Raw genomic sequence first — 72,089 nt, forward strand, 5'->3', positions numbered from 1 at the left:
TAAATGTGAAATTCCAGGTGGTGTGTGTGTGTACATGTTGTATGTGTAGGAATTTTTTTTAAAAAAACACAATAGAGCAGTTATTACAAAGGGAAGCCCCAGGGAAGTTTCTGCTTCAGTCAATTATTAATAAGAATTAATTACAATTTTACAACAAGAATTGAAAGAATTTTCATATCAGATGGAAAGAGAATTAAAACGTTAAGATGAGTCAGTTTAGGTTTTCCTCCATGTGCCCTGTTAATTATTTTATTTTGATTCTCTTTTGTGTGTGTTTTCTTTCTTGGAAAGTATATAAAATGCACAATCCCCCCAGATCCTTTTGCATGGATGGTGAATGTGCCTTCGGATATCAAAAGTTTGGGAAAGGATATTGTAATTTACAGAGCAGATTACCACAATCAAATTTCCATACTCTAAAAACCAAAGTTGTGCAAGTGGACTTTTGACTTCTACCACTCAGTGGATCATGGTGCCTCCAATTTCAGTGGGGCTGTGAATACATTCTGGGTTTTAGTCAAAACTAGCTGGAACCCTAAATGGGCTATCCAAGGTGCTGATCCCATTTAAGGGGCAGGGTTCAGCACTTTGGGTAGATTCTTTAGAGTTCTGGCTGGTTCTGACTGAACCCCAGAATGGATTTACAGTCCCACCGAAATTGGAGGCACCAGCATCCACTGGTTTTCCTTCCTCTGCTCCCCCCTACAGCCCTCTGCATGACCCTTCAGATCTCCTTTAGGGGATCCCCCCAACCTCTGTGGCAGAAGGGAGGGTAATTCAATCCACTGATTCTATCCATTCCACTGGATAGAACCACATCTGCCCTGATGTGTATGTTGCTGGCCAATCTCTTGAACTATGTATGCCTAGGTTACATCAACCACCTATTTATTGACAGCAATTTTTAAAAAGTGCTTACTGGTAGTTGAGAAATACATATCAAAACAGAAATGTATTGGATTTCATCTGAAGATAGCATGAGAAAAAGGGTGTGTTGCAAAAGGGAATTCCTCCACCTCTCTTCCCTACTTTCTGTAGGTTGAGGGACATGCAGTGAGTGAAGTAGGAAGGCATTGGATCCAAAAGCACATTACTAGACGACATGGAATCTCATGGGCTGAGGCTGAGACTGAGGGCCTTGCTAGACCTACCTGAAAATCCGGCGGGGAGTCGGGGCAACGGCGCGCTACAGCTAGCGCGTGCCATCGCCCTTTTTCCACACGTAAGACACGACGGGGCAAGGGGAAGCCCCGTCGTGTCCGCCATTTTTTTTAACAGTTAAAGGGCCATGTGCACAGGAGCGCACTGCCAGAGCAGGTAAGATTTTTGTAAAAAAATTAAGCCCCCCCCCCGCTCCCCCTGCCCCTGATTCCCCCAATGCCTGATGCCCCCCCGCCCGCTCGCTCGCCCGTCCTCCCCCCATGCCCGATGCCTTGTCCTCCATCCTTCTTTCCCCCCATGCCCGATGCCTTGTCCCCCATCCTCCCCCCATGCCCGTGCCAGTGCCCATCCTTCTTCCCCCGCCCCCATCCCCCATCTGCCATGCCCGTGCCCATGCCCATTCTTCTTCCCCCGCTCTCTCCTGCCGGGTCAGCCTTTTCCCCGGCCCCTATCTCTCCCCCCCCCCCCGTGATTCCCCTCCCCGGCCCAGTCCATGGCTTCTCCTGGCTACTCGTGAGTAAGTGAGCAGCCGGAAAAAGCCATGGACCCTGCTAGATGCCGGGTTAAGGGAGGCTTTAGCCCAGCCTGACCCCGGAATCCCCCGTGCGTCATCTGGATGCACAGGAGGGAGACCGGACCTCACACCGAGCTAACGCCTGGTCTAGCAACGGCCTGAGTGTTGTTCCACCTAGGACCATTATTCCCAAGAGCCCTACTCCAGCACAGACGCATGGAAGATCAGCACCTCTAACTGGCAGGCAAGATGGGGTCTATGGATTGGCCAGGCCTTGCTATAGATTCCACCAGCCTTTGTTGGAGTTTTGTTTGTTTGTTTGATTGATTGATTTTCCTGTTATGTGGGTCACCAGAACTGTATCCTAAGCCTGGTTGGGCCTGGATAATGAACAGCATGCAGAGCCGATGTTAATAAAATAGTTAAGCTAAAATAAAGGAACCAGAAAATAGGTACAAGCCACTAATGTGGAATGAAATCCACACTACCTTCACTTATCTGTATTTTTTAAAAAATAGCTATATGTGTATTTATTGTTATAAATAATAATGGTAAAGTCTGTCTGGATGCACTGAGAAGGTAGAAATCCTGTCCTGATTTAAAACAAAACAAAACAACAAAAAATACCTTTCTAGCCATTAAAGTGTTAGTCATTTTGGAATATATTTTCTGTAACTAGTTAATAACACTTCTTCTTTCGCCTGTATCAATTGTATTAAACTTTCCTACATTTTAAGAGACATAATAAAGCATGTATCTTCTTCCCCTTCATAGAAGACTAAACATTATTTGCCTTTCTGGGCTGCAGAACCACTATAAAAATTCTTGTTTGGGAGATGGAATGCATATCAGATTTCTCTGAAAATTATTTTGGGGATTATGAACTATAAATCAATCAGAAATATTTGTTTTGTCCCCAAAATGATAGACTCTCCTTTTCTTGTATGAAATGTGGAAACTTGGGCCCTGCCTTCAACTCGCCATGTTGCCGCTGCTTTTCTGCTAAACTGCATAGTTTCGCTACTGTGGGGTAGCGGTGGGTAATCCCGATGTCAGGAGCAGCATGGGCTTTCTAGTGGCTATTCATCTTGCCAGGCCTTCCCTCTTCCCTCTGCCTGGCTTCTGGCAACCACTCCAGCCATCCACCCTGATGCTGGAGTGAGGTCACATGGCCGAAGGGGCATGGTGACCTTGCTTTGAAGAAAAATAGTCAGTGTAAGTCTCCTAGGTTTATTTAAAAGTCCTGTGGTGGCTGCAGGTGAGCAGCTGTGTTGTATATCCAACACAGCCCCACTGTGCAGCCACTGCAGGGCTTAGAAGACAAATAGACAGCCCCAGTTTGTCTTTCTAGACCATTGATGAAATTCCAGCCAAGCTTAAGAACTTCGTAGACTGACGGGGTTGCATTCGGAGTTTGTCATTCTTAGAGTACCTTAAAATCCCATTGATTTCAGTGGGTCTTCCCTAAGTCTAAGTCTGACTCAGGCCTTAGCTTATACCAGGCAAATGAAGGGGTCATCTCTGCCTCCTCCTGGGATTCCCTGTGTGTCATTTGAATGCAGGGGGATGATCTCAGGACAATCCTGGGATATAGGCCTGGTCTAGCCATGGCCTCAGTCTGCCTCCAACCAACAGAGTTAAGCATTCAGTCTCTTCCCTTGCATTGAATGAGGCTTGGAAGAGGTTAATGTTGGCTTGATCATGGCCGCTGCTCCTGGCTTTTTAAACTGCTTCCCCCCTGCACTGTATATACATACATACATGCACACAGAGAAGATCAGGGTAAATGCCAGGATTCTTTCTTATTTCTAATAGGGGTGTGCACGGACCCCCCGCTCCGCTTCTCTTCCAGATCCGTGATTTGCGGATCGGGCCACTTCACTCTGCCCCCGCTCCACCTATGTCCGCTCCGCTCCGCTGCGGAGCTCCGAATCCAGATCGGAGCTCCGTTTCCCCCCCCCCCCCATAGGCTTGCATTAAGATAAAAAAGTATACAACTTTTTTCTGTGAAAGATAGAAACCTCAAGTTTGGCACCATGACACCTCATGGAGGTATATACACGCACGCCAAGACTCAAGGCAGTCCCATCATCCCCTGATTTTGGGGGAATTTATGAAAATCGGGCACCCCATTCACACCCCTTTCGATAGCTCTGTCAATTTGCACGTTAGAAACCTCAAACTCGCCACCATGACAGCTTATCCAGGGATACACACGCACGCCCAGACTCAAGGCAGTCCCATCATCCCCTGATTTTTGAGGAATTTATGAAAATCGGGCACCCCATTTGCAGACGTAGACTGTTCTCTTACATTTGTACAGATAGAAAAAAGGGAAGTGAGCACACTCACAGATGCCATCTAGACCCATAATCATGCCAAGGTACAAGGCAATCCCATCATCCCCTGTTTTTTGGCGGGGCTTAAACCTGCAGACAGCTCAATGGGGCGATTTCAAAGGAAATCCCAAGATGCCATGAACTGGGGAGTAGAGATCATCAACCTAATATGAATCTTCTTCCACACTTGAAAAATGGATTTGGAACTTCCAAAACTCCAAGTGAGCGCAGGAAGGACTTCTCCCCTGAGTCAAAGGCAGACACAAACCATCCCTGCGAGGCGGGCAGGTGAGGAGGGAGGGAAGGCAGGCAGGCAGCAGACATTTCTGGGGGCATAAGGAAGTGAGCCAAGGATAAGCCAGTAATGCATATAAAATAGAATAAATAAATAAATAAACAAAGGAGGGGTGGAATTAAAAGCAGCAGTGTTGCTGAAGAAGAACTTTTTAAAAAAGGCTATATCTGTCTTTTACCAGTAAGAGGGGGACGTGCCCAGGGGAGGGGGAAGCATCTGCCAATTTGACTGGTCCTAGTGACACCAGTCTTTTAAGAAGCAATGCTCTCAGTTCAACTCATGAAAGGCATTGCTCCACCACGAGGGCTCTGAGACCCAGTCTTAAGAAGCAAAGCTCTCACTTCAACTCATGATAGGCATTGCTCCACCGGGTTACTCTCTATGGAGGGCTCTGATGGCCCTCCAAGTACAGGGGAGAGTGAGGGCATGTCCACATGGCATGCCCTAGGGGAGCTCATCCCCTTGCACCACATCTTTTCAGTTGTTCCCCAAAGTTAGGGTGGGTAGCAGTGCTCTCTTATTATTGGCTGAGTATATGATTTCAGGTTGTGTTTGTGCATTTGGTGGGGCTACTGTTTTAAAAAACACTGGGAAAAGTCCGTTCAGAATAAGAAAGAGAAGTTCCCAGAATCCCAAGTTACCCGTTTTGCCTATCCCCTCCTCCAACTTTGGGATCATGTGATTATGACTGGGAGTTGACTCTGCCCCTCAGCCCTTCGGAAAAGGTATTTTTCCTGGCGGTTTTTTAAAAAATTCTAGCAAGCGAACTGCACCACGCAGAGAGCTGAGAGTAGGCTCAAAATGACCCTCAGCCATGACTCTCTAAGCACAAGAAGTTTCAGAAAGATAGCTTCAAAAATAACACAGTTATCTGCGATTCTTTTCTGCAATGCAATCCTATGGGTGAAATGTTTCAAAATGGCGATCGGACCGGTCCGCGGAAAGAGAAGCGCTCCGAAAATGGGTGCTTCTCTTCGCCTTGCTTCTAGGGGTCTGTGGCCCGCTTCTACTCTGCCTCTGGGCAAGGCGGAGCAGGCCAATTTGCTCCTGCTTCTACGCTTCTAACCGGAGCGGAGCACATCCCTAATTTCTAACATGTCCACTTATAATTAAGTTTTAAAAAGAAGCCATCCCATATTTTGAAATGATATATACAAGTAATTTATGCAAAACAGTTAACTATTTAACTTTGTGTTTGAAGGAGGATATTACTTTAGTTGTCATCAGTGTAATGTGTTGAGATCTATGGAAAACTGTGCAGAATATGGGAGTTGGAAAAAAGGGGGGTTCCAGGACAGCGAAACCAGAATTCAGTAGACCGTACCCCTTTCCATCCTTTCATTTCTCTTTTGTTCATGTTGGTTTTGTTGTGTTTTGTTAAAAAGGCATATATTTAAAAAATACTCCTTGTGTTCCTGCTTGTTAACATTTTTGTTGTTCTTGGCTGTGACCCTGCTGTGGCCACCATTTTAGCTTAGTGAAAATCAATCTCTTATTAAAGAACTAAGCACAAATGAGGTATCTGGCAAAGATTTTGTCCCAGGGGAACTTTTCAAAGGGAATATTGACCACCTTTGTAATTTATTCACTTTCATGAACAATAATTGAAAACCAAACAAACCACTCTCAGTACAAGAACCCCTGGCTTTCATCTGTTGTCATCTGAATCCCTCATTATGGGTTTTAGAAATACACCTGATGCAGGTAAGCTTTATGTCAGCAAAATCTTTGGGACTGTTTGGACATTAAAAGGCCAGTCTGGCCCACTGAGTTAAGCAAGCACACCATCCCACCTCTGCCATTGATGTTGGGGCAGCCCTGCCAAATATGGCCATGTGCACACAAAATGTGTACGCCAAAAGCCTGTGATCAACCTGGTGTTTTTTTTAAAAAATCTGGGAACTGAACATGTGACTTTTGCTTACACAGGTAGGATTTTAGACATGTATATACTCACATTCAGACAGGCATTTCAGCATGGATGGATGGATGGATGGAGACAGTGTATGTGAGGAAGGTGACAGGCTACATATGACAGCTTTTTGCTGGGAAAATCCTGATCAAAAACAAACAGAATTTCCCAGTTCAAACTCAATGGCCAAAATTGCTTCAGCCCTTCTTCTCTTCCTGAGTTTTTCAGATTTGGATTCCACCAGCTGAGGAAAATATGAATGTTATCTGTCAAACGGTAGTAGAATTATGAGCATTCAAGCTTGTCTTCACTTCTGATATCATCTGGGGATAGGTTTCTGATAATAAGTAGGTTGTTCGCTACTGCACAGTGCTGCTGGGTCACCCTTTTATTCTTTAAGTACACTTTATTAAAAGAATGTACATATTTAATATGACAGCATGCAACATCAGCACAAAGTGCTCCTGTCTTAGTTCCGCCATCAATTGGAAGCCACAGCTGGGGGGGGGGGGGGAAGTAGTGCTGTGCACTTTTCATTTCTGTAAGCTTCTGGCTTAACAAGCGGCGATATATATATTCTTTGGAGAATGACTTTATACAGTCACATCCCACACCTGATAAAGCATGAAAAACTAAACAATGATTGTGGCGTGTTAGAAACATGTTCCTGTCCCATTCCTGGGCAAGGTGACTGAGCGGGTGCAGCTGCAGACACTCCTAGATCCATTTTAACACTTAATTTTAACTTAAATTTAAATTTTACTGTTTTAACTCTGTATTTTAATCTTATATCAACTTTGCTGTGTGGTTTTATCCTGGTTGCGCTTTTTATATTGTATTTTGTAATTGTGTTTTAACCTGTTGGGTGTTTTACTGTGGTTTTAATTTTTGTGAACCGCCCAGAGAGCTTCGGCTATTGGGCGGTATAAAAATGTAATAAATAAATAAATAAATAAAATTTCCATCTTACTTCAGGCCTGGGCACAGCACTGACACAGCCTTGGGCAACCTGGTTGGTGTCTTTCTTCAGAAGAGAAATTGGGGAAGCAATGATTTGCTGATGATTCTCCTTGACCTCCCAGTGGCTTTCCATACTGTTGATCACAGTATTCTCGTGGAACTGCTCAGTGGCTTAGGAGTAGGAAGCACTGTATTACAGTAGTTCTGCTCCTATCTACAGGGTCAGTAGCACAGAGCAGCTTTGGGAGGCTGGCGGTGGGGGCATCATCCAGGGATCCGGAGAATGATAACACTGATATGTGGTTACTGACCAAGAAAGAGATCTTGGGTTTGTGGTGGTCAGCTTAATGTAAATGTCAACCAAGTGTGTGGCCGCTGTAAAGAAGGCAAACTCCATGTTAGGCATCATAAGAAACGGAATTGAGAATAAAACAGGCGGTATCATACTGCCTTTATTCAAATCTATGGAGTCATCACACTTAGAATACTGTGTGCAGTTTGTTTGTTTTGATTGATTGATTCTGTTGATAGTTTTATTTTATTATATTATATAATGGTGATTTTTGAGTCATGGCTTTGGTGTTGTCTGTGTGGTGCACTATGTTTTATATAGGTTGCTAGCCACTCTGGAGTCGGCGTGAGGAATGGTAACAGGATATAATCAAATAGATGATGGATAGATGAAATTGGATATGTGGGATTGCTATGAAAGTACATCCTACATCATGTCTTACCTTGTTTATCATATAAATTTAGAAAATGTCATACGCATCTCTGTAAGCTGACCTGTCTCCTTTGTGTTCTTCAACTGCTTTGCTAGGGTGGCCATGGAAAGAAAGCAGGTAATAGATTGTATTTGGGACACCTGCAGTCTTAGATCTGGAAGAAGGCCCACCAAATACCCTAAGAATAGCTCAAGAAAATATGTATGGGAGTCTTCAGTAATTGTCTTCAGAACTCATGCAGGTATGAGATTGCACCTAGCATTCCCAGAGAAACAAAGACAAAATATGTGACTTTTATAAAACATGGAAGGATTTTATTCTATTATGGGTTATGGGCATACGTAGAACTATGTGTCAAAACCTTTCCTCAGATTATGGGAAAGAGACTAAACATAAGCTTGACATAGAGAAGAATTATACAGAAAACTTCTAAGCAGCCCATGGATTCCTCATATGTCTGGATTGCAAAGTGATAGTGAAAAAATATGAATAGAGCTTAATAATAGTGCTACTCTTATCAATAATTTGATTTAAATTCAAGTTATTTCTTATTTATTTATTTATTTCCTTTCCCCCATACTTTTAATTTACTTTTCTGGGCATGTCTACACCGCAAGGGTGTAGGGGGAGGATTTCCGAGTTACCAGCTTCAGCGATCCTCCATGGGTGTCTTGAAATCATGCAGCATCCCAGAAAGACGTCGCACGACATCCTGGAGAGACGTCGTAGCCACAATTTTTTTACTTTTTGGTGGTGCCCTCTGCTTACCCAGGAACCTTTGTGTTCCAGTGGTTTCACAAATGTCAAGAGCACAATTGAACAAGTGATGGGGCTGCATGGAAAAAGTCATATCTGCACACCCTCTTCCCCAGCACAAATTGACCCAGTGCAACTGTGAAAGCTTTCCCCCCACCCTCTGCTGCTAATACTGGTGGGGAGGGATGAACCAGGACCACTGTAAGGTGGGGAGGGATGAAGCTTATTTCACCCCCAGTGATCTCACCCCATGGGCATGCATGCTTGCATCTCTGCATATGCATGTGTGTGTACATGTGTGGCCCCCAGCCCACCAGCCAGCACTGCATTCTGTCCTCTGAGCCAAAACAAAATTGCCCACTCCTGCTATACACAATTACCTTGGACTACGTCCTGTTGAATTCACCTGGGTTTTTCTCTGAGTAGCCTCTGTAGGATTTCATTGTTAGAATATGAAATATTCACTTTTAACACATTGAATCAATAAGATATAGACTCTGCTACCTACTTAAATATGTTTCTTCCCTTCCGAAATGTCTGCTTTCCATTTATCACTCTTATTTGTACATTGGGCTTTCAAGTCTGTATTCTGCTGTTTCTCCTAATAAGTTGCCTTTGGTAAACACCATTAATAATTAAAAAAAAAAAGCATGAAAGATGTGTTGTGTTGTGTGTTTCTTGTGTTTTGTTTGTGTGGGTTTTTTTTTTTTAAAAAAGAATTATTTACTTATTTGTATAATTCTGACAGGGCGATTATCCCTTGAATTGGAAACATTAAAACTCCTGGGAGTGGAGCTAGCTGAGTTGTTTAGATTAAGAAGAGGTGAGGATGACGGGAATGCTGTCTGCACAAGCGTGCCAAAAATGCAAGCGTTGTCCACTTTGAAGAGGCCATTTGCAAGGTGTCTTGGAGAGCTTAAAGTCCAATTCATACACTTACTGGGCTGCCTGTTCTTTTCATTTCTTGGTTGTTGAGTGTGAACATGACTCTCACATGCTCATAATATGTGAAACAGGTACACTAAAATGTGCCCAATTTGCACAATCCTTCTTCCCTTTATTTGTTGGGTTCAGCCCATATTGGTCACTACAAATCAAGTTTACAGGGATAGCAGCTGCCTGACATCGGGAGAAACCAGTATGGGTACAGTAGGCACACAAAGATGATCACTTCTCCAGAAGTAGATGCACCACACCATAGTGTGAGAAAGCAGACTGTGGAACGCTATAGAAACATTTTTAGGGAATGACTAACAAAACTAGAGAACCTTTGTCAGACTCAATGCAGTGGAGAGTTTCACCATGTGAAGAGAAAGACATAGATATCAGTAACAGCTGACCACCTGACCATGTGTGTAGTGATTCACTGAGCTCCATGTGACATCTTCTCAGCAAAGAACCATCCAGATGTGGACCTACTCCACCCTCTCAAGCTGGTCATTCTGGGAAGGAATAGCTATTAAGGGATTCCTACTAGGGATGGATGGATCTGTCCCTTTTGGTTTCTCATGTTTCCAGTCTTATGTTTGGTTCAACTAGAGATAGGATTATTGCAATGTGGCAAAGGTTTTGAACAGATATGGAATACACCACTATCACCAAAGCAAACACCACTTCTCTCATCTGATGCTGACTGATTTTTTTTAAAAAAAATCCTTCCATGTGGTGGTGCTCCACATGATATTATATTTACCTGCAAGCCAGACACCCTGATAGTAACAAAAGACAGTGTGTCTATATTTCATGAAATAAGTCTGACTCTTGCTATAAGCTGAAAAACATGCATTACCATCTGCAGCATCTAGCACCACCATAGAGAAGCATTTTAGTAGCATCCACAACTCTAATTTCATAAAGATTGGTACAATCCATACCCATCAAGGCAGTGGAGGCTATACCATTGACTTAAATGGGATATAGCATCCTGGCACCCTCCCATCACTCCAAACCAGCATGGTCAATGGTCAGGGATGATGAGAATTGTAGTCCAAAACATCTAGATGACACTGGACTGCCTAACCTCGGGATATTAACTGAATCCAATTAGTTTCTCCCTAAACCTGAAACGAAAAGTTGCAAAAATTGTATACATGCTAACAACATACATATGCATGAATGTCTATAATTGTTGAATTGAGCAACTACCCAGGAATGGTAGGATATCTTCTATAAAATAAATGTTCATTGATGTTGCTGTCCATCAAGTATAAATGACCATCATTGACCAAGCAGAACAAGTAAAACCTGAACATCACTTTGCATAGCTTGTACTGCTTTTCAGTAGAACAATTCCACACATCTCATTGCTGGCCATCAGCTACCCTGAAACTAAGAATGTGAGAATCAACAAATCTGGAGTTTGCTGAAGTGCTCTAAATTCCATTTCAAGGCTTGCCCTGACCTGTGTCCATATCAGATTGAGAGCATTTTTCCTGCATAAAAATCCATGCATATTTCTGCACATATTTTTTTCCCAAATGTATGCATCAATTTTGAAATGTATGCATTCTTTCCTCATGATTAAAGCATATTTGTGCACATTTCTGTAATGGGCTCATTTTGAAATGTACTCAATTTTTAAATGCATGCATGCTGTGGGATGCATTTTTCTTTTCAGTCCATGAATCACATTGCAAACTCAGCAATGTATGGGCTTCGACCACAGATTGAATCCATGTTCAGTCCAGAAGGTGCAAACTGGGTAAATTTATCATACATGCGCACCTGGAATGGAGCATTGAGAAAACTCTTCCATGTATGAATGAGTCCCTAGACAGGCACCTTTCATCCCGTTTGTATCAGTACGACTGTAGGAGAGAAGGAGAAACAGGGATAGAACAGGGTATTTCTTGTCCCCTCCTCTATCAACTTCTCTCTGAAATAAAGCAAAGGGCACAGGGAAAATAATTCTCTTCTCTGATGAGACCTTTCCTGCTGCACTTACTCTCACTTTTATGATGTCCCACTGGGTTACAGAGACAGGAAGAGATCTATGCTCTCCTGGTAATCTGACACATTCAATCAGTTTGCTATAATGCTCTAGATTTACTGAAGTCAATAAAACACTGTCCAAAGTGAAAATATAAATCACGTTACAAGCAGCCCTTTTAATGTCTCGCCATCTTGCCTATCTGGTTTGTTTGCTTTTCCTTGGAGTAAAAAGATGTAGCTCCATCCTCACAAAACATGCTTTTGGCAAAGTTGGGTTCAAATGCAACATTTGCTGGATTCACATGCCCATTATTAAATATTTCAGCTGCTGGGAAGGAAGAAATAGAGGATCCAGTCAGTGGGAGAAGGGATGAAATATTCTTCATCTGTGATCACAATTTAAGATGTATATAAACTCTAGTGGTTGGAGTTGCCAATGCTCATAAATATTCTGCGTCAAGGAATTACAAACTTTGGTGACATTACTAGCAAAAACATATTGATTTAAATACATCATATTGATTTTTCTCTCTCTTCAAATTTTCCTCCCTAAAATACAGGCTGGATGAATGCAGTACTTTGGTCAAACTTCTGTCCTTCTCTACAAATATTGAGAGAATGAGAGACAGAGGGCACGGCTAGATGGAGTGATATCCTGGTCGATCACCCCAAGATCATCCCTGTGTGTCACATGATGCACAGGGGATCCTGGGGGCAGAGAGTGATGATCTCTCCCTTGCCCCAGGATATGACCCTACACTTTAATCCTGATGTTTCCTGCGGTTTTGGGATTGTCCCGAGACCGCAGGAGGTGTGGGCCACCGTCCTGGTTTCATCCCGGCTCCTTGTGAGTAACTGTGAGGAGCAAGGACAGGAGCTCCATGCCCATTGGGGGTGAGCATAAAAAAACAAAATGGTGGGCACAAATCCTCTTCCCCCCAGGACGTCGCACACCTCATGTAAACTGAGGGGGAGGATCTCGTGCTCACCCTATTGTAAGATCTTCCCCCTCCATCCCCAGAGATGAGGTTAAGCATAGGAACGGGGTTTGAATCATTTCAGTCCATTTTTGATCAGAATTGATCTGATTTAAACCTCCCAGAACCAAATGCAGACTCAAATGCAGTTTGTGATGAGATACCTGCACATGCCCAAGCTTCCAATGTGATTTGGGAAACAAAACAAAAAAAGTGAGAGAAGTAGGGATATATGAGAATTTCATTTTTTATTTTAATTTTAATTTTGCTCACAAAACATGTGAGTATGCCCTGTTTGAACCTCTAAATGCATTTGCAAGCATGTAAATGTTGACCATATGCTCATGTTTCTTCTGCACAACTTTGCTGGTTTGATTTACACGAACGTGCTAATTTGCACAAATCAAACTGGGAAAGTTACACAAATTGCTAATTTGAGCAAATTTTCCCTTTAACCCCACTTTGGACTATTATTTATTTTTATTTGTTTAGAGTATTTTTATTCTGCACGTCAGCCAAAAAGGTTCCAGAAGTGGCTGACATTTGATCAGGTTTACATTCTAAAAAAGACATGAAACACAAGTCAAAGGGGATGGGGCGGGAAGAGGGAGAAGTTACTCAAAGTTGTGCACATTTGCACAAATTTGATGAGGTAGTGTGGTATAGTGGTTAGAGTGTTGGACTGGGACTTAGGAACTCTGTGTTCTAGTCCCCATTCAGCCATGAAGCTCACAGAGTGATGTTGGGTCAGTCACTCACTCTCAAACTTATGACCTCGCAGAGTTGCCATGAGGATAAAATGGAGAGGAGGAGGAGGAGGAGGAGGATCATGAAAGCCACTTTAAGTTCCTTACAAGAGGAAAAACACTGGGATAGAAATGAAATAATAAACAAATACAATAACGTAAATTTCACATTTGATCGCTGCTCAATTTGTGCAACTCTCCCATTTGCACAGAGTGAGTAGTGATCACAAATGGGAATGGGAATTGGTCAGGAGATGAGCAGTGAGATGACGTTCAGAGAATCATGGCCACCTCGACCAGCGCTCGTGCACCCATCCTTAGTTAGAAAAATACATATATTTGGAAAATATGCTTGAAAAATGTTTAGTTTTTAATGTCTGCAAACACGCTTTATTCAAGGGTGGCAAAAGCAAACAAAAGCTTGTGTTTAAGCTTGGTGTTAAAACTTAGTAAATGCTGCTCCTGTTTGAAAAGGTTGCATAGCCTGCTTTCTTTTCTTCTTTTCCCACTTGTTCCTGTCAAAGTTTCCATTGTGTGAACTCCTCTACCAACAACCAAGCTGTTTGCACAATATGGAACCCACAGGGGGCATTCGTCACAGCAGGAACTTCAGTTTTATCAAAGTTTTTAGTATCATGTCGGTTTGTTAAGGCTACAGCAACAATGAAGCCCTGTTCCGTGCAAGAACAGTTAACAATAATAGCTATTCACCACTCACACTGAGACCTCTGAAATTGCGGCATCCTGAGATGCTCAGAAGCTTACAAGTTTCCTTCATACATCACAGGCAGCTCTGCGGTACAGGGATTGCTGACCTTGGTTTTCTACTGGAGTTTCCCTGCCAATGAGATGGTGTACCAGTGCTTGGATGTAAAGGAGGGGAGGCACAGATTGGGCTAGCATAACCTTTCCCAACATGGTGCCCTCCAGATTCCAACTAACATGGTGCATGATGGGATATGTAGTCCAAAAGATTTGGAGAGCACCAGGTTAGGGAAGGCTGAACTACAACATTTTATTCAAGAATAGTCCAATTTCATAATCACATCTGAAGGATACTATATGCCCTGCACATCAGTGCTTTTCAGATTTCTTTTTTCTCTTTTTCCATGAAATGTTTACATTAGGTTAAAATAAAGTTTTGTTTCTTTTTAAACAGGTGACCAAAGAAGAAAAGGAATATACATAACAATAATAAAATCACTAAAGAAATCTGTTCTTCTAAGGATTCTGCATGGATAGCTGCAATGTTTGGTTTCAAATGAAGACAGCACACAAACACTTGTCTTCATGAGAGGCAGGTTTGGAATATCAGTATTCTTGGGAGTGGAACATGGTGGATAGATGCTCAGATTCTTAGGAATCATTTTGCTTGAAATTAAATTTCACAACGTCTTGGTAATGCATGAACCACCAGCATAGAAATGTTCTTGTTTTGGCAAAACATAGTGGGCTTCCCTCAAAATTTCTCTAGTATGTTGCTTATAGAGAACCTCAAAGATACAAAGCCCTATGAAGAGAGACTGAAAGAACTGGGCATGTTTAGCCTGGAGAAGAGAAGTTTGAGGGGAGACATGATAGCACTCTTCAAATACTTAAAAGGTTGTCACACAGAGGAGGGCCAGGATCTCTTCTCGATCCTCCCAGAGTGCAGGACATGGAATAATGGGCTCAAGTTAAAGGAAACCAGATTCCAGCTGGACATCAGGAAAAACTTCCTGACTGGTGGAGCAGTACGACAATGGAATCAGTTACCTAGGGAGGTTGTGGGCTCTCCCACACTAGAGGCCTTCAAGAGGCAGCTGGACAAGCATCTGTCAGGGATGCTTTAGGGTGGATTCCTGCATTGAGCAGGGGGTTGGACTCGATGGCCTTGTAGGCCCCTTCCAACACTGCTATTCTATGATCCTATGATTCTATGATATCTTTGGAATTTAACTTTAGGTGATGAGAGCTTTATGGAGGATAAAAGGAAAGGAACTAAAAGAAACACTAATTTGCAATATATCTGTGATAGGCAGTTAGGTTGCTGATGAAACACAGCCACTTAAGCACTACCAGTTTTCATATTGGAGTGCAGGATCATCTGAGTGTCCTTTAGCAGCATACAAAAAAATAAAAAATAAAATAATAAAATCATCACATGGTGAAACTGTGCCTAGCCTGTATTGTTTTGCATTGTAATGAGGGAAATGATATAACCGAATGAGCTTTGCACATGAAGACAAAAAGGCAAATAGAAGGGTTCTAGTTAAAAATGGGGGAGAATTTACTTTGCTCTGCATTTTCAAGTGAATCAACCTAATTCTCACTCCCTGAATTACCATGCTGTTTGTAAAACAGTTATCCTTTAGATTGCACACTTCTTTGAGGCAGCTGTAAGCTCAAAATGTGAATACAAAAATGTGTGTGTTAAGGTAAGTTGCATACAATAATATGTAAGTTAGGGAGATCTGTGTACAAAAAAAAAAGTATGTTAGGGGAAAGTGTGTACAAACACAACTGCAAATTTTCATGCCATAATGGTCACACAAAAGTGTGTCCTTTTTCAAGACCCTTACTTTTAAAACAAGGAAAGGATTGCACATTTTTAAATGATGATTGATAGGGTGGGTTGTTCTAACTTTCATAAAATCAAGGCAGGTTTCAGTCATTTGGAAATTTACCTGTTCAAGGCAGAACTGACAGTTTTACAGTATACAGTATATACCCTGAAAATTTCAAGTCTATTGGTGATCCCTTGAGGGAGGAAGAGGAAAAGGAAAAAAATCAAAAAATTCTCCCTCAGTCAAAATTGACTTAGAGAAGTTATAGTGGCAAACAGTTTGCCCAGGGTTTGTGACAGAATCAAAAGTTTTTAATGTAAAACATTGATGATTCCCTGCTGGGAGAATTGCTAGCTGTTCCCAAACTCACACATTTATTATTCAACATTTTGTACTCAGCATTTGGTTCATATAACACCCCAAGTGGCAAATCTAAAAGCAAGAATGTTGGTGACTTTTCAAAAATGAGGGAAATTCCATGATAATAAATAAATAAATAAAAACTGTGAATTGAAAAAGACCAGTTAAGGCTGGATCATATTGGTTCAAACTCTAAAAAAGCCAGGAAATGGGAAGCTAAGGCTAACGCCTTACCAGACATTCTCCATGATCACTGATGATTTGCAATGTCCCATATTGTGCCTGCATACAACTAAGGATGCTGAAGAGATTGAAGACAGGCTAAAGTGAGATGGATTTCTAAGAATCTGACCTGTAGAATCTGCTGTGAACTGGCCTCCCCAGGTTGCATGGAATCCGCAGACTTCTGCATTTTTTTAAAAAAAAAACTTTCTCAAAGTTTACGCAAATTCATTTGCAAAAAAAATACACAAGTTTCTGCTGAGACCTATGCCATGCTGGAAAATATATGTGGGGAAAAGTCAAATGGAATGGAGTGTAGTGTGCTGAATGTTACATAACATAATTTATGTAAATGTGTTGCAACCCTTCTTATGGAATTATTTCTGTATTTTTCCACATAACAAAAACAACAACAACCAAATTTGTCTGTGAATGGATATTTCACAATCCATGAAACACAGTCGAAACGGATTTTATACAGTCTGTATATTGCTACTTATGGCTTACCTTCTATGCAGACTTAAACTGGCAGGTTTTCTTTAATCGTTTAATACATATAGCAAAAAATATGCTTCCCGCCCAACTGAAAGTTTGGGCGGGAAAGCAACAGTTGTGGGTTGGGAGGGGCTGGAAAAGGAGCATAGTGCTCACGTGGCTCAGTGTGCGAGCCTCGTGTGCTTGGGGCGGCGCCGCGGCTATAAAAGCCGCACCGCCCGAGGCTCGGCCTCTTTCGCTTTTTCGACTGGCTATCGGGCAGCTCGGGCGAAGAGGTGCTCTCTGCGGCGGCGGCAGCGACTCTGTGGCTAGGCAGCTTCGTTCCCACAGCAAGCACCGGAGAAGCGCGGCGGCTCTTACGAGCAGTGTTTAATTCTCTTTTAAAAGCGGTTTGGAGCAAAGGGAGGTGGTTAAAGGGAGCAGAGTGAGACAGGGCGCCTTTCGGGCAGGCTTTTCGCCCAGCCTGGACCGCGGTACACGACCTGGAAACCTGCAGCTTTTGGGGCTAAGTCTCCCAGGGAGGTGCGTTGGGGCGGCCCGGTGCATCTATACCACCAACGATCACCCGTTCCCGCGCGCTGGTATCCCGTACCTGATCTCTGTTTCCTTTGTTTGTATTCTGTTCCCGCTGTTCTCCCTTTATTTTCAGTGAAGTGCCCTGCTCTTGGTTTTGGCTTGATGCAGACCTCTTATTCCTTTGGCTCGTTCGCCACGTGGCTGTGGACATTGGGTCTAAATGTTTTACCTCAGCTATTTTGTTGTAGATAGGAGGAGCAGGGTTGAGCTTCATTTGCTTTGAACGATTTCAGTCTTGTTTCACTTTTGCTTTATATCCCTTCCTTAGGCAGTTTGCCAGTGTTTGTTTCTCTTTGAATTTCTTTAGGTTTAAGGGTTAAATTAATATATTTGAGTTCATTTTGCGGTCTTGATTTATTTCCCATTTAGCAATTAAGTCTGTTTTAATTTTATTTGGTTATCTATTCAACTTCAAATCACCAGTTTGAATTAGATTAGCAGTTAGTTGTGTTTAATTGAATCTAATTAATTTAATTTAATTTTTCAAGTTAGGTTTAATTAAAATCGATTCTTTAAATTTGATTAAATTGATTTGATTAATTATTATTATTATTATTATTATTATTATTATTATTATTTATTTATTTATATAGCACCATCAATGTACATGGTGCTGTACAGAGTAAAACAGTAAATAGCAAGACCCTGCCGCATAGGCTTACAATCTAATAAAATCATAGTAAAACAATAAGGAGGGGAAGAGAATGCAAACAGGTACAGGGTAGGGTAAGCAATTGAATATCTGAATCAATTGAATTTATGGGTAAAATTGAATTAATAATATATATATATATATATATATATATATATTTCTCTTTCCCTTTCTCTCTCCCTTTCTTCTCCCTCTCTTTCTCTCTTCTCTTTCTGCGTGTGTGGCTTCACCTCTTATTGTTATCATGCCTCCCAAGAAAGGTCGTGGATGGAGCAAGGGTATAGGCAAAACACCCAGTTTGCCTACAAAGCGCCCTATCCTAACACCTTTATCTTCGTCTTCTGACGATGAGGAACCTTCTATGTCTCTAGTTTTACAGCGCATTGCTGCTCTAGAGAAAGACAATGCTGCACTCAAACAACTAAAGGCGAAGGATCCACGGTCCGAAGGTAATAAGCGTAAGAGTAACAGAACCAGTGACTTATCTGAGGTTACTTTTGCAGACCAATCTAAACAATCTTCTGTGGTGCAAGCAGCAGACGTCACACAAGACGAGTCAACTTCAGTTCAAGCTTCCGAGGCTTCCCAAGTTACAGAACCTGCAGCGGTGGCCATGTCCACCTTGGCATCATCTGCAAGTTCCTCACGAAGTGAGTATCAGTGCACCACAGCAGGTCATACACCTTTACCAGTTACACTTGGGGGAACGCCCCCGTGGGCCATGAGCCCATTCTGGCCTTTTCTAGACCTAGTGAGCTAGGAGATACACAGGAAATGGAAACCCCTCTGCAGGCAACCCCAGAAGCATGTATGTCTGTTTGGCAACTCACACTCACTTCTACCAGGCAAGCAGGTTCTGAGACCCAGACATCTGCAACCCCTATTATTGAATGCACTGCTCCTGTGCCAATTAGAGCTTCGCAAACTATACGAACTGAATTAGAAACCAATAAAGAGGAGCCAAGGTGTTATCCTTATTCCTCTGCTAAAGGGTTTAATACCCTTATAGAGCAATTTCTACACCTATCGGATATCATTTATTACATGCCACCAAAGAAAGATTTGAAGGGCGAGTTTGTTGATCTGTCTCTCTCTTATTTAGAGAGGAAGAACAGAAAGACAAAGATAATAACAATGAAAGAAATCAGGAGCGCAGTAAGAAGAGAAAGGTTGAGAGAACCTGGGCCAATTAGTTGGCCGGATTTATAATATTCATAAGAGTGGCTTTATTGAAGCACCCCGAAAAGGCAACAGCATTAATTAAACGTTTGGATATAATTTAGATGTTATACTGAATATGTATGCCCAGCATGGCTGGGGTATGATGACGCTTTTCAGATTGTAGGCCCAGTTTAACCCAGAAGTTAAATGGGATGTGTAAGAGCCAGATTTTTGGCTACAATTTATGACCCCAGCTAAACCAATCTCTGGCGAAAGAGCGGATAGCGGGCATATTCTATCACGCCCGGATGGGCCCTTTCAGCATAAGGGCTTGACGAGCAATCGGTTCAACCCCGATTATTGTGCTGGGAGTTTAACTCCAAGGGCACGTGTGCGCGGACACAGTGCAAGTTCAAGCACGAATGCTCTATTTGTGGTGGGGATCACCCATACTCTGGATGTCCCAAGATCAAAGACTCCGAGGGTGGAAGAGAATTCCGCCCTAGTAGCAAGCCCAATGTATCCAGCCTTGTTACAAAGGGCCCCAGCCCAATTAAGATCCAGGAACTATCCTTAGCTTTACGCGATTATATACGTCAGGATGTCACGTCTTTTCAAGAGGTTTAGGTTTGGCTTTTGAATTCCTTTTCAGGGTCCTCCGATCCCTTAGAGGCCTTAGAGTTTTCCTGGGCAATGAGGCCTTGGAGAAGTTCTAAAGGAAGTGATGGCTGGTAGGGTTTTAGACCCATTTGCACAACTTCCCCTGCCTCGTTCGAGGCTTTCTCACCTTGGCATTGTGCCCAAGAAATCCCCGAGAGAATATCGATGGATTTGCTGGATTTCAGTAAGCAGTCTTGCAGTCTGCCCAGAGATAAGCTAAAATATCTCAAAGACCTTGTAGAAACCATATCCAAGGCCCATAAGATCACTATGAGGCAACTTCAGGAGCTGGTAGGCTACCTGAATTTTGCCTACAGAGTGATAGCACCTTGAAAGGCATCGTCCAGGCGATTATACGATACGATGAAAGGGGTCAAGCGACCCCTTCATCGCATACGGGTATTGGTTGAAATGAGAGCTGACCTAGAGGTATATGCGTCTTTTTTGAACCAATTCAATGGCATTCCTTTTTGAGTGCTGACTTTCTTTTAGAAGTTCAGTTACAGGTGCACTCAGATACGTCTGGGTCATATGGCTTCGGGGGGATCCTTAAGGAACGCTGGTGTGCTCTACAATGGCCAATGGGTTGGTGAGAGGAAGGCATCTGCCGTGACTTAACCTCGCTGGAATATTTTCCTATTGTCATAGCAGTCTGGCAGTGGGCTGACCTCCTTTCCAATTCATCCATACACTTCGGTGTGATAACCAAGTCACAGTGCAGGTTGTCAATTCTATATTCCAAAACAAGCGGGTAAGGAGACTAGTCAGAGCTTTGATGCTCCTTTGCCTCCAGTTTAATATCATATTTTATGCAAGGCATGTTCCCGGGCTGGATAATGGAATCGCTGATGCCTTGTCGCGCAACCAGATTTCCAGGTTCCGGGAATTGGCCCCAGCAGATAGATAGTTTCCGGATCCCATGCCCAGACACTTGTGGGATCTTGGAGGGACGAAGCGTTAGAAGCCATGAACAGGTCTGTGGCCCCAGGTACCTGAGCGCTATATGAGCGCGCAGGTAGAGAATTCCACGCTTTTCTGATCTCCTCAGATTTAGCAGCTCAATGGCCTATTCCCATGGACCACATAATGCAGTTCCGCTTGGCTTCGCACGGTAGAGGCGTAGCCATCAGGACTTTTGAAAGGGAAATTAGTAGGTTTGTCATATGAGGCTAAGACTATGGGGTTCGAGGGCACACACCTCGAACACTAGACTCAAGCGTATGCTTGAGGGCTGGGGCTAGTATTGCCCCAGCCCCTTCCGACAAACGCAAGCCAATTACCCCGGATATACTGTTGGGACTACGTCAACAGTAGATAGCAATATGTTCATCACCTTATGAGCAGGATTTATTTCATGTCAGTGCCTTGATAATGTTTTTTGGTGTGTTCCGAGTTAGCGAGGTACTGGCATTCTCTATGAAAGACGTGTCGAACAAAGCTTTTCAAATTAAGGACATTCAATTCTTGGGGACGAGATTAGGATTGCATTTAGGCAACCTAAGACGGATTGGAGAGCTAGAGGCGCTAGTATAATAGCATCTGCTAGATGTTCTGAAATTTGCCCAGTAGCAGCAATGAGAGCCTCGTTTACTAGAAGACCCGGTAGGGCTACCATTCCGATATGTGGACAAGTCCCCAGTGACCAAGTTCCAGTTTTGGTCTGTAGCCAAAAAGGCGTTACAGGCTATGAGACTCTATAAATTGCCAATTTGGAACACACTCCTTCCAAATTGGAGCAGCAACTACAGCGGCAGTGGCCGGGATGCCTGAAATAAAGATTTCGGCCATAGGTAGATGGCGTTCCAGAGCCATCAAGATCTATGTGCGTTACTAATTGGATGTGGAATTAATGGTTTTTCATTTCCACTAGAATTTGAGTCAAGATTGGAACCTCCCCTAATTCTAATGTGAACACAGCGTGGTGTTCTGGGCCAGTCGCAAAGCGTCTCAGGCAGACATGGGTCTTTGCTGAGGCTTGGGCTGGCAGCCGTCGTTCACTGGGTTTGGACGGCGAGGTTTGATATGGGGAGGTCTATTTCATACAAGATTGGAACCTCCCCTGATTCTAATGTGAACACAGTGTGGTGTTCTGGGCCAGTCGCAGAGCGTCTCAGGCAGACATGGGTCTTTGCTGAAGCTTGGACTGGCAGCCGTCGTTCACTGAGTTTGGACGGTGAGGTTTGAGATGGGGAGGTCTATGTCATACTCTATCACTGTTGAGGTTAAGTTTAGCCCTCCACAGGTGTTGGTGATTCACCTGGGAGGCAATGATTTAGGCCTTCTAAAAGGAAAGGCCCTGATTATACAGGCTGAAGAGGATTTTGATTATATTTGGAGACGATGGCCACTGTTGTGGATCGTCTGGTCTTGCATGTTGCCTCGGCGCCATGGGCGTGAGGGACTTAATATCAAAGGTTTAAATAGGGCAGTTCACAAGGTGAACAGAGAAAATAGAGCATTTTTATGGGGAAAGCGGGGATGGGTCATCCCGCTCCCCGATATTGCACCGGACAGAACAGAGCTTTATAGGGCAGATGGGGTCCACCTTTCCGATGTAGGAAATGATATTTTCCTGCAGGATCTGAGTGTGGGACTGCGGGATTTTTCCCTGGTCGGTGGGGGAAAGAGGACCTAAGCCGAGGCTTGGTCCCCTTTTGTGGCAGGAAGGTGCGGGAATCTAAACCTAGGACAGGGACGGTGAGCCTACTGGCACCCTTGGCGGTGACCTGCATAGCCAGAGGTCCTGCTCCTCGGGGTTGTGCGGCTTGCGAGTCAGGCTATGGTGTGCAGTTGGAGACCATACTGACTGCATCTACCCACTGTCCCTTATGGCAGTGGGCGGGGGGTGCAGTGGGATGGTCTCTCCACACTCTCAGAGTGTCGTACAGGCAGGGAGCCGGTGAAACGGCTTCTTGCCTGGAGAGTGGCTCGCCCTTTGGCAGGCAGTAGGCCTGAGGAGATGTGAGATTCCCGCACTGTCACACTCAGATCCGGGGAGGGTTGGATTAACAGAATTATTCAATAAAGAGGCCCTATTTATACCCAATGCTCTGGTGTCTGTGTCTTCTTTTATGCGTCCTCCCTCACCCACAAATATGCTTCCCGCCCAACTGAAAGTTTGGGCGGGAAAGCAACAGTTGTGGGTTGGGAGGGGCTGGAAAAGGAGCATAGTGCTCACGTGGCTCAGTGTGCGAGCCTCGTGTGCTTGGGGCGGCGCCGCGGCTATAAAAGCCGCACCGCCCGAGGCTCGGCCTCTTTCGCTTTTTCGACTCCCACCCTCCCGCCCGTTCCTAGTCTGGGACTAGCCAGCTGCTCCTTTTGGAAGGAGGGTTAAGTAGGAATTTTCCCACAATGTGGTTTTCGCCTACTTCATACTAGGAGCGTTAGGGCGATCTGGGTTATAAGTAGGTTAATTTGTGAGCAGGAAGGTGCGGGAATCTAAACCTAGGACAGGGACGGTGAGCCTACTGGCACCCTTGGCGGTGACCTGCATAGCCAGAGGTCCTGCTCCTCGGGGTTGTGCGGCTTGCGAGTCAGGCTATGGTGTGCAGTTGGAGACCATACTGACTGCATCTACCCACTGTCCCTTATGGCAGTGGGCGGGGGGTGCAGTGGGATGGTCTCTCCACACTCTCAGAGTGTCGTACAGGCAGGGAGCCGGTGAAACGGCTTCTTGCCTGGAGAGTGGCTCGCCCTTTGGCAGGCAGTAGGCCTGAGGAGATGTGAGATTCCCGCACTGTCACACTCAGATCCGGGGAGGGTTGGATTAACAGAATTATTCAATAAAGAGGCCCTAGTTATACCCAATGCTCTGGTGTCTGTGTCTTCTTTTATGCGTCCTCCCTCACCCACAATTGGACAAGATGTGAAAATCGGACAGAACAGACTTTTGATTGACTACATGTAGAACTGACACAGACTGGAAATAGGCTGATTTGCCTATCCCTAGTTCTAGCTGGGTTTTCTATGTCTAGCTTTTCCCCTTGAAAGGAGCATTCCAACAATCTCCATTCCCCACACACTGCATGATGTTTTACCGCCCAGGAACAACTGTATGACATAATAAGTCATGCATGTACATTCTGCTTAATGGGCAGTTCTCTAGGGGCATGTCTAGATGGGGCGATATCCCAGGGATCGTTCCTGTGTATCCACATGATGCGCAGGGGATCCCGGGAGGAGGGAGGGATCATCCCTCCCTTTCCCATGGATATCGCCCTACCCTTTAATCCCAACTTTTCCTATGGTCTCGGGATGACCCCAAGACTGCGGGACATGTGGCCAGGTATCTGATTTTCATCCCGGTTCCTCTTGACTAACCGCATAGAGCTGGGAGCCAGGCATTTGGCATGGAGCTCTTTAGGAGCTCTATGCCCATCAGGGTGGGGTGGGGGGAGCAGGAGTAATTATTATTATTTTTTTAAAAAGAGTTACCTTTGCGCTCAAGCACTCATGCTCTCATCTTCAAAAAAAAAATGGTGGGCGCAACATCCTCCATCCTCCTGTTATGTCGTGCGCCGTGTGTAGACTGAAGGGGAGGATCTCACAATCATCATATCATGAGATCTTCCCCCTCCATCCCCCTCATCTAGCCATGCCCTGGGAAAAGTTCCAATAAAAATAAAAATAAAAAAATAAACAGTGCCCTATTCAGAACAAACCCTGTATCTTCTTAACCAGGAATACTTCTTCTAGAGAGTCTCAAGGCAGTCTTAATTTATGCAGCACATAACCAGCTTGGGTTGGCAGCTCAAAAGATACTCTTTCCTATCTTTTATCTGAATCATTCAATCCTGAGGCTAGCCAGTGATGAATCATACCACAATACTGATGAGGTACATTCTGAGGCTTCTTCAACATCTATTTGCTCTTATAGAATGGTGTATTTGAGTATATTCTTTTCCCCATTTCTGTCTGAAAATATTCTGATTTATTATTAATATTTGCCGGTGGTATTCTTTAACCGTGCTGTTATGTTCCCTCCATCTGCATTTCACTTCCTTACAGTCTTTCCAGCAGTTCCTGTTTCTCTCAGAGGAAGCCAACATTTCAACAAAACATCACTACAATGGCAGCAAAATCAATCCCAGCACCATGATCAGAACACCTTTCAAAGTGACAATTTGATTTCTAAGGAGATAATTCAATTTATTTATTTATTTTTAAAAATACTATTATAATTTTAAGGAACCTCCAGTTGAACAGAGCTTGTATTATTTTGGGCCCCCTACATTTTTCAGGTGGCAGCTCATTCATCATATGCTCTGGTCAGAGATATAAATTTGCAATTTTTAAACAGCCCAAGTAATGCTAGGTTTACAAGGAAACACAGGAACATTATAAACACTGACTCGAAGGCAATTTCCACCTTCAATCATTTCCTGCCAAGGCTTTGGCTGAGTTTTTGTATGCTTTATGGAGGTTTTTTGTGGAACCAGGCAAAGATCCTGTAAAATATCCCAAGGCTCAAGTAACTTTATATAACAGAGAATACCATTTATCTCAAGAGAGAAATTTGGAGATGGTGAATTCATTTTTTTCTGAATAAAACAAATGAGTATATATGGCAATAAGTAGAATATATTTGTTAATTCAGCCAAGAAATACGATGGTCAGAATGACATGTTCAGTGGCCAAATGCATCTAGAAATCTCAGCCACTACGTCTTCACTGTAAAAAGCATTGGACATAGAGGTGGGCAAATCTATCCATTTTGGTTTCTCTGTTTCTCATTTTTCTAATCGTAAATTCATCTCTAGTCTGAGCTTTGAGAATTTTTCAAATAAAGTTTGCATTGCAAATTCATATGCATTTTTGTACACATTTCTCTCAATACATGCATTTTTGTGCAATTTGCCCAATATACATAATTTTTGCAAACAATTTTGCTAGTTTAACGTGTTTTGAATTTATTTTCACTAATATACACATTATTGTGTACACAGCTCTCTCATCTATACATTTTTATATGTGGTTTTAATTGGAGAACTCCATTTTTTATTGGAGAATGCCATTGATCAGAGAAATTCAAATTCCAAAGGATAACCAAGTTTCAGTTGACGCAGTGGTTTGGAAGTACAAACTCAGGTATGTTCACTTGGAAATGCAAACCAAACGTATTTTGCTCTAGTCCCTAATTGGAAGTGACAAACAGGATGACCGTTGCTTAACACATCCTCCATTGGCATTTTCTCATGTAATGCCCCAACTTACTCCTTTTCCCCTCTTGACAGTATGAGAATCAACTGAGGCCCCAACTGGTAAAAAGCCAGGGAATCATGCTAAACACAAAAAGGCCACCATTGCTGGTTCCAGATTAGGGATGCATTTTGGGGGCATGTCTACACCTAAGATTGTAGCACGAGGGAGGGGAGAGGATTGCAGACTTACTTGCTTCTGTGACCCTCCCCCAGCATTTGTACGGCTGTGCAATGTCCCAGAAGGGAAGAGGGACATTGTGGGCACCTTTTTTTTAAAAAAAAAAAAAAAAAAGAGGAGCCCCCCCCCCATGCATGGCAAAAAAAGTAAGTAACCCCCTTGCCAAACTCCTTCCAATCCCCCCTGCCATCCCAGGCATGGCAAAATTGCTTCCACCCAACCCCCATGGGCATGGAGACACCCCGTGCAGCTCTGTGCTCATTTGAGGACCCATGATCATGCACCACACAACCTGCAGTCCTCAGGGTTGTCCCGGGACTGTGGAAAAACTGTGAAATCCCTGGTTTCAATTATCCCGGGGAAAGTCTGTGGTCGTCCCTAGCTGATCCTGGGATGCCCTGTGTGTCATTTGGATGCTCGGGGATGACCTAGAGAAGTCCCCGGGATAAATGAGTCATGTAGACCTGCCCTTAGATTCCTTGAAGTTATGTATTTGAAAATACAGAAGACAAGCATGTTAAGTATATGAAAAGAAATACTTGCTTAGTCATTAAAATTGTGTGTGTATGGCTATCTCAGGGTTAAACAGAGAAAGTCTATCTGTGGGCAATTACCTTGAAATAGAGGCTGTTCTGGGAACCTTGCCAAGATTCTAAGTTAGCCTCATCACAGCTGTATGTAATGTAGATAAGAATTGTGTAAGATGTGTATATAGTTTCTCACTTGTGTAAAATGGAACTGATCACTGCTTACTGATCACTGCTCTCTGATCACTGCTCTCTGTGTATGCCTCAGTGTGCTGATCTGAACTGATCTGAATTGAACTGCACAGAAGCCTGAAGGAAATAAACCAGCTCTGCTGTGTAAGACCTGCGTGATGTGTGTTTGTTTCTGAGCACAAACAGAGTTCCAGAGAGAGAAAAGTTCTGGCACAATAACCCAACAAAGGTTATGGGCCCAGTCTAGTCCAGGCAGCCTACGCCAGCCTAACCCAGGCAGAAGAACCAGAACTTGGTGGGAATGGTGCAGTATCAGAACCAGGAGTCTGCTAAAACAGAAGACTGTTGATGGAGGAAGACATCAAGCTAAAGCCAGTGCTGCAAAGTGAGGAAAAATCTCAGTCGGCTGACTCTGAGGAGGACTCTGAGCAGGAGGACGGTGAGATACCAATTCCTAAAGCAGAGGAAATGGCAGGAGCTAATATGTCTGGTTTGCATCAATTGTTGGAAAAGCTGAATGACTCTAACTATGCATTATGGTCTTACAAAATGCAAATGTATCTGATTCAGGCTGAACTGTGGTATGTAGTCACAGAGGATCCACCAGATAGAGCAGATCCACAGAATGCTAAATGGTTTAAGGACGATGCAAAAGCAATGGCAGTTATTGCATTAGCTGTGGAAGACTCTCAAATTTCCTTCATTCAGTTTTTGAATACATCAAAACAGTGCTGGAATGCGCTACAAGCTGTATATCAAAGAGAAACAGCGGGCAGTAAAATAATTCTAACCCGGAAGCTGTATGGAATGAAGCTGAAACCAGGGGAGTCTATGTCAAACTATTTGAAAAGCATGAGAGAAATCTTCAATCAACTCAGGGCACGAGGGATGGAGTTTACAACTATACACCAAGTCTATGTGATTTTGTCAAGTCTTGATTCATCATACGACGCGGTTGTCACCATGATGGAAAGTCAAGAGGAGAAAAATTTAACCCTCGAGTATGTAGCTGGAAAACTACTGGAAACCTATGAAAGAAGACAAGCTTCAAAACAACAGAGCCTTAAACATCCTGTGGCTGAATTTCAACAAAGCCATAAATCTTCTGATGTGGTGGCTGCATTAAAGGCAAGGAAATGCTTTAATTGTGGTTCCACGGAACATTTACGGCGGGATTGCAACAACAACAAGAAGAAAAAGCAGTCGACAGCAAAGTGGAGAGAAGAAAACAAAATGAATGAAGCTGAATCAACAAAGAAGTGTCTTCTAGCAAGAGTCAAAGAGACAATGAATCCTTGGTTTTTGGACTCTGGGGCTTCAATAAGTATGGCAAAAGACAAACTTTCATTTGTAACCTTGGAAACTTCTACTTCAGAGCAAAAGTGTGTTACCCTTGCAAATGGAACAAAAATCCAGATTTGTGGTGTGGGTAATGTATAATTTGATTGTCTGGGAGTTGAACTACAAAGTGTTTTATATGTACCAGAATTGGAAACAAACCTTCTAAGTGTGTTTCAGTTAACAGAAATGGGGTATGAGGTTTGTTTTACTGAAGAAAATTGTACTATAAAACAGGGAAACAAGGTGTGTGTGCAGGGAATAATGAAAGAATCTTTGTATGTGATTAATACTTGTACAGAAAATGAAGTTGTAGCCAGCAAAGTCACAACAAAAACAATAGCCAATTGCAAACCACACCAAGAGTGTATCCATTTAACTCATAAAAGGTTTGGTCATGCTAACTATAAAACAATTTCTAAGATTCCAGAATTGTGTGAAGGGGTGAAAATCAAACCATGTTCTAACTATGTAGAATGTAATGTATGCAGTGAAACCAAGTGTCATAAGTCAAACATTCCAAAACATAGTGAGAGAACAACAAAAAGAATTTTTGAATTAATTCATGCAGGTCTTGCAGGTCCTTTTGAGACAAGTCAAGGAGGAAACAGATTTTTCTTGTCTATTGTTGATGATTACAGTAGATTTGGATTTGTGTATGTGTTAAAACAGAAGAGTGAAACTTTTGGAAAGTTCAAAGCCTTTGTTAAGTGGAGTAAAAATAGATTTAAAGAACCTACAGCTAATCTAAGAACGGACCGGGGCGGTGAATTTCTTAGCAACCAATTAAAAAAATTCCTCAGTGATGAGGGTATACAACATGACCTTACTGCTCCATATTCACCATTTCAAAATGGAGTTGCAGAAAGGAAAAACAGAACCTTGCAGAACATGTTAAGAGCTCTATTGAAAGAGTCAGGATTGTCTAACCTGTTCTGGGCAGAAGCTTTGTCCACCTCAAATTATTTGTTAAACAGGCTTTACCACTCTGTACATGAAAAAAACCCATATGAAATGTTTTACAAAAGAAAACCTAGAGTGTCACATATACGGGTTTTTGGAAGTAAATGTTTTGCTCATGTTCAGAAAGAAAACAGACCAGGAAAGCTAGCTCAAAGAGGTTTGGAATGTAAACTGTTGGGATATGATACACAAACAAAAGGCTATCGTTTGTGGTCTCCATATCACAAAAGTGTAATTGTGAGCAGAGATGTAGTTTTTCATGAACAAATGCAGGAAACAAAACAGTATGTAAGTTTGCCTATAGAACAGAAAGCTGTAGAAACAGAAGAAATTCCTGAACAATCTCAGCAAGAGAGGGAGGGGGAAGAAACTGTAAAGGAGGAAACTATGCCTGTAACTATGCCAAAGCGACCAGAAAGGGAACGCAAAGCTCCAATTCGTTATTCAGATGAATACCAAAGCAAATAGGTTTCTCATAGAGCTTTACTAATAGCCTATGAACCTACTTCATTTGAGGAAATTCAGGAAATGGAACCTACAGAAGCTCAGGGATGGCATGAAGCAATGTCAGAGGAAATCAGAGCAATGGAAAAAAATGAAACGTGGGAGCTAGTACCTTTACCTGAAGGTCGTAAAACCATTACCTGTAAATGGGTATTCAAAGTAAAACAAAACGAGAAAGGACAGGTGGAACGTTACAGAGCAAGATTGGTAGCAAGAGGATTTGCTCAAAAATATCTAATAGATTTTGAAGAAGTTTATGCACCTACAACAAAATACTCAAGTGTAAAACTTTTGTTAAAAATTGCAGCAGAAAAACAATTGAATGTATTTCTTATATGGAGATTTAACAGAGGAAATTTACATGACTCAACCAAAAGGTTTTGTTAAAAATCCAGGGTTAGTTTGTAAATTGAAAAAATCCATATATGGTTTGAGGCAAGCAGCAAGGTGTTGGAATAAGAAACTGGACAATGTATTGATCAAAATGGGTTTTAAACAAAGCAAAGCTGATCATTGTTTGTACACAAAACAGGATGGTTCAAATGTAGTGTATTTGCTGATTTATGTAGATGATTTGTTACTGGTTTTTAATGAAGAAGAACAGAAAAACACATTTGTAAACCAGCTGCAAAGACATTTTGAGTTAAAAGACCTTGGTTCAGTGAAAAGTTATTTGGGAATGCAAATTTCAAAAGATTCTAACACAGGGTCATTTCTGATTGAACAAAGTGGCAAAATTAAAAAATTGCTGGAAGAACACAGCATGGAGAATTGTAAAATTGTTGCCACTCCTATGGTCACTGATTTTCAAAATCAGACAGACAGTACTGAAATGGAAGACATACAGAAATATCAGAGTGTGATTGGAAGTTTACTTTATCTAGCAAACCTAAGTAGACCAGATATTACATTTGCTGTAAATCTTTTAAGCAGAAAAATGACAAAACTTTCTGTAACTGATTGGACAGCTGTAAAACGTGTATTGAGATATCTAAAAGGTACAATCAATCACAAACTGGAAATATCTACACACAAAGATGGAAATTTCTGTGTTTATGCAGATGCTGACTGGGCTAACGCAATTGATAGAAAGTCTACCAGTGGAGCAGCATTCTTTTACAATCAATCCTTGATTGATTGGTATGCAAGAAAACAAAATTGTGTAGCAACCTCTAGTGCAGAAGCAGAATATATCAGCTTATCTCTGGCTTGTAATGAGATTGAGTGGTATAAACAATTATTTGCTGATCTAAGGTTGGAAATTGAGACACCAGTAACCATATTTGAGGATAATCAGCATGTATTAGTATGGCTACATCTGAAAAGTGTAAACCAAGAACTAAACATGTGGATGTTCGTTATTCTCATGTGAAAGATATAATTCAGAAGGGCTGGATTAAGCTTGAATATTGTCCATCTGAAATGATGTTGGCTGATTTATTCACAAAACCAGTATCAATGGTAAAACACAAAGAGATGCTTTTAAAGCTGGGTCTCAGATTGTAACACAATTTAAACAACATGCGCAAGAGGAGGACTGTTAAGTATATGAAAAGAAATACTTGCTTAGTCATTAAAATTGTGTGTGTATGGCTATCTCAGGGTTAAACAGAGAAAGACTATCTGTGGGCAATTACCTTGAGATAGAGGCTGTTCTGGGAACCTTGCCAAGATTCTAAGTTAGCCTCATCACAGCTGTATGTAATGTAGATAAGAATTGTGTAAGATGTGTATATAGTTTCTCACTTGTGTAAAATGGAACTGATCACTGCTCTCTGTGTATGCCTCAGTGTGCTGATCTGAACTGATCTGAATTGAACTGCACAGAAGCCTGAAGGAAATAAACCAGCTCTGCTGTGTAAGACCTGCGTGATGTGTGTTTGTTTCTGAGCACAAACAGAGTTCCAGAGAGAGAAAAGTTCTGGCACAATAACCCAACAAAGCAGCCTTCATATGGGGCCTCTTCTTATTTTATAAGAGTTCCACAGCTTAGGGGAGTCACTCAGAAGAGGGCATCATATCTTGATGGTATGGTCAAAAAGTAGGGGCAATTATATAGAAAACAGCAACCATATCATTCCAGATATATGGAAAGGGGATCTAAGTAATGCTAGAGTTGGTTAAATCTACCAATTTCATTTTCTCTTCATTTCTCTTTCTTTCTTTTTTCCAGTTTTAGGTTTGGTTTATCCCAAACTTTGAGATTCCCCCCCCCCTCAAAGTTTACATGAACATTCATACGTATTTTTGTGCAAATTTCTCTTAATATATGCATTTTGTATGCATTTTTGTCTAATACACATTTTTGGCAAGCAATTTTCCTAATAAAATGCATTTGGGAATGTTATTTTCCAGAGAACACCTTGTAAAATTCTGAGAAGTGTGAATTTTAAGGGATAATTGAATTTCCATTCATGTATTGCTTTGAAAGTGTGAAATTGCGGACATTTCAAAATGCGAACTGAATTAGTTCCTCTGCCATCCCTAAGTGATGGAAAGGAATGTGCAGTGTGAGAGGACACAGCATGGAGAGTGCTTGAGGAATTCAGCCTCTGCAAAATTTGATCCAAACTGACCTGTTCCAAGACTAATGAGCAGATTAGAATACTGTATTTCTTCGTTTGTAAGACGCCATCGATTGTAACACGCACACTAATTCCAGTACCACCACCATCAACAAAAAAAACCTAAGACACACCCGCGATTCTAAGACGCACCCCATTTTTAGAGATGTTTATATGGGGAAAAAAGTGTGTCTTAGAATCGAAGAAATAGGGTATACAGTAGCTATGCATTGGCTTGCGAGTGAAGGAGGACGCATGAAAGAAGACACAGACACCAGAGCATTGGGTATAACTAGGGCCTCTTTATTGAAATAACTTGGTTAATCCACCCTCCCTGGATCTGAGTGTGACAGTGCGGGAATCACTATGCTATTCAGGCCTATTGCCTGTCAACGGGCGAGCCACTCTTCAAAGCAGGAAGCCGTTTTACCGGCTCCCTGCTCCTATGACACTCTGAGAGTGTGGGGAGACCATCCCCCTGCATCCCCGCCCACTGCCATAAGGGACAGCGGGTAGATGCAGCCAGAATGGTCTCCAACTGCATACCATAGCCTGACTCGCGAGCCGCACAACCCCGAGGAGCAGGTCCTCTGGCTATGCAGCTCACCGCTAAGGATGCCAGTGAGCTCACCGTCCCTGTCCTATGTTTACATTCCCGCACTTTCCTGCCACAAAAGGGGATCAAGCCTCAGCTTAGGTCCCCTTCCCCCACTGACCCGGGAAGAAATCCCGCAGTCCCACACTCAGATCCTGCAGGAATATGTCGTTTCCTACATCAGAAAGGTGGACCCCATCTGCCCTGTATAGCTCCGGTCTGTCTGTTGAAATATTGGGGTGTGGGATGACCCATCCCCGCTTACCCCACAGAAATTCTCTAATCTCTCTGTTCACCTTGTGAACTGCCTTATTTAAACCTTTAATGCTGCGTCCCTCGCGCCAATGGCGCCGAGGCAACATACAGGACCAGACGATCCACGTCAGTGGCCATCGTCTCCATATAATTGCAAAATCCTGCCTGGCCTGTATAATTAGGGCCTTTCCTTTTAGAAGACCCAAATCGTTACCTCCCAGGTGTATTACCAACACCTGCGGAGGGCCAAACTTACACTCAAACTGTGAAAGGGCATCAAAGAGACCTCCCCATCTCAATCCACGCCGTCCCACCCAGTGGACGGCAGCCATCATTCCAAGACACAACTGCGAGCCCATGTTTGTCCGAGACGCTCTGCGACTGGCCCAAAAAACCATGCTGTGCCCGCAAAGAAGGATCAGGGGAAGCTCCGGTCTAGGCCCAACATCTAGTGAAGAAAATATAACGATTAAATGCCAAACTCAAGTTAACGCACATAACTTTTAAAGGCCTTGGAACGCCAACGGCCAATCGTCTGAATGCCTACTTCCGGAATCCCGGCTATTGCTGCCGTAGAGGCTGCTCCAATACGGAAGGAGTGTGTTCCGAATTGGCAGTTGTCTAATCCTAATGCCTGCAGGGCTTTCTTGGCCACTGACCAAAACTGAAATTTGGTTAGAGGAGATTTGTCCCCATGTTGGAACAGGTATCCATGCCCTAGCCCTCTGGAAAACAAAAAGGTCCGTAGCGCAGATACCGGGCATATTTCAGTACATCTTGAAGATGCCAAGACTATGCTGGCACCCTGCGCCCTTTGATCGGTCTTGGATTGCCTCAGGGCAATCTTCACCTCGTTCCTGGTAAGGGAAATATCTCCAACTTGCAACGCCTTGTTGGAAACATCTCCCTTAGAGGACGCTAAGACCTCACTAACCCTAAAAGCCCCGAAAAACATTAATAAGGCACTGGCGTGGAACAATTCTTGCTCATATGGAGATGAACATAAGACTGCCCACTGCTGTCGTAAGCCTAATAGAATGTCAGGGGTGATAGGTTTGCGTTTGTCCGGGGGGGCTGGGGCCATTCTAGCCCAGCCCTCCAGCATCCGCTTGATTCTAGGGTCAGAGGTAGTGTCCTCAAACCCCATGATCTTGGCCTCGAAAGATAAGCCCGCTAATTTCCCTTTTAATGTTCTAGTGGCTATACCCCTGTTGTGTGTTGCAACGCAAAATTGCATCAAGTGTTCAATGGGGATGGGCCACTGGGCCGCTAGCCCCCAGGACATACGGAAGGCGTGGAATTCCCTACCTGCGCGTTCGTATAGCGCTCTGGTACCTGGGGCCACTGATCTCTTCATTGCTTCCAACGCCTCGTCTCTCCAAGATCCCACAGATGCTTGGGCATGGGATCGGGATGTTGTCGGGCAGTCGGGGCCAACTCCCGGAATCTGGAAATCTGGTTACGCGACAGAGCGTCAGCGATTCCATTATCCAGTCCAGGAACATGCCGTGCATAAAATATAATATTAAACTGGAGACAACGGAGCGTTAAAGCTCTAACCAGTCTCATAACTCGTTTGTTTTTAGATGATAGGGAATTAACTACTTGGACCGTGGCTTGGTTATCGCACCAGAAGTGTATTGAAGCATTGGAAAGTACATCAGCCCATAACCAAACAGCCACTATTATTGGAAAAAATTCCAAGAAGGTTAAGTCTCGGCAAATGCCAGATTCCTTCCAGTGCATAGGCCACTGCTGTGCGCACCAGCGATCCCTCAGGATCACGCCAAAGCCGAACGATCCAGATGCGTCAGAATGTACCTGCAATTGCGCTTCTAGTAATAAGTCAGCCCTCCAGAATGACACCCCGTTGTATTGATTTAGGAAAGAGCTCCAAACCTCAAGATCTGCTCTCATCTCTGCAGATACTCTGATACGATGAAGGGGTCGTCTGACTCCCTTCATTGCATCACATAAACGCCTGGAGAATGCTCTGCCAGGGGCAATTACTCTACAAGCAAAGTTCAGGTGGCCAACTAGCTCCTGCAATTGCCTGAGAGTAATTTTACGGGCCTTGCCTATGACGGAAATTATCTTCTTAAGTGTTTCAATCTTATCACTGGGAAGGCTACAAGTTTGATTGTAAGAATCAAGTTGTATGCCCAAAAAGGTTAAGGAAGATGAAGGACCCTCAGTCTTTTCTTGAGCTAATGGAACGCCTAAGTGCGCAGACATGTCTTGAAATTCCTGCATGAATTGAGCACATTGTGTTGAAGAAGCAGCCCCGGCAAACAGAAAATCGTCCAAATAATGGACCGAGTTCCGAGATCCAGTTCTACGCTGCCACAACCATTCTAGGAATGTGCTGAATCTTTCAAAAACAGAACAAGACACAGCGCATCCCATTGGGAGAGCCCTGTCTACGAAAAATTGCCCTTGGAATGAGAACCCGAGTAACTCGAAGTCCTCTGGATGAACAGGTAACAGGCGGAAGGCAGACTTGATGTCGCACTTCCCCATTAATGCTCCTACCCCACACTGCCGTACCATACGTACAGCAGTGTCGAAAGAGGTATAATTCACTGAGCATAAATGAGCGGGAATGAAATCATTCACCGAACCTCCCGGGGGAAAGGATAAATTATGTATTAATCTATACTCTCCAGGAACCTTTTTGGGCACAATGCCCAAAGGAGACACCCTCAAACGAGGCAAGGGAGGTTGTTTGAAAGGTCCTAAAACCCTACCAGATTTCACTTCCTTTAATATCTTTTCCATAACCAGATCCTCCATTCCACGAACTGAAGCCTGGTTATTAGAAAAAATTGGGACCCGTGGTCCCTGAAAAGGAATCCTGAAACCTAACAAAAATCCATTAAACAGGAATAAAGCGTCGTCACGTCGAGGGTAATCGCGCAAAGACGCTGATAGTTCCTGTAATCTAATTGGACTGGGTCCCTTTTGGAGCAGGTCCTGTGCTATTAGGTTTGCCACCTGGGCGGAAATCCCTTCCGCCCTTTGATCCTTTGATCTTGGGACATCCTGAATAAGGGTGTGCCCCACCACATATGGAACATTCGTGTTTGAACTTGCACTGTGCCCGTGCACACGTGCCTTTGGAACTGAATTCCCAGCATAGTAATCGGGGTTGAACCGACTGCCCGGCAGTCCCCCTATACTGTGAGGGCCCTGCCGGGCGAGAAAGTATATGCCCACTATCTGCCCTCTCACCAGAGATAGGCTTGGCAGGGGTCATAAACTGCAACCAGAGTTCAGGCTCTTTCACATCCCATTTGATTTCAGGGTTAAACTGGGCCTTTAACCTGAAAGCCTCATCATAACCTAGCCACGCAGGGCCCAAATACTCAGTGTAGCACCTAAAAATAATGTCTAGATATTTTACTAGCACTGTCGCTTTCTCCGGGTGCTTTATCAAAGCTACCCCAAGGAAAATAATGTAACCTGCCAACCAATTGGCCCAAGTTCTCTCAACTTTCTTCTTCTTACTACGTTCTTGATCTCTATCCTTATTATTGTCTTTGTCTTTCTGTTCCTCCTCCCTAAATAGGAGAGAGAACAGATCCACAAACTCACCCTTCCATATCTTCTCTTTAGTGGCTGGTAATAGGTGATATCCTACAGGTGTGGAAATTGCACCATAAGGAATGTTAGACCCTTTGGCGGAGGAGTAAGGATCTGCCTTTTCTTCTTCCTTGCTAGGTTCGAGATCAGTCTGAGATGTCTGGGTAGCTTTAACCAAAGCTGTGGAAACAGCTTCACGTATGGGATCTATAGTAGTTTGGGTTTCTGCAACCACACGCACCGGTGTACTGGTCGTGGGTTGCCAAACAGGCACACAGGCTTCTGGTGTTGCCTGTTGATGGTTAATTTCCTCCTGTGTCTCTTCAAACTCAATGGGTCTAGAAAATGGCCAAAATGTGCTCATGGCCCATGGAGGCATACCCCAATGTGAAAATGGTGAAGGTGGAAAGCCTGCTGTGTTGTGCTGATACTCACTGTGTGAGGAACAGCCCGAAGCCAAAGGCGTGGCACTGGGCACAGCAGGAGCCGGCATTGTCATAGGCAGAGCATCACAAACTTGCATAGGCGGAGAAGTATCCTGGACCACGTCAACTGCTTGTACACTTATGGGTTGATCTGTAACGGGAACTACAGGTAAATTATTTGTTCGCTTATTCTTATGTCTTCTGGTTCTGGAATTCGTATCTTTGTCCTTCAACTGTTGTTTAAGAGCTGCATTGTCGCGCTCTAAAGCGGCGATACGCTGTAAGACCAATGACATAGATGATTCCTCATCGTCAGATGAAGAGACTATGGGTGCCAGAGAGGGGCGCTTAGCTAACTGGCGAGGTGCCTTACCCTTGCCTTTGCTCCCACCCAGCCCTTTCTTGGGAGGCATGGTTACGGCTGGCAACTGCCTACTGTCTACTACCCACACAGGCACCACACACACACACACACACACAAAAAAAAAAAAAAATTAAATTTAATTAAATTTAATTAAAAATTAAAAAAAAAAAAAATTAAAATTAAAAAATTATTAATTAATCAATTAATCAATCAATCAATCTAATTAATTAATTAATCAATCAATCAACAATCAAACAATTATTTAATAGAACAATTAAATTTATAAATTTAAATTATTGATCAAATTAAATTAATTGGAATGTAATTAGGTCCAATTAAATCTTAAATAACTAGGTAATGACTTTAGAATTTTATAAAACTAAAATTAAGTTACAGAGGAGAACTTAAATATATATATATATATATATATATATATATATATATAGGCTATATCAAAATACAATAATCCAATCAAATGTTTGTCCAATGAAGGTTCAAATGAAATAAAATTGAAAATGCAAAATTACAATAAATTCACCAGACCCACAGCTGGCAAAATACAAAGAAATTATTTCAAAAGAAAAAAGGCCTTGAACTCCTACACCTTTAAACTCAGGCAGAGGATAGCTCTCAGAAAACAAACGCTGTGCACTTCACGCACAGCCAAGTAACTAAAAGTGAAACCAAACTTTAACTGAATCCAACCTAAATTATTTCAGCCTGCCTTACTTAGCTTCAGCAAGGTGGCTGGTTCAAAAAGCAGAAAATTAATAAAAGCGCTCCAGAAAACGACTGCCCCACCAAACGAGCCTGGGCCACGTGGGCCACACACTCAACCGGGAATTAAGGGGAGAACTTTAATAAAACACTTAAATTATTCCAGCAGAGTTAGGAGGGGGGGGGTTTCGTTGGCTTGGGTTAAAAACGGGGCAGAATAGCAAAACAAGGGGGAATGCGCCCTGCAAAATGATTCCCGTCCCCAAAATTTGTCCGGGGCAGGGGCACAGAGCCCGCCCGCCGGCAGCCCCCCCCCTTAAAAGACCCTCTAAGCCTCCCCCCTTTCTACCCCAAACCGAATAATTAAAGGTGAAGCTTCTTGTTGCCGTCCGTAGGAGCCGCCGCGTTGATGGACTTTAAAAAGTCAAGCCTCGCTGCCGCAGAAGAACCGCCGATTTGCCGCCGATTTGTGCCGCAACGAAGAGCCTCTCTCGTCCTTGCCGTCAGATCGAGCCGAAAACGAAAGAGGCCGAGCCTCGGGCGGTGCGGCTTTTATAGCTGCGGCTCCGCCCTAGGCACACGAGGCTCAGCATCTGAGCCACGTGAGCCCTCTTCTTGCCTGCCCCTCCCCACTCGCAACCGTTGCCTTCCCGCCCAAACTTAGGTTGGGTGGGGAAGCCTATTTTTCACATCTCTCCAAAGGTTGTGACACAGTTCTTGGCTCAAAAAAGCATCAACGTAGGTTTTAAAATGTGTATTTTGAGAGAAAATGCATTAAATGTAATATATCAATATATTTATTTAAATGTGGACTTCTACAGTATTTTTTTTTAAATGTAGAGATAAAGCAAAACTGTCATATGGGCAAACAATATGAGTACCACATCACAATGAATTATTTCTATGCTCAGGTGACACAAGGTTGAATGTCTCCAAGCTTCATAGAGGAATATAGTTTCCTAGTAGCTTCTTAAAGAAGATGGTATGGCACTACTGCCATTAATTGCACGTGAGCAAACCAGTGTTTGCCAATTATTAATCCTCCCTTCACACCCAAAGGAACGGAATCTCAAATAACTATAGATTCTATCAAGAATTTAAAGGACTTTGTCAGTCCAACTTTCCCCCCTTCAGTTCTCTACTGGTTTGATTTGTTCTTCTTTCTTCTCTGTCTGAGAGACTCTGACCAGTAGTTACTCATCTTTGGCCTTAGCTAGACCGGGCTTTATCACGGGGTGAACCCCGGGATCGTCCCTGTGCGTCTACATGACACACAGGGGATCCCGGGATCAGGGAGGGATGATCCCTCCCTTGCCTCGGGATCTCACCCTCCCCTTTGGTCCTGTTTTTTCTGCGGTCCCAGGCTGGTATTCTATGGTATACAAAACAAAATATAAATTTCAACTGAGCGTTTGTTCTCCTCATAGAAAAACTTAGCGGGGGCTGGATTTTTCTCCACCCTATTTATGGTTGGTGTTTTGACATTTTGCACTGACAGCTGCCAAAACAAGTTGAACATTTCATTTTTTATTTTGTTTTAAGGAAGCGGTACTTCCAAAAAAAGTGTTTAATACTTTACACAGATGATTGCAAATAATTGCTCCCATGTCAGGTGTTTATCTCAGTTCAAGTTTGGAAGGGCTAACAAAATATTATATGAAAGGACATGAGCTGCATAATTCTTAGCAGAATAAGACCTTTTTTATTTTAAATGTGGACACAGTACTTGTACTAAATTAAACTAACTAAAAATATAAGAAGCCTCGACCTTTTATCTTTTTTAAGCTTGTAGCTCAATTCCCATTCACTTTAGTGGGTAAGGATGATAGTGATAAACAGGAAGCATGATCTATTTGTAGGCTATTTCTGAGCCATTGATCTATACCTGTCTGGATCAGCCAAGACTCAGAAGAGGAACTTCTTGCTCTATAGCACTGATGACCTTTTTCATGAACTTCTGATTTAGAGCACAAGCCTATTTTTATTTTTGTATTTATTATTTATTCAATTTATATACCGCCCCAGAGCCAAAGCTCTCATGGCGGTTTACAAAAGTTAAAAACAGTGAACATTAAAAATTTAAAGTATACAAAAGTATACAATTTAAAGTATACAAAATTTAAAGCCATTAAAAATATAAAAACAATAGTCAGCATCCATTTTAAACAACAACAGTTCTGGGGTCCATTAAAAAAACAAACAAACTGTTATTAATTGCTGTTAAATGCCTGGGAGAAGAGAAAGGTCTTGACCTGGCACCAAAAAGATAACAATGTGGGCACCAGGTGAGTCTCATTGGGGAGATCATTCCACAATTGGGGGGCCACCACTGAAAAGGCCCTCTCCCTTGTTGCCATCCTCCGAGCTTCCCTCGGAGTAGGCACTCAGAGGAGGACCTTAGATGTTGAGCGCAGTGTACGGGTAGGTTCATGTCAGGAGAGTTGTTCTGTCAGGTATTGTGCTCCCAAGCCATGTAAGGCTTTATAGGTTAAAACCAGCACCTTGAATTGGGCTCAGAAATGTATAGGCAGCCAATGCAAGCAGGCCAGAATCAGTGTTATATGTTCGAACTTTCTGGTTCCAGTTATCAATCTGGCCATTGCATTTTGCACAAACTGTAGCTTCCGAACTGCCTTCAAAGGCTGCCCTACGTAGAGGGCATTGCAGTAATCTAATTTGGAGGTTACCAGAGCATGGACGACTGAAGCTAGGTTATCCCTGTCCAGATAGGGGCATAGCTGGGCCACCAAACGGAGTTGGTTGAAGGCACTCTGTGCCACTGAGGCCACCTGGGCCTCAAGTGACAGATGGTTCTAGGAAAAACCCCAAGCTACAAACCTGCTCCTTCAGGGGAAGTGCAACCCCATCCAGAACAGGTTGAACACCCACCAATCCTATGTCGATAGTTGCCAGACTCTGACTTCAGAGGCTGCTGAGTATACAATGCAGGGTGGCCAGAGCACAGAGGACACTCTGGCAGCCCTGCATTTCTGCTAGATGGGCAATTTTACCCATCTAGCAGCAGTGCTTCAGAAGGGGAGAGAAGAAGCCTGGGGTGGCCATGGCATTCAGCGTTGCAGAGTGCGGAGAGATAGCCAGCATGGTTTTCTCCACACCAGCTCTGAGGGAGAAGGGGAGGGATGGGGAGTGTGGTTTCCTGGCTCCAATCATGTATTGAGGACAACAAAAAACCTTGTGGCCTGCCAGATGCTGTGTAGGGGCCATAGGGTTGCTCACTTAAGGTTTATTAGCAAGTGACTGAATAAAGCAGACTGAATTTGAAAACTGAAGGGTGTGGCATCTTTGACTGAGTCATAAACAGCCCCCTGGCTAAGTAGCCAGTAGTATCAAACAGCAGAGCAAATCAGTCCGGGCTTCTAACAGAATAAAACCACTACTATAGAACATAGTGAAAATGCTAGTTTTTATATGCACAAGTAACCCAAGCTAAAAAGGGAAGTTATTTGGCTCAACCTGGCTGCTAGGCAACACCCACACACATGTGTGACCCATGTTTCCACCCAAGGATACATCCCAAACTGCTAATTTGCTCTGTATCCTGAGTGGCACCCTGTCACTACACCTACTAAACTGCTTTTTTAAAAAAGAACTAATTAACCCTTAGCTTACACTTTTATTTGGTGTGATCCACTGCAATCACTATTCCAACATGGTAGTATGCCAGTATTGTCCCTTGAGGTCCTAGAATGGTTCCAGTCCCTCCATATTTCCCTCTGTTTGGCCTGACTCTAAAACATTTCTAGTTTAGGCTGAGCTGGCCCTGTATTGCAGCAAGGTGAAGTAGATTACTTCAGGTGGCAAAATTTGGTGGGATACATAAAGGTGGGGAGTGATTCTGAATGGAGCAGCAGGACTTTTGAAAGGTGGGCCTAGTAAGGGATTGGAGGAGAGTTTGTCACCTCACTTCAGGTGAAAAAAATGTCTTGGGCGGACACTGAGAACAAGTCTTGCATTTTCTTCTGAAAATTGATCTAAGGAAGAAGGAGCACCTGAGATAATAATACATATGTTTGGGGGAGGAGGGGTGAGATTTGTGTAGAAGAGGAACCTGGCAAACATTGAACTTGCTAAAGTTCCAATGTACTCCGCAAGACTAAAAGTCTGTATACAAGACTCTGTCATGAATAAAGTAAGCTAAATGTAGAAAGCATGGTTACCAGAGAGGATGATTTTGCCCCCAGACAAATGCCTTTTCTTTCATGTTTTAAGTTGCCCAGAGTAGATCTTTAATCATGATGAATTCCAGAAAGAGCATGGGTCTTATGGAAGGAGGAAATGCTAAAAAGCTTTGCAATGCATTTAGACTTGTACCTCTATAGTTGTCTCAGGCTTGATGCTTGGTAAACTAAATCCTATTCTTTGATTAAGTATAAGAGCACTGATCCTTGATAGATTTTGATTAATGCTACTTTTAGCCAGTTCTCAGCTAAAAGTAGCTAGATAAGTGCAACAAACAGCACATTCCTGCATCTATTGCGAGCGGAGAAGAAACCGAGGCACCCCCAGCACACCCCTTGTGCATGCCTATGAGTCACTTATATAAAATATTGCAATTAGAGAAGGAACTAGGGAAATAAAACACAAAGACCAGAGCTTGGGATAAACTATGGCCTCTTTATTTAATGTGGCTCATTCACCCCTCCCTGGATCTGCATGTGAAAGTGCAGGAATTTATTAACCTTTAGACAGGCCACTAGTGAGCCACTCTGCCAAAGTCAGGAGTCGGGTAAAACCTAGCCTCTTTTTTAGCTCCACTTCTATATAAATGTTGGGGAGAGCATCCTGCGTCACCCATGCCTGGTGCTGCACAGCTGTGAGTAGTTGAGGCAGGAAGGTCCCCAAAGGCAGGCCATTTCCTGACATGAGAGCCGCACAGCCCCTGAGGAGCAGGTCTCCAAACTTGCCACTCACCATAAAGGTGCTCACCAAACCTATTCTGATGTCCTAAAATTCCCACACAACCCTGCCCATTCTAGTCAACCTATTTACCCCCCATCTATTACTAAATAGTTCCATTATGAAGTAGGTGAAAACCCTGTACTCAAAAGCCAATCGGTTGCAGGCAAAATTCCCCTTCCATCTGGCTATTCCCAAATTGGCTATAGGGAGAGACGGTGGGAGCTGGAAAGCAAAAGAGACCAGACCAACAGGCTGGGTCTGCCTTTATAGGCCCTTTTTGCCTCACCCATGTCTTGCACTCCATGGGCATGACTACACCATACTGTGTAGAGGGAGGGAGGTGGGACAATCCCGGACTTACCTGCTTCTGGGATCATCTCAGGGTGTCTACACATGGCGCACAACGTCCCAGGAGGAAGACGACATCACACCCACCATCTTTTTTAATCAAGAAAAAGTGCAGGAGCACTCCATCGCAAAAGTGAGGTTTTTACAGAAAAACAAACACCCTCCCACTCCCCCACCCCACCCCTGAGGAGCCGTGAGGAGCTCGCAAGGAGCCGTGACAAAACCGGGACAGCCGGTCACATGTCCCGCAGTCTCAGGATCATCCCGAGACTGCAGGAAAAGTCGGGAAAAATGTGTAGGCCATATCCAGGGGAAATGCAGGGATCATCCCTCCCTGCTCCCAGGATCCCCTGTGTATCATGTGGATGCACAGGGATGATCTCGGGGCAATCGCTGGGATATCACTTCATCTAGACATGCCCCATCTGTGCAGACGCACATGCGGTATATCTCCTTCCCACCCTCAACTGCTGCCCCCTGCACAAGATGTGCCGGCTGGGTGAGAAGGAGGCTTCTGCTACTATCTATTTTATCTGCTATTCAACCATATTGCTAGCTACAACTTTTACCTCTCTGCTTAAATGTTTTATATACGATTAGATTTGATTTAAAATTTATATGTCACACTCTCTGCCACCGGAGCCATTTACGATTGTTATGAAATCCATAATACTAACAATGAAAACTGTTAAACATCTAAAAATCTAATAAAACTAAGCTAAACACTAGCATGGTCTAAATTAAAAACAAGTAATAAAAAGCAGCAGAATTCCCAGTGGCAAAACAGCAACCACCATCAAATGACTCCCTAACTACTAAACAGTGTGGAGAGCGCTTCCTTGCAATCCTCAACATTTCAGCACATATACGCATGCAATCTAATGCTGTAAGCCCAGGCACCAGCTTCCCTAAGAGTAGGGATGAACGGATATGTCAGTTTTTGTTTCTCTCAATTACTCTTCCCCCCTTTCAATGTTAAATTTGTTCAATCCATTTCCACCTCAATTTGTGAATTGCTTTTAAGTCTGCATGAAAATCCATCTGCACTTTCATTTCCATTCATCCTAATACATATCCATTTTTGCATGCTATGTTTCCCCTAATGTGCCATTTTTGCAAGCCATTCTCAACCATATAATGCAACTGTGTGCATTATTTTCATTTTTGAGAACACCTGCCCCTAATATATGCATGTGGTAAGCATTTTTGGATTGGAAAACTGCACCACAAAATCCAGAAAAGTGTGACTATTGAAGTAAAACTGGGTTTTGGTTTGCATCTTGTGAAAGTGCAAATTAGGTAAGCTCACATTCAATTGAAGTGAATTGAAAAACCAAGTATTTGAAAGTTGTTATGCCAAACATTCAGGATATCCAAACAGAACAAATTCCTCCTCCATCCCTACTAGGAGTAAGTCCAATCGAATATGTCTGAGAAAACATGCTTAGGATTGAGCTGCAAGTCATATTGAATATTTTGAGACATGGGCATTCATTTAAAAGACGAATGTGCATAGTTGATTTCTTTTGTGCACAAATGTGCATAGTTGATTTTTTCTCCTGTAACAGCAATGAGTACTATCCACAATGTAACATATCTATACACAAATGACTGAACACAATTAAAGTGTGTGTGTGTGTGTGCATGTGCATGTTTGTGTCAGAGAGAGAGAGAGAGAGAGAGAGAGAGAGAGAGAGAGAGAGAGAGAGAGAGAGTTCATTATCCTTTCAGCATTACGAAGACAAAATACAGGTCAATTTGCAAACTAATTTGACATTATCTCCTGTCTCCCAAGCAGATAAGGGAGTTTTCACTCAGGTGGCAGTGCCAATAAGTATAGATCTATTTATAACATCTATCTTTGTCATCCAGAGGGCCCGGTACTCTTAGGGGAAATTGGAAGATCCAATTATGAGGCCATCTGGTGTTTTGATTTTTAGTTGTAAATCTAAGATTTTCATTCGCAGCAGCTGCATGCAGTTGAGAGAGCAGATTTTCAGCTCTTTTATTGTTTCTTGCAGTAAGCTGCTAAAAACATCTGTCACTTCCAGCTGCTAAAGAGGTGGCAGCTTTATTTCAGGTTTTCTGGGTGGCTATGTTGACTGGTGCTTGGAATCTCCTTCCTGTTGAAACAGGCACAGAAAACACCAGAGTTGCCAATTGGAAGAACTGTTTCACCCAAATATCCAGGAAATGTCAAGGAAAGACAAGTGTTTTGGTAGGATTAACTGGATATTTCAGGGGGGTGCCACAGAACCTTAGTCCCCCCTCCCCTGGTTCACCTCAGAGGCAATTTTTGAGCTTCCAAAACAGCCCCACTTCAACTCAGGCTACTTCAGTGTTGGCTACCTCACTTTGGTACTGAATTTGAAGTGAGGTTCAACTCCCCCACCCCTTCCACCGCCAGCAGTCAGCCTTTGTGAGTTCCTGGGCACAAAGTTGACCGGGAGTCCATTGGACTCCCTGATCACTTCCTTCCCTCTGGAGCTGGAGCTGCTGCCATACCATGACTTCCCTTAGAGCCCTGATATGAATGTAAGTAGGGATCTCTCTTTTTAATAGATCTAAGGCCACAAACTACAGCACTCTTAAAGGGCCATTTCCCTAGCTTGTAACTATAGATCTATGAAAAAAAGCGAGCACCCATCTTACCTTCAAAATGCAGCTCTAAGGAAGGAAGATGCATGGCAAAGGTAAGTCCTGATGGTGGATTTGGGGAGGGGGTGACCAGGGAAGGAGAGGAGGGAGGGGAGGGAGCTGTCCAATGAGTCCAATGGACTCATGGTCTGTGTCACACTGTTTTTTCTGAGCAGGGGAGATGGCTGGGGTAGTGGCCTACACCCCCCAAATTGGCCTGAGGCACCCTGAGTTCTTTGGAACTGCTCAACCTGCCTTGACTTGGATTCAGAGATTCAGATTGAGGTGGTGCATAGACCTAAATTTAGAGTTGGGTAAGAATTTTCAGTTCAGTTTTGATAAGAATTTACCAAAATTCACAAAGTTCTTGATATATAGGACAAGAATAACTTGAGATTATTATTATTATTCAAAAAAGGAATATGAAAGAAACTTAAACTACAAATTCATCCATTCAGGCCCAGGGCTTTGAATGCTTAGTTCTTAAATGTCTGGGTTTGAATTTCTGTGAATTCAAACATGTTCATGCTGAATTAAACTTGTCACCTCTTTTTTTCTGCCAGGTTCCTCATCTTTTAACAGCTGCATGGCAGCCAGGTACATCACCATCTTCTCCATGCTGAGAATAGATGCACCTACTAAATTGGGTTGTTTCAGATGGGTGAGGGTTTCATTTCAGTTCATTTTTTGATAAGAATTTGCAAAATTCACATTCAAAACAGAAAGAAGTTGAGCTGAATGTGGGAGAAAGCAAAACTGACAGATACACCCATCCCTAGTTGGACTACATCTCTCATCATCGCCTTGGTGGCTTGAGAGGATAGGAATTGTAGTCCATCACATGTGGAATGTACCAGGTTTGGGAAGGGTGGTGTAGAAATTCCATTTGGCTAAAACATCTGAGGAATTTTGAGCAATGCCAAAGTCTTTTCTTATAACACTCACAAGATTTATTGAGGGTGATCCACTCTCGTTATTGTTTGCTGCAACTTTGAGGCTTGCTTGTGTTCGCTATTGTGCTAGCTTCCAGAGTCCCAAGTGATTAGAACCTAAATATTTTAGTAACTACTTTATTCCCTATGTCCTCTCAAAAATAATCTCTATAGTCTGCTGCCTCTAATGTGCTCTGTGCATTAGGGACTACTACAGGCAGGAGAGCAGAGAGAGGCATTATGGCTGCTCCACACTGTTGTATATCTTTGAGTAGCATTCCACCAAAACCATTAATGTTTTCCAGAGGTGATGCAAGATATCCAGAAAGATCTCAAAATATTTTCATTATTCTATTTTCAGTATATTGGGGGGGGAGGGGTGTGGATGAAAACTCTGGCAAAAGAAGGTGGCAGAAGTGAGAATTTTGGAGAATTTTTTTGGGGGGTGAGGGGGACAGGAAGTGTAGGAAGTTTGAGGGGTCTTCTATTTTTTTTTAAAAAAAAAACAGCTCTTGCAGGAGCCTGGGAGTTCTTCCTGAATGCCTATCAGAGAAGGCTAGATCACATGGTCTCAAATAGCCATCCATAAAGAGCCATCATGCTACTCCAAAGTGCCAGGGGTGTTGTTTTTTAATAAATAAATAAATAGAAAGAAGGACCCTCAGCAAATGGCTACACTTTTAAAAGGTATGTGGAAATCCTCCTCCCTAAGGAGAAAATTCTACAAAATCCCCCCCTCCATGTGAAAGAGGCAGAAAAAAACCCCAATGCTTGAAGTACCCTGCAGGATCAACACTACTGCTTTATAATGGTACTGAAGTGCGCTGACAACTGTTGGGGTCTGTGACACACCAAGGAGGATATTATAGCACTATGAAAGCAGTATATGCTATGTGTCAGTGGCCCCCAACAGTTGTCAGTGCACTTCAGTACCACTATAAAGTAGCGGTGTGGCTCCTACCTTTTATATACCGCTTTCATAGTGCAATATCCTGCTTAGTGTAGATGAGCCCTTAGAGTCTGGGTAGGTAAATATGGGCAGTAGTGGCTCGCGCACATTGGGCTGGTGGGGTGGAGGACAGGGCAGGTATTAAATATTCTATTGAAATTGTCAGAGGAGGGCAGGAGAAAATCATGCAGGGCAATGGGCAGACATGGGTTAGAGCAAATGTACCTGGTTATGGGGGAGAGGCAGAAGGTCACCACCCCCATTCGCCCCAAATATGGAGCCATCTCTGTAAATGAGTATGCATTAACCTGGAAGGTATGAATAGAATCTGTTTGTATCAGAACTCACAAAGAACAAATTCCTCAAGCATCCCTCATTATATAATCTCTGCCAAATCTTCCTTGTACTCAGTATAGATAGTAGTTCTCAAACTATGGCCCAAGTAATAAGCCATGGACAATAGACAGTGCTTTGTTAGCATGCTTTGATGTCTCTAAGCTGTTTGCAAGGCCAGTCACACATTTTACAGCAAGAAATCCTGGTTTGGTGTCGAGTGTACAGGAAATGGTGGACAGTACCAGCAGCTCTGGCTAGTGTGCCAGCATGATGGACACTTTTTCAATTAACACTGTTATACAAAAGAGGAGGAGTGCATCTACAAAATGTAATATTTTATTTATTTATTTATTTAATACATTTTGATTCTGTCCAATAGCTGAGGCTCTCTGGGCAGTTTACAATTAAAAGCATAAAATATAGCAAATCCAAACATAATATAAAGCTTTAAAGGATTAAAAATACCATGTAAAATAAAAAATGAACCCAGCAGCAGTTACAGCCCAGGAAAAGCCTGTGTGAATGGATACATTTTCCGCCTCCCAGACCTCATAAGGGAGGGTTTTCCAGATGATGGGTGTTGCTACAGAGAAGATTCACCATTGATGTTCTCCATGGCAAAGTTCATTTCATTTCAGAATGACCAGCCAGACCTCCTCTGAAGATCATAAATGTCACCTGGGAAGGTGGTCCCAAGTTGTTTAGGGCTCTATAACAAAATAACCTTGTATGTGGCTCGGTAGCTAACAGGCAGTTGGCGAAGTGGCTCTTACTCCAACAAAGCCTATTGAGGCATGAAGAGAAGCAAAGGGGATGTTTATGAGAATGAATGTACATTATTCTGTATCCATGTTCCAAATGCAGGCCTTTTTTCTTGATGACTGCGGTTTCTGCCTAACCGTTAAGCTTGTTAAATGGAAGTGAAGTTCAACAACAACCCAGTTATTCAACTCAATTTGCATTCAGTCACTAACCTTGGTTGTTCTGCCCTTTCTCACATTGGCACTGATAAAAGCACTGCAATAAGAAACATTGAGGATAATAAGGACGGGCGTGCATTTGTCCTCCTCCATCTCTACTTTGATTCTACATGGCTACATCTTGGATAGAGGAGCCCTTAGGGCAAGGTCTGAGTTGGTGTTTGCTTTGTTTGTTGTCTGCTGTCTAGTGCGATGCCTCCAGATGCCGACAGTACAGAAATGCATTCAAATCAAACCATTTTTAAATAGCCGGAAACCATTTGACACTCATTTGAATGATAGCAACTTAAACTATGTTACTATGCTTCAGCAATTTAATATTGCACCCATCTCAGTATGCATAAAGGCATCACATTCCACCGACACTTACACCGTTGTCATTGTCCTCCCCAACCTTTCATCAGTGCAGTTGATTGGAGTTTTGATGCTTCACTTCCATGCGAGCGAGATGTGGGGGAAAATGATTGAGGCTTTTGTAGAGATTTATGGGGAAGGACAACATGTGCTAACAAGATCATAGACCAGCCTTCCACAGCCTGGCGCCCTCCAAATACTTTGGACTACTTCTTCCAGCATTCCTGCCCATTAGCTGCCCTGGCAGGGGCTCATGGGAACTGAAGTCCCAAACATCTGGTGGACACCAGGTGGGGGAAGGCTTTTGTTGAAATACTCTCAACAGCTTTCCCCAACCTGGTACCTTCTTAATGTGTTGGTCCACAACTCCCATGGTCCCCAACCAATGGCCATGCTGACTAGGGATAATCACCACTGTAGTCCAACACATCCAGATTCTTGGCAAAGGGTGCTCTTAATATCAGAATCATATTGACTTCAATGAGCCTTTTATATGATTTATTAATTCCAATAAGGGAGGAGGGTTAATCCTTGATTGGTTTTGCACTAGTTCACCCAGTGCAAAACTGTGTGTATGTTTGTGGTGGAGATCAAAACAAATGATCACAGAATCATAGAATAGTAAAGTTGGAAGGAACCTATAAGGCTATCAAATCCAACCCCCTGCTCAATGGAGGAATCCACCTTAACGCATCCCTGTCAGATGGTTGTCCAGCTGCCTTGAATGCCTCTAGGTTGGGAGAGCCCACAACCTCCCTAGGTAACTGGTTACATTGTCGTACTGCTCTAACAGTCAGGAAGTTTTACCTGATGTCCAGCCGGAATCTGGCTTCCTTTAACTTGAACCCATTATTCCGTGTCCTGCACTCTGGGATGATCAAGAAGAGACCCTGGCCCTTTTCTATGTGACAACCTTTCAAGTATTTGAAGACTGCTATCATGTCTCCCCTCAGTCTCCTCTTCTCAGTGTGATGCACCATTTTGAAATGATACATTAGGTATGAAGAGGGTGCACATTTGTGATGTCACTGGGTCATAACACAATTTGGTCCAGCTTACAAAGTTTGGCAGCATTCTCCAGCTAAATGTAGCTTAGGATGTAAAATGTGATTTTACACATGCGTGGACAGCATTCAGCAAATGAGCCCCCACTCCCAAGCCACCCACATTGTAGGCCCAGGCACAAGAGTTGTATAATATTAAATACCTTATTCTTGAGGGAACTCACCATTTATGGCTGTGAAGTATGTCTGTGAATGTATTTTCAATGTGTGTTTTATTCTATTTTTAAACTTTTTTTCTATTTCTTCACTTCTCCGAAATTCTTGAGTGGAGAGCAGTATATAAAAATTGTAAATAAATAAACTACTTGACCAGTCAGGACTAGCACCAGATTTCTGTGGACTCTCTACACAATAATGCAAGTGGGCCCCATCCAGTGGCAACCTGATGGCACCAGGCCTTCTGCCTGGCACCGCTGTTTGTCACTGCTAATCACCCCACCCCTGAGTTTGCTTATTTATCTGGAGGGTCAGACTCCAAAGAGCAAAGAACTCAAAGCCCTGGAAATCTGGGTAAATTCTTATAAAAACTGAACTGAAACTGAATTCTCACCGATAGCGAAGTGCAAAAGATTTCCTATCTTGGATCTTTTTGACATTTTTTTGACACCTGGCCACTCTTCATGGCAGCATTAGAATATGACTGTGGCTAGAAAGCGACAAACCAGTAGCCCCAGCTGCCCTTTCCTGTTGCCAGCCATGAGCCAGCCTACCATCCCAACTGCCATTTTTGCCTTTTTCCAAGCATATACTTGGTTCATTTATTGGCTGCAGCATGTTGATTCCGGGTTGCTATGCCTTGCTGGCTAGAATCCCAAAGGATAATTCACTGTGTCAGACTGAGAGAAATGGCCCTTGATGTGCAGCTATTCTAGCTGATAACACCAGAGATAATGCCTGTCACCTATATACTTGAAGGAAGTGTGGGGAAAGGGGATATTTTTTTCTTGGGGTTTCTAAATATTGTCATATATATTCTTGTTTCTCTCCACCCCCAGCCCCATTATGCTGTTTAAGCTGTCAAAAGCATTGCTTGAGGCTCAGAGTGCTGAACTGAGTCATGTCTAGTTTGAAGCATACAAAATTCAAGTGATCTCATGTCACTGTAAACTGGCTTAGCATGCACGATAGCAGTGTATCTGCTCAGATGAGGAAAAAGCATAATCCATCCCTACGTAGATACAAAAATCCAGAGCACTGAAATTCATAGAATAGCAGAGTTGGAAGGGGCCTACAAGGCCATCGAGTCCAACCCCCTGCTCAATGCAGGAATCCACCCTAAAGCATCCCTAACACATGGTTGTCCAGCTGCCTCTTGAATGCCTCTAGTGTGGGAGAGCCCACAAACTCCCTAGGTAATTGATTCTATTGTTGTACTGCTCTAACAGTCAGGAAGTTTTTCCTGATGTCCAGCTGGAATCTGACTTCCTTTAACTTGAGCCCGTTATTCCGTGTCCTGCACTCTGGGAGGATCGAGAAGAGATCCTGGCCCTCCTCTGTGTGACAACCTTTTAAGAATTTGAAGAGTGCTATCATGTCTCCCCTCAATCTTCTCTTCTCCAGGCTAAACATGCCCAGTTCTTTCAGTCTATAATAATAATTTATTATTATTATTATTATTATTATTATTATTATTATTATTATTATTATTATATTTTATATAGCACCATCAATGCACATGGTGCTGTACAGAGTAAAACAGTAAATAGCAAGACCCTGCCGCATAGGCTTACATTCTAACAAAACCATAATAAAACAATAAGGAGGGGAAGAGAATGCAAACAGGCACAGGGTAGGGTAAACAGGCACTGGGTAGGGTAAAACTAACAGTATAAAGTCAGAACAAAATCAAGTTTTAAAAGCTTTAGGAAAAAGAAAAGTTTTTAGCTGAGCTTTAAAAGCTGCGGTTGAACTTGTAGTTCTCAAATGTTCTGGAAGAGCGTTCCAGGCATAAGGGGCAGCAGAAGAAAATGGACGAAGCCGAGCAAGGGAAGTAGAGACCCTTGGGCAGGCGAGAAACATGGCATCAGAGGAGCGAAGAGCACAAGCGGGGCAATAGTGTGAGATGAGAGAGGAGAGATAGGAAGGAGCTAGACAGTGAAAAGCTTTGTAGGTCAACAGGAGAAGTTTATATTGGATTCTGAAGTGAATTGGAAGCCAATGAAGAGATTTCAGAAGTGGAGTTACATGGTCAGAGCGGCGAGCCAAGAAGATGATCTTAGCAGCAGAGTGGTGAACAGAAACCAATGGACTGATGTGAGAAGGAGGAAGGCCAGTGAGAAGAAGGTTGCAGTAGTCCAACCGAGAAATAACCAATGCATGAACAAGAGTCTTGGCAGAAGAGACAGACAAAAATGATCGAATCCTGGCAATATTATACAGGAAAAAATGACAGGATTTAGCTACTGCCTCAATATGAGGAATAAAGGAGAGCGAGGAATCAAATATAAAGCCAAGACTACGAGCTTCCTTGACTGGAGTAAGTGTAACATCATTGACAGTAAGAAAGAATGAGAGATGAGGAGAAGGTTTAGGAGGAAAAACAAGCAATTCAGTCTTTGCCATATTAAGTTTCAAACGACGCTGAAACTTAACCAAGCTGAGATATCTGAAAGACATGCCGAGATACGATCATGAACATCAGGAGAAAGATCCGGAGATGAAAGATATAATTGTGTATCATCGGCATACAGATGGTTTTGGAGGCCATGAGATTGAATAAGATTACCCAAGGGCAACATGTATAAAGAAAACAACAACGGACCAAGCACCGAGCCTTGCGGAACCCCTACTGAAAGGGGAAAAGAAGAAGATGAGCTGCCATTAGCCAACACACTGAAAGAGTGACCCGCAAGATAGGAGGAAAACCAGTTATAGACAGAGCCACAAAATCCAAGGTCATGAAGGGAATCTAAAAGAAGATCATGATCAACCATGTCAAAGGCTGCAGTTAGATCAAGGAGAATAAGAACGGAATAATGGCCTTTAGACTTGGCAGTAAGAAGATCATTGGTAATCTTAGTAAGGGCTGTTTCAGTGGAATGCAAAGGACGGAATCCAGATTGAAAAGGATCCAGAGCAGAGTTACTAGAAAGAAAATCAAGACAACAAGAGTAGACCACACGCTCCAGGATCTTTGAAACAAAAGGCAACAAAGAGACAGGTCGGTAGTTAGACAGAGATAGCCTATCAAGAGTAGGTTTCTTGAGAACATGTCTCTCTTCATAGGGCTTTGTTTCCAGACCCCTGATCATCCTGGTTGCCCTCCTCTGAACACGCTTCCAGCTTGTCTGTGTCCTTCTTGAATTGTGGAGCCCAGAATTGTACGCAATACTCTAGATGAGGCCTAACCAGGGGTGAATAGAGAGGAACCAGTACCTCACGTGATTTGGAAGCTATACTTCTATTAATGCAGCCCAAAATAGCATTTGCCTTTCTTGCAGCCATATCACACTGTTGGCTCATATTCAGCTTGCGATCTACAACAATTCCAAGATCCTTCTCGTTTGTACTATTGCTGAGCCAAGTATCCCCCATCTTGTAACTGTGCATTTGGTTTCTATTTCCTAAATGTAGAACTTGGCATTTATCCCTATTAAATTTCATTCTGTTGTTTTCAGCCCAGCACTCCAGCCTATCAATATCACTTTGAAGTTTGTTTCTGTCTTCCAGGGTATTGGCTATCCCATCCAATTTTGTGTCATCTGCAAATCTGATCAGCTTTCCATGCACCTCCTTGTACAAATCATTAATAAAAATGTTGAAGAGCACTGGTACCCCACTCGTTGCCTCTCCCCAGTTTGAAAAGGTTCCATTGATAAGTACTCTTTGAGTCCGATTCTGTAGCCAACTGTGAATCCACCTAATAGTTGTTCCATCTAGCCAACTTTTAGCTAGTTTGTTAATCAGAATATCATGGGGCACTTTGTCAAAAGCTTTGCTGAAGTCAAGGTATATGACGTCCACAGCATTCCCACAGTCCACAAGGGAAGTTATCCTATCAAAAAATGAGATCAAATTAGTCTGACAGGATTTGTTCCTGACAAATCCATGTTGGCTTCTAGTAATCACTGCATTGATTTCAAGGTGTTTACAGATTGACTTCTTTATAATCTGCTCCAGAATTTTCCCAGAGATGGATGTCAGACTGACTGGTCTGTAGTTCTCAGGTTCCTCCTTTTTGCCCTTTTCAAAGATAGGGACAACGTTAGCCCTCCTCCAGTCGTCCGGCACCTCACCCGTCTTCCAGGATTTTGCAAAGATAATAGACAAAGATTCTGAGAGTTCTTCCGCTAGCTCCTTCATTACTCTAGGATGCAGTTCATCAGGCCCTGGAGATTTGAACTCATTCAAGGAAATTAGGTGTTCTTTGACCATTTGTTTATCAATCTCAAACTGCAATCCTGCCCCCTCAACTTCTGCTTCACTTTTTCCAGGGGGGTCATAGACCCGCTTTTGGGAGAAGACCGAGGCAAAGTAGGAATTGAGCACTTCAGCCTTTTCTTTGTCATCTGTTATCAATTTGTCATCCTCATTAAGCAGTTGAACCACCATTTCTTTCCTCTGTCTTTTACTACTCACGTATCTGAAGAAAGCTCTTTTATTGCTTTTAGCATCCCTCGCTAATCTCAGCTCATTCACAGCTTTAGCCTTCCTGACGCCATTTTGGCACTTCTGTGCCACCTGTCTGTACTCTTCTTTTGTAGCCTGGCCTTCTTTCCACTTCCTATATGTATCCTTTTTTTGTTTTCAAGTCATCTCTAAGCTTTTTGTGAAGCAACATTGGTTTCCTCTGTTGTCTTCTATCTTTTCTCCTTGTTGGAATTGTTTGTAACTGTGCCTTTAAAATTTCCTTTTATAAATACTCCCACCCATCCTGCACTCCTTTTCTCATTAGGCTCACTTGCCACAGGACCTTACTTATCATAGTTCTGAGATTCATACCTAGGAATATAGTCCATGAAAATCACTCACGTGCATGCCTTCAGCATGAATATCTATTGCAGAGGTGTGGAACCTCAGGCCCATGGGCCAAATTCATCCCACCTGGAGTCCCAGTCTGGCTCTTGAGTTCCCCAGATGGCTGCATCCCCTTCTCTGGCCCCACCTGCTTTCCTGTGGCCAATGATTTTTGTGGGGTGGTTTCCTGGATTTCATGCACCTTTTTCCTGTTCTAAAAGTTTGTAAGGCTTAGTTACCAGCAGGAAGACGTTTAAGACAAATTATGCTGGTATTCCAGCCACACACCTTTTGCCTTCAGCCACACCCACTACTGGATTGTGGCCCTGAAAAGCTTCTCCCAAACAGAAATCATCACTCTGGCTGAAAGAGGGTCATCACCCCCAATCTAGTAAGTTGGCCTATGTACTGTTTTCATTTATACTAATTAGTGCTGTGTCGAAAATGTCTCTGCGATTTTTTACAACCATTCTCATTCAATCTGATAGAAAAGAAATTGCTTTTCAAAAGGAATTCAAGGGTGAAGAAAATTTCAGAGAAATTCCCATGTGTCAGAGTGGGTTTGCTTCTGCTTACCTTCCTTAGGAGGTGGCCAAAGAGTATACTCAAATGACCTGTTTTTCATTCTTCAGCTTCCACACTTCAATTAAAGCCCAGAGGAAGACATCATAAGGGCACATATCCCTCTAGGGCTTTTTCAGATCAGGAAGTGCAGGCAGCCTGGGAGGCTGCAGAGCAATGTAGGAAGGTGCAATGGAAAGAAAACATACACGCTGCACTCTCGGCTGCCTGGCAGAGTTTAGGGCAGCTCAAAAACATCACGGAAATAAATCATAGATCACCCTGAGAATGAGGCAGAACAATGGAAGCCTCTTTCATGGGGGAAGAAAACTTTCAGGAAATTGGAGGACAGATCTCCCACACTAGAGGCATTCAAGAGGCAGCTGGACAACCATCTGTCAGGGATGCTTTAGGGTGGATTCCTGCATTGAGCAGGGGGTTGGACTCGATGGCCTTGTAGGTCCCTTCCAACTCTGCTATTCTATGATTCTATGATTCTATGATTTAGGCCCAGCCCTGGCTCCACCTCTTCTCTGGAGCTGGACACAACACTGCCCCCCTCACACCTGCATTGTGGTGGGTGCAAAATAGGGCCCAGCCTTCCAACAGAGTTGATGCCAATCCTTATGAAAAGAAGACAAAAGCTGTGTAATGGTGAGCCTTACCTGTGAGAAACTGTTGAGAATTTCTCCTCCCCCCCAGATAAATTCAGTGAAACTGTTCCCACACACACACAATTTCTCTGCCCACATCTAGGGTGGAGAATGTTAAGAGAACATATGTGCACAGCTCTAATAATAATTCACTGTGCAGAATCAGTCAGTCCACCACTAATGTAGGAGGTCCTGAGGAATAATCACACATTGCAAACTTTTGCTCCTTCTTCCAAAATGCCTTTGTACATGCCTAGATGGGGTGATATCCCATGGATCATCCCAGGATCATCCCTGTGCATCCACATGACACACAGGGCTTCCAGGGAGCAGGGAGGGATGATCCCTCCCTTGCCTCGGGATATCGCCCTACCCTTTATTTCCATTTTTTCCCATGGTCCTGGGATGATCCTGAGACCATGGGACATTTGGCCACCATCACGGTTTTGTCCCAGGAGCTCTATGCCCATCGGGGCTGGGACCGGGGTGGTGGTGGTGGTGGGAATAAAACATTTTAAAAAAAATACGTTGGGTGGAGCACGCCTGCACTCTTTTCCAATTAAAAAAAAAATCCAAAATGGCAGGCATGACATCCTCTTCCTCCTGGGACATCCCATCTTAAAATTGCGAGATCATCCCCTCCACCCCCCTCATCTAACCATGCCCTTTAATCAATGGGAAGAGAAAGGTCTTTAGCTTTGCTGGCATCACACTTTATCCAGGGCAAGTAAGAATATATATATATTCCAGTTTCCTGGCTTATTTTCTGCAGTGTTTATTGTTCTTAATTTCATTTAAATGCATACTGTCATGAGTAAAATTGCATCCTGACTAGAGTTCTGGATTTAGTTTTGAAATAAAGCCACCCTACCCTCCCCCAACAAGACAGAAAATTACTGACTTATCACAACAACATTGCACAATTACATTAAATGCAATATTATAAATGCACAGTTTTGTTGTCAGAAATTACTCATTACATACGATATGGATAGGCAGCAAATAGGACATGTTTATGCTGCCGCATTGGTAACTGTTGCTGCTGCAGGAAACTTCAGCTTAATTTACTTCATCATCTAGGGAAATTGCTGCCTGACCTGACAGAATCTCTCTCCAATTTACGAACTATTATTTGTTGTTAGTTCAGTAATGGGGTTTTCATCCATTTGGGCCTTATTCTCTCTTCATCTGTTCGCTGTGTTAAAATGAAGCAAACTAATGCTTCATTACTTTACTCTGGTGTAAAGTAATGCTGAATACAGCCCATCTGTCTGTATTTGGTTCAAGAATGTTGACATCCTCCTTGCACAGTAATGTTTCATTTGACACCAACTGATCTTCTTAAAAAGCCATATATGGAGAACTATTATTTTCACAATGTAAGATTTAGGGCTGTGCTCCTCTCCAATTCGGATGGTGAATCTGGAGTGGAGAGACCCAATCTGCCTCCGCCAAAGGCGGATCCGAATCAGGTTGGGGGAACTGCGGATCGAGGCGAAGAGGTTCGCCTCCATCCGGAGCTCCGAACGCAGGTAAGTGGGGGGAGGGGGGCTCACCTGGTGCCCCTGCTGCAGTCTGTGCGGTGATGGCGGCAGAGCCAGAGGAGGGGGCAGGGGGGAGGGAGGCTTACCTGTGTCCATTGCGGTCCAGCGCAGGCTTCAACCGAGGCCCAGGCCTCAAAGCAGAAGCAGGCCGTAGCCTGCTTCCGCTTTGAGGCCTGGGCCTCGGTTGAAGCCTGCGCCAGACCATGATGGAGGCAGGTAAGTGGGTGGAGGGGGCTTACCTGCCACCGCCACCACCACCACAGTCCGTGCGGTGATGGCAATGGAGCCAGGTAAGCAAGCAGGGGGGAGGGGGGCATCCCTGTGTTCATCACGGTCCAGTCCCGGCTTCAACTGAGGCCTGGGCCTCAGTTGAAGATGGCATCGGACCGCGACAGAGGCAGGTAAGTGGGGGAAAGGGGTGCTTACCTGACTCCACCACCACAATCTGTGCGGTGACGGTGGTGGAGCCAAGTAAGGGGCAGGGGATACGGGAGCTTATTTGGCCCCCATTTTGTCCCCCTTCCCCACTTACCTGCCTCTGCCAACTGCCATGGAGGCAAGTGAGTAGGGAAGGGGGGCAAAATCTTGATCTGCCCCTCTGGATCTCACTCCGCAGAGAAGAGCGGGGGAGGGTTGGATCGACCCGAAGCAGTTCAGGCTAGATCCAAAAGTTCCGGATCAGGCCACAAAGTGGTTCGGGGGTCCATGCATAGCCCTAGTAAAATTGCATTATTAGCACATTTCAGCAAGACTGGCTTCACTATTTGGGGGTCATGTGACAGGGTGCCATGCCATTCTGGGCTGCCTCCTACCTGAACATCTAACTGGGCAGTGAGTTCCGTCTTTTGTCTCCCCAAAATGCAATGCATTGAAAGTTCCAGTTCTGGCTCATGGCTGCTACCAAGGCTTTCATGGCAGCATTCATCCGTTTTACCCACAATGGACTGGGACTGAAACTACTGGTACTTTGCATTTTGGAAAAATGAAAAAAGGGAGAACACAGCTACAGTTGCTAATGGAACTAGAATAGGTGGTAGAAGCGACAGTGCCCCACACAGATATCACCAATGGTTTAGGCCTAAACATTTACCCATTCATGCTACATTGTGGTGCCAGGCCTAGATCTGAGATACATTTTAAAAAAAATAAAACTACATTAGTTTTATAGTAGTCTGGTGCACAAGGAACTATGGACACTTGATAGGAGGGAATTTTTCTTTTGCAAGGTGTGCATATAAACTAGAAAAGGAGAAGATCAAGGAAACATCAAACAGGGAGGCAGATTAAAATGCAGGCACTAAAGGACAGTTGAGGGAAAGCATAGTACAATCCAGAAGAACTGGGTATGAGGATACGTGTGGGAAGGAAAAGGGCTAGGAAGCCTGGCCAGTATGATAGATTAGATTAAAAATTGCCTCTGAGACCATTGCCAAGGGCCTGTAATTTTGATTCCACGCCTCCTGAGATTAAAAGAAGAAGGAACATAGGTGTGTACAGACTGTTAGACAGCTGCTCAGTTTTGAGGGAATGTTTCTTTCTGTTTCTCTTGATATACAGCCAGTGGTAGCTTTACTATGGCACTAAAATGGGGACATGAGACATTATGTAGGATAACAATCACATTTGACCAATTCCACTCTGTTATCATTTCTCCCATGTTGCTTCAGCTTATTGGGTATTAGTTTACATCCCCCACACGTCAATGTTGGGAGCTTGACAGTTTTGCAGTGGTTATGACAATGGTGTCAATTTCAAATGATGCCTAAATAGAAGCCAGGGACTGTAAAATCTCTACCAGTAGGTTTGAGTCTGCATTTGGGAGTCTTATTGTCACTCTCATCTTACAGCAAACATGTCAGAGTAAATATATTTGCTACCACAAGATATATAGATACAGATATAGATTATATAATCCAGAGCAGCCTATTATCCAAAGTGCTGCATTTTCTAAGGATGTGTGGAAAGAAGATGGGATTTCATGTACTAGCCCATCATCCCTGTCTCCATTGGCTATAATCTCAGATCTTCACACACTGGTCCTGTTGAGACAACATGCTTAATCATGGTTAGGCCACTAACCCTTTTGTAGCAAAGAGTTAGTGAGCATGCTTAAACCATCCTTATGTAGACACCATGCTTATGAATGGTTCACACAACACACTATGTTATGGTTCACATAACATGCTAAGCCATAGTGCTTAGCTCAAAATGCTTAACCACTGTGGCTTAGCGAGTCATCTGAACAAAGTCACTGAGGATTCTAAGTGAACTTAGCTGAGCAGGTGAAGATTCCCCCTCCAGAGTTTGTGCTAAATGCACAAAAATCTAGAACTGCATCCAGCATAGATAAGAATGTTTGTGTATGGAGATAGGGTGTAGGCCCCCCTCCCCATCCACATAATTGGAGAATGCATGGAGGTGACAACCTGAACAGGGCTTATATTACTGTTCATTAAAAGTGCCTTGTGTCCAGTTTTGTGAAAATGAGCTGGACAAGATTCCCCCACCCCTTATGCATCAATTCAGGTGGAAGAACAGAATCGATAAACAACCTTGTGCACAAACAGAACTGGATGGTGTAAAATGATGGTTCAGTGGTGGAAAGACAGCCTCTTTTTATGAAATAATATTAAGCCATAACAAGGCCTTTAAAGGATCCAATTAATATTGTTAATAATACAGAAGGTAAGGGATGTGTTGGCAACATCACAAATGAAATTGCTGTGACCTGTGTCAATCTCATATCCATCCCAAGAGCTTGTGCAATTTCTGCTCTGGTCCTGTCATAGGCTGGTGTGCTACAATCCATTCGTTTCCATGGGAACACACCATGAGACATGTTGATAGCATCATGTTATGTTCCAGTGATGACAGTATTAACTCGCATCTTTGTATCTCCAATATTTATGACTGATCTCTGCCTGGAACAATTTATAATTAAAATGGATTGACACAAGCACTAAATGCATACTGAGAATGTGTTTAGGATGATTAAAGGCAGATTTCACAGTGTCCACCTTTTCAAGAACATCTCATGTTATATGTACCATTGATATTCCCCATCCTAAAGCCATATACATGGTCACAAAGCTATCATCCATCCAACCATTTCCATAATTTGATGTCATTCCAGCTCCTTCAGTTACCTTTGCTGTTGATGCAAACTCTAGTTCCTTGCAATTCTAAGGGTAGAGCAAGGCTGTATCATTTTTATAATAGTAAGTGTCAGAAATTCTCCCTCTCCCCCCAAATTCTGAGACTTATTAAAGATTCACAGCACCACACATAGGGAGAAGAATCAGTTAACATGTTAACTTAGTCTACAGAGGTCAGTGGGAGCTTTCCACGTTGAAATGCAAAAAGCAGCTTCAGAGAGAAGAGAATTTTTGACAGGACTGTGATAAGGCGAGAGAAAATTGTATTTCTCATCCACACTCCCATGGTCCTTAGTCTGCTCAAGATTGCCTGTGGCTGCTATTTATACAACAACTTCCCCAGAATGTACGTTAATTGCATTCACACAATTTACAACACATCTAGTTTGGCTACAGATAGATGAATCAGCCTATTCAATGTACATGTCAGTTCCACAATTATTCAATCATAAGTCCATTCCATCCAATCTCTGCATGAATCTCCAATGTCTTTTTTTTTTTGAAGAAGAAGGAAAGTACAAACATTTCTGTATACAACTCCCCCAAATATCAGCATTTTGTACATGAATATTGATCAAAGAATGGTATCCTCAAATTTAGAGACATGTGCAGTCTGAAGAAAAATTCTGAACTCACTTAAACTGGTGACCAAACAAAAATCTCCCCCATTCCTAAGTTTGGCTTTGCTTGTGGTTACTCTTTCTGCTTCTTAATGTCACCTGTGATGTAGCAATGGGTTGCTAGGAATTAAACCGTTAGAGTACAGGTGGGCAGAATGATCTCCAGGTGTTTTCATCTTCAACTCCCAGAAGCTCCTGCCAGCATGGCCAATGGTAAGCAATGCCGGGAGTTGAAGTTCAAGACATCTGGGCATCTGTTCTCTGCCCACCTCAAAATTAGAATGCATAACTTCCCCCTGACCATTATTGAAGGGTTGTCCATGAAAGTTGGTCTTTTCTCCAGTGCTTCTTATTACTAGAGCCATCTGTGTACCTTTGACCATCACATTACTGTGCTCTCTCTAACTTGTTAACTCCCATCTCAGCTCAGATTCTACCTTCGCTTTGGCTGGGCACACTCATGAATTTCCACATGCTCATTCCCATACTCAGACACTAGTACTGCAATGCACATTTGTCATTTTATGGGGAATGTTGGTGGTCTCTAGTTGCATTATTTGCCCCAGACCTTTTCTGTGCAGTTACAGGATGTGCAATTTCATTAAGCCTTGAACCAAATCTGTGAAACATTAAGGCTGCAAACCTCTACCCACTTACTTGGGAGTAAGGCCAATTGATCTCAATGAGATTTACTTCTGAGCAGAAATGCTTAGGATTGTAGTGCAAAAGGCTTAAAATTGAGGCCTCATAAACCTAAATAGTAGTTCCTAGGAATCATCTTACATCTTACAAATCTTTTAGGTTTTCTTGTGATGAGTTCAACTGTTTATCTCCGTAGTCATTATTCTCCGAACCAATAAACTTAAATTCAGTAAGATAATAGGGGCACTTTTTTCTTTCTTTTTTTAGATTCTGCTTTTTTTAGATTTCTTTTCATTATCTAGTTTGAAAAAAAAAACCTAGTTTTGTTAGCCTTTTTCATTTTGGATTAATTAATGTACTGTATATACAAATTAAAGATCACTGAAATATATTTTCCAAATATTTTTTTATTATATTGAAAAGAACAAATGCAAAGTTGAGAATTACTCTGTAAACAAAGTTGCCTTCCCTTCAATTTTGCCACTTTGGCATTTTTCCATAACCACTTTTTAAATGCAGAAACTGTAAGATTCAAAGGACTATTGTAATTGGGCATTAACTTAATTACAAACTATATTTCTTCCAGTATAGACATATTTTGACAGGTTCACCAGACATGTCTAAACTCAGCTGCAGCTTTACTGCCATGCCAGCAATTCATTCATTTTCTCTCTCTCTCTCTCTCTCTCTCTCTCTCTCTCTCTCTATATATATATATATATATATTCTTTAAAATTAATAAGGGGATCTGCTTGGCCTTTCTCCAGATAAAATAGTGTAATCCATTTCCTCCCATTTCATCTTGAAATTATTTTCAGATTAGTTTTCTAATCCTAGCAAGAACAACCCATTAATTGACAGACACTGATCAATAAAATCTATTACACAAGAAGAAAATATAATAGAGTATTAACGATGGATTTGAAAATACAAACCCAAGGCCAGTAAAACAAGGCAACTAAGGAAAAATACAATCAAGGGAGTCACAAGAATAGCATCTGTAAAATAACTAGATCCAATAAGGAGAGATACAACCCTATACACACTTACTGGGGAGTAAGTTCTATTGAACACAGGGGGACTTATATTACAAAGTAGAGATGCATAGGATTGTACTTATAAATAATTAGAAAAATGCCAAAAGAACAGCTCAGTAGCTCAGCTGCTACAAATTGCATGGCTCACCATGAGACCAGGCAGCCCATTTCATGAAGACTAGTTTTCTAGTGCCAGTAAATATGGAATTTATGTGGGGGAGATGAGTGTGGGGGAATTAATTCAGTTTGTATTTTAAAGGAAACATGCTTAATTTCATACTTCTAAGCCACTATACAAAATGAAAGTCTGAGATTCTTCACAGGGTTCAGTGAGCACCAAGTTGATCTGAGGGTCTCTCTCTCTCCCTCTGTGGTATGTGTGTGTTTTAAATGTACTGTCTGCAGTGAGCTAGGCTGACAAAAAGCAAGTGCCTATAACCTTTCTTTCAAGGTTCTACAGGTTGTTTGGGTACAAAAATGTTTTCCCTCAATGAACTTTAATGTATGTTTCTTTCTCAATTCCACTTTGATGTCATTTGCTCTGGGTAAACATCAGTGTAACACAGCTTTACTTTGAGACAAAGTTACTGAACATTTAGCACTTTGAATACTCAATTTCAATTCCTTTTATTACAGTCAACAGACCAATAAAACATATAAAAACATATAAAACACATAATAAATATTTAAAATACATGAAATTAAAACAGAGTATTAACATGAGCCTCCTTAAAGTTCTGTGCTAGAAGCAAAGGAAAATCCTGCCACCATAACTGGTCTGGTAAGGATTGCGTGATTAAGAAATTTAGCAACTTGTTCAGTGGTATGCTTATCTTGACCCTGTAAAAGGACCGACATAAGGGTCACGGACAATCGTCCAGGTAATCGTTGCGTGAAAGGATGGATAAGGGCTTTTCTTGCCTCCTGATAGAAGCTGCAGTTGAATAATACATACTTTGAATACTGTAAGCACTATATAAATAATAATAATAAATAAAGCTGTAAGAGGTCAGCTGGATTCCTTTTTTTTATTTACAAGTTTTTAAATTATTTTTGAAGATAAAAATAATGAATATTCTAAAATAAAGAACACTTACTAAAGGATAGGAACAGTTACAACCAAAACCAAAATAAATAAAACCTGGGATAGTTCTGCTCTATTGTATAGTGCAGTGCCATTACTCAGAATGTTGTGTTTTGAACTTTGGCTTCTGGAAACTGTAGCACAGTGACTGAGAGATCAAGGTTCTAAACCATGACACTCTTGATGGACATCATGCCTGTATCAGGCCCTACAATTTCTATGGGTGGCCCTGCAAAATTGGCTAATGGGGTGGGGGGGCACAAAGGCATTCCTCACTGAGTGTGCAAATTATCCTATGTCTGACCATGTGTGTCAGACACCCAGGGCCTTGGGACTGAGGGGATGCGCCCTGGAAGGCGATGCTCAATACTTACAGATGTGCCCAGTCTTGCCCCTTTATTTATGAATGAAGTCATACACATACCACTGGGCATCTTTGCAGATCTTTTTCACCTAATAAAGGTGTGCCCCTTATTCACTCAACCACTGTGTGCTGCCTTCTCACTGTATAGGCACAAACAGGCTGAAATGGTCAAAACAGTTGTTATCACTGATAGAGGCAGAAAGAGGTTTCATCTCTGTAATGAATGTAATGTACCAAGGGTTAAAGATGGCTTCTCTGCTAAAGGGTGGCTACAGGTGGCTACATGCCAGATTTGCACTCCTTAATGGTGGACATCATGTGCTAGCAGACAAAGAGGAAAACTTTCAACCAATGGAGATTCGAATGTAACCTATGACTCATTGAGATTGTGCACCTTAACTTGAAAATTGAATGTAACTTAACTTGCTAATCCAGAACTGACCAACAGAAGGGTTAGAAAGAGACTAACACCCTCTTGTAGTCAGGGCCTATACATACTGTGAGATTCCTTTGTTCTTGGTGCCTCCATTTTGTAGAACCAGAGAACACCCCCATACTGCAGTATCAGGAGTAAATGGATTAAGAGCATTCTCCAGCCTCTTGTGTTTGATTGGCTACTAACACGCCGGGGTAGCAAGCCTTTCACCCCTGGTTGAGGAGCAACAGCACCATGAGTTGAATTTTAAAGCAAATTTGGAGATTCTTTCTCAAACTAAACTTGATGCCGAAATCCAGGAGTATTTTGATACAACTAGGAAAAATGTATCATAAGGGGTCTGTCCACACATTTTGATGATTAATGAATCAAACAATTAACTGAACTTATCAGCTTGTGCACTTTTAGCATAACGAGAATATTTTTTTAGGATTACTAAAGTAACTGAAGCCATGTGGGGGTAGAGGATGACATATTTTCAATGAACTCTACTTTTCCTTATACATCCTTCCTTCTTCTGCATTTGATATGGATACCTGAAATTTTTCTTGTCTACTTTTTTTTACTTCCCAGTTTGAATGTCATGCCTGTGTGTGTGTTAAACATTTAACACAGGCCCTGTACAGAGGCTGTCATTCCTTTTTCTGAACACTGTCAAGATAACACCTCATCTTCTGCCACCATTATGTGTAGAGCTGAATTTTCAGGAGTTTTTTCCCCCTTTAATGCTTTGCTGACTTTTGGGTTCGGTTTAAAAAAGCAGTTGGTTGAGTATGTGGACAGACTATTACTGAAGCTATCCAAACGTTTGACAGAATGAGGTAGTAGGCAGAGGTTGTAGAATTTTGGACTGTTTTATTTATTTTATTCATTTAAAATATTTATTGGCCAGGGCACAAGCCCTTCCAGGGTGGCCTACAACTATATTTCAAACCGCAAGCTTTTGGATCATATTTTGAATGCTCCCCTAAATGGACAGTGGGGAGGAAATTACTTTTTTCAGCTAATAAGAGACAGAGCCCACATTTGGGAGACATTTTATTTTGTTTCCTGTGTCTCAAAGATTAACGTTAAGCTTCGTTTTTTCCTAGTGCATAACTAGTGTGCTGGAGCAATCATGAGTGATAAACTGGAATAAAACAGGACTTTGGGAGAAGTGGATTTTTTACTAATTTCTGTTCATAATGGAAACCAGAGAAAAAGAGGGCCTGTGTCATGTTCTACATCCCTGCAAGGAGACAATTGGTGCTGTTAGATATCTACACATATTCAGATATGCCTGCTTCCTGCCCAGCCAGCACGTCTTGGGCAGGGGCACATTTGCAGGTGGGAAGAAGGAGGAAGAGATGCTGCATGAGTTTGTGGCACATGTGCAGTGTGAGGCGTGAGTGGGGCAAGGCCCCTAAAGACAGGGTCCTGCCTGTTCATCTGGCCTCTTTCACTTTCTGGCTCTCACCTTCTATCCCTATAGCCAATATGGGATTAGCTGGTCACTTCTTTTGGAAGGGCCAAATAGGAATTTTTCCTGCCACTTTTGGACTTTGTGTACAGGCTTTTTTGTTTGTTTGTTTTTTGCTTACTTCATACTAGAATTATTTATTAAAGGAAGGTGGGTAAATAGGTGGTTTGGAATGGGCAGGATTGTGCGGGAATCTTAGGACATCAGAAGAGGTTCAGTGAGCACTCAGTGGCACCTTTATGCTGATTGGGAAGTTCACAGGTCTGCTCCTCGTGGGCTCTGTGGCTCTCATGTCAGTATACGGCTTGCCTTTGGGGACCTTCCTGTCTCACATACTCAGAGCTGTGCAGCAACCTGCAATAAGCAATATCCCAAGCCACAAGTGTGCAGCCTAGCTGGACCATTGGGAGACTTTTGGCGGGGGGGAGAGAGAGAGAGAGAGAGATTGTTTGAGGCTGGAGGCTTTGGTTTGTCTGCAATGACTTAGAGTGAGAGACAACAGAGGCTGCACAGACAACCCAGAGACATCTATTGTAACTTAGCCCCATGGTGCTGGCATGAAACGCAGGGCATTAGGAAGAGGGTCTCAGAGTCGCATGTTTGTGCAGGAAGTAGAGAGGAGTTCAAAGTCTGGATGTGTGAAGTGGTGCCAACACACAAGCCTTGAGAAGCTAATGTATATAAGTGAGAAGTGTGAATGGGCAAAGTAGTGTTCACTGCCACAACACCCACCCTAATGTTAGAGTAGAGAAACTTGTGACAATTATACACAAGCTTTTTTTAAAAAAAATTGAAATTAAAAAAAGCCAGCCATCCGGCCGGCCAGTAGCAAACCCTGTTAACAACAACAGCAGCTTGCAATGAGTGAAGATACAGTCAGAAAAGATATTTGAGGGAAGGGGAGAATGTAACACACAGAGTACAGCAAAAGCTTCAAAGTACAGCAAAACCTACAAAAGTAGGAGTGAGTGAAGTTAATTTCAGATACATTGAATCTCCCATTTGTTCTTTATTTCAGTGATTTTAACATTAAGATGTTATGTAGAACAGATTTGTCTTAAATGTATGCTGTAAAATCAGACATGTGACCAAGGCTATGTTCAGGTGGGCACGCTCCCTTGGTCCTGGACACGCCCCCTTGGGGGCCGACCATGTTGTCCTCTTTTTTGGTTTCCAAAATATGGTCACCCTAGCAGATTGGCTTGCTCATAAGACAGGCTAATGGTCTGTAGAAAGGTTAGATTTATTTATATATTTATATATTCCAAGGACTTTTAACTCGATGAGATTTTTTTATGCTGCTTTTTTCTGTTTTAAGTAAAACACAACATTCCAAGACAGATGTAAGAATTACTGAATAAAGTTTATAGTTTTTATGAAAAAGCCTAACTTTCCTATTGAAACAGAAGACCGAATGGAGAAATGACTGACAGCTGAGGCTAGAATGGAATGGTGGGCAGTTTTAATGGCAGTTGGAGAAAGTCAGTTAGAAGGAGAACTACTACACCTCCCAGCATGCCTTTGGCAGCCCTCAGGTGCCCATGTCCACTGAGAGGCACTTTCCTCCTCTTGTTGCCAATGCTGCTCCTTCACAGAGCGTCCAGGAGTAGCATCGCCAAGGAGGGGAAGTAAGCAGCTGTCAGTGGATGTGCCCAGCTCTAGGCAATCCTGCCGGGATTGCCTCAGCCTGCGCTTCTCTCCCACCAAGTGCTCCATCAGGAGCTTGTACTGAAGAGCTGGGTCTGTTTCTGGACATGCGCAGAACGCCTCCCCTCCCTCCCTCCTCCTTCCTAAGGGTGAAGGCTACGAATGTGCTTCTCTCAGTTTCTGACAAAACTGCAATATCAGGACAGGGTGTCTTTGAGCATGTCCAGAGATCGGCCTCTCAAAGACACACTGTTGTATCAAGTTATGATTTTAAAACCACGCATGGCAGGTAGGAGGAGGCACCACAAATGGATGCAGCTCATTTATGTGAGTTGTTTCCTTTTATGTGGAATTCAGCTGATTGCTCGAGACTGACATTAGAAATCAATCAAAATGGCTGCCAAAGGCTTGTAAGTCTGGCCTCCCACAGTTCAGCCCAAGGTATGCTGGGAGTTGTAGGCATGAACCTAGGTTTTTTATTAAATTATTTCAAAATAATTAACACCCACCCACCCCAAATTCATGTTTTTAGTTTTTTCCTGATCCATGTACACAAAGACCTATCTGGGTGAACAGTGTTAAGGCAGTACCATTTGTGGAAGTGGGTAAACATTTTGGGACATATGTGACACACATATACTTTCTGCTTTAGTGGTAGAGATGAATAAAAATAATGTCCTTTATGGTTGAGTATTCAATAAATGTTCATCTTAAAAAATAAATAAATAAAATTCCCTGGGTGCACACCATGACATGTGCTATGCACATTTATGTAGTGACTGACCTTTCAGCAGATTCCTAGTCTGGCTTACAAAAACTAGTATGCATATCTGAAGTACTGTGTCCAATTCTGGATGCCATTATAGTAGGCTACCACTATTCTAATGGTGTTCCTTTACGATAGAGATGGGTGATTCTGCTGGGTCCATTTTCATGAACTTCCTCCAATTTCATTCTCTGAATCCATTCAGTGAAGATTATGGAAATACATTTGTATTGTTGTTTCCACTATGATTTTTTGTGCACTTTTTTCAAATTGTACATATTGTTGTACACCACCTCCCATCAACTAAAGCATGTTTGTGCACATTTTTTCAATGTATGCATTTTTCTTTGCTAATTTTTAAAATGTGCATATTTCATTGGGTGCATTTCCTCCTCCTCCTCCTCCTCCTCCTCCTCCTCCTCCTCCTCCTCTTCTTCTTTTCTTCTGTAGAATGCTTCAAAAGTCCAGACATCTATAGGTCTCCCAATACAAAAATTTGTCCAGTCTGCATCCATTTCCTGGTGACAACAATGGGGGGGAAATCCATCTTAAAAACCCAGTACAGTGGATCCTTCACATATTCCTACTTTTAAAATGCATCAGGGAACTAGTGGTGGATAACAATGGTTTCTTACTGACATTATCTAGATTGAGGTTTTTGGAATTTTTTTCTAGATGGTTCCTTTTTTTCAGCTGGATATTGATTTATTATTTAATGCACCATAATTTGTACCTTTTTTAGTTTGGTAGGTAATATACTTCCTCTAAATCATGGTGTAGCAGGACCATCTTTGCTGCATTACCCTTTTCAGAGTACATCTTTGGCATTTCCTTATTGTATAAACTAGTTATCCAGAAAATTGCCATTACTTCAGAAAAGTGCATTTTTTCTCTCTCTCCCCCCAAACTATGTAGGGATTACATGCTCTTAAGGGTACTTTGAAAATGACAGATACCCCCCCCCCCCCCCAAGTAAGTCTTAAAAGCATTTATGGGAGAGTAAGAAAAATGCTTTCAGAAGGGGAAAAAACACTTTGATACTGTTAAATAGATCACCAAAATTGCTCTCTTCACAGCTTCTATTTGGTAATCCACATCTTTTCTGTTGCCTTTTCATTTCCATCGCTATAATTGTCCCTTCTGAGATTATTACATATAATGTAATTTTGATTGCATTAATGGAATAGTTTATAAGAACAGTCAAAAACAGGGCAGAAAGAAAGAAGCAGAACAAAAAGAAGGTGCAATGCATATAGAAAAGAAATAAAACCCATTAAACAGGCTGATGTGGTTGACTTTTGAATTTGCATCAATGATTAAATACTTCTAGTGCTTTCAGCATCATCCAGAGAAATAAGGATGTGATCTAGTTCTGTCATGATTGTGTCATAATTAGAATCCATGTGCCTATGGATTGGCTTGAATAACCATCCTAGAATGAGCAGATTTCTGGAATGTTTTCTGGTCTAATATCAGTGTGGAATTGGAGAATCATGTGGATTGAACAGATGGTGTGGTTATCCCTACTCAAGCACTGCCCTAGGAGGGGCAATTCTGGTGTGGATCATAACAAACTGTGGCAAGTTCTTGGTGGTATGGGGATACCAAGTCATCTGGTCTGCCTCCTGAGGAATCTGTATAACAAACAAGTAGCAACGGTAAGAACAGACCACGGAACAACGGACTGGTTTAAGATTGGGAAAGGAGTACGGCAGGGTTGTATACTCTCACCTTATCTATTCAACTTGTATGCAGAACACATCATGCGACGTGCTGGGCTTGACGAATCCAAGGCTGGAGTTAAAATTGCAGGAAGAAACATTAACAATCTCAGATATGCAGATGACACCACTCTGATGGCTGAAAGTGAGGAGGAGCTGAGGAGCCTTATGACAAAGGAGAAAGAAGAAAGTGCAAAAGCCGGGTTGCAGTTAAACCTCAAAAAAACCAAGATTATGGCAACCAGCTTGATTGATAACTGGCAAATAGAGGGAGAAAACGTGGAGGCAGTGACAGACTTTGTATTTCTGGGCGCAAAGATTACTGCAGACGCTGACTGCAGCCAGGAAATCAGAAGACGTTTACTTCTTGGGAGGAGAGCAATGACAAATCTTGATAAAATAGTTAAGAGCAGAGACACCACACTGACAACAAAGGTCCGCATAGTGAAAGCAATGGTATTCCCCGTAGTAACCTATGGCTGCGAGAGCTGGACCATAAGGAAAGCTGAGCGAAGGAAGATAGACGCTTTTG

Source organism: Elgaria multicarinata, chromosome 6 (assembly GCF_023053635.1).
Source record: "Elgaria multicarinata webbii isolate HBS135686 ecotype San Diego chromosome 6, rElgMul1.1.pri, whole genome shotgun sequence".
In the NCBI taxonomy this organism is placed as follows: Eukaryota; Metazoa; Chordata; class Lepidosauria; order Squamata; family Anguidae; genus Elgaria; species Elgaria multicarinata.